The sequence below is a fragment of the Pelmatolapia mariae genome, linkage group LG3_W (genome assembly GCF_036321145.2).
Source record: "Pelmatolapia mariae isolate MD_Pm_ZW linkage group LG3_W, Pm_UMD_F_2, whole genome shotgun sequence".
In the NCBI taxonomy this organism is placed as follows: domain Eukaryota; kingdom Metazoa; phylum Chordata; class Actinopteri; order Cichliformes; family Cichlidae; genus Pelmatolapia; species Pelmatolapia mariae.
Window position 1 is genome coordinate 79,726,592 of NC_086229.1, and position 68,639 is coordinate 79,795,230.

At 40.7% G+C, this 68,639-nt stretch overlaps 7 protein-coding genes across 10 annotated transcripts; 3 read left to right on the forward strand and 4 right to left on the reverse strand.

Annotated features, from left to right (window-relative positions):
- The first annotated feature begins 3,980 nt into the window (after positions 1 to 3,980).
- On the forward strand, positions 3,981 to 12,873 carry LOC134624871 (eukaryotic translation initiation factor 5A-1). 3 transcript variants are annotated; one of them, XM_063469982.1, is made up of 6 exons: positions 3,981 to 4,412; positions 5,728 to 5,897; positions 6,417 to 6,521; positions 8,916 to 9,047; positions 9,157 to 9,229; positions 12,109 to 12,873. In XM_063469982.1, exons 2-5 carry the CDS (start codon positions 5,730 to 5,732, stop codon positions 9,217 to 9,219), a joined length of 468 nt encoding a protein of 155 aa, XP_063326052.1. In that variant the 5' UTR covers positions 3,981 to 4,412; positions 5,728 to 5,729; the 3' UTR covers positions 9,220 to 9,229; positions 12,109 to 12,873. The 3 variants fall into 3 exon arrangements, with proteins under 3 accessions (XP_063326052.1, XP_063326050.1, XP_063326051.1); XM_063469980.1 differs by having other exon boundaries at positions 5,725 to 5,897; positions 12,109 to 12,871; XM_063469981.1 differs by lacking the exon at positions 12,109 to 12,873 and having other exon boundaries at positions 5,725 to 5,897; positions 9,157 to 12,000.
- A 9-nt stretch (positions 12,874 to 12,882) lies between these two features.
- gps2 (G protein pathway suppressor 2) lies at positions 12,883 to 19,707 on the reverse strand. The gene is made up of 11 exons (XM_063469979.1): positions 19,544 to 19,707; positions 19,056 to 19,173; positions 16,498 to 16,607; positions 16,288 to 16,400; positions 16,125 to 16,204; positions 15,963 to 16,042; positions 15,689 to 15,860; positions 14,324 to 14,401; positions 14,153 to 14,229; positions 13,869 to 13,964; positions 12,883 to 13,677 (listed from the first exon to the last, which is right to left on the reverse strand). The coding sequence occupies exons 2-11, from the start codon at positions 19,147 to 19,149 to the stop codon at positions 13,585 to 13,587; spliced, it is 993 nt and encodes a 330-aa protein (XP_063326049.1). The 5' UTR covers positions 19,150 to 19,173; positions 19,544 to 19,707; the 3' UTR covers positions 12,883 to 13,584.
- Positions 19,708 to 20,702: 995 nt separating this feature from the next.
- On the reverse strand, positions 20,703 to 23,590 carry gabarapa (GABA(A) receptor-associated protein a). Its single transcript, XM_063469984.1, has 4 exons — positions 23,359 to 23,590; positions 21,972 to 22,050; positions 21,753 to 21,871; positions 20,703 to 21,605 (listed from the first exon to the last, which is right to left on the reverse strand). The coding sequence occupies exons 1-4, from the start codon at positions 23,446 to 23,448 to the stop codon at positions 21,525 to 21,527; spliced, it is 369 nt and encodes a 122-aa protein (XP_063326054.1). The 5' UTR covers positions 23,449 to 23,590; the 3' UTR covers positions 20,703 to 21,524.
- Positions 23,591 to 27,406: 3,816 nt separating this feature from the next.
- ctdnep1a (CTD nuclear envelope phosphatase 1a) lies at positions 27,407 to 38,023 on the reverse strand. Its single transcript, XM_063469983.1, has 8 exons — positions 37,330 to 38,023; positions 34,196 to 34,262; positions 31,973 to 32,091; positions 31,802 to 31,873; positions 31,436 to 31,552; positions 31,201 to 31,312; positions 30,167 to 30,251; positions 27,407 to 28,809 (listed from the first exon to the last, which is right to left on the reverse strand). Exons 1-8 carry the CDS (start codon positions 37,432 to 37,434, stop codon positions 28,749 to 28,751), a joined length of 738 nt encoding a protein of 245 aa, XP_063326053.1. The 5' UTR covers positions 37,435 to 38,023; the 3' UTR covers positions 27,407 to 28,748.
- Positions 38,024 to 39,163: 1,140 nt separating this feature from the next.
- elp5 (elongator acetyltransferase complex subunit 5) lies at positions 39,164 to 42,424 on the reverse strand. Its single transcript, XM_063469987.1, has 8 exons — positions 42,153 to 42,424; positions 42,008 to 42,068; positions 41,832 to 41,909; positions 40,878 to 41,089; positions 40,294 to 40,469; positions 40,115 to 40,210; positions 39,921 to 40,021; positions 39,164 to 39,808 (listed from the first exon to the last, which is right to left on the reverse strand). Exons 1-8 carry the CDS (start codon positions 42,205 to 42,207, stop codon positions 39,700 to 39,702), a joined length of 888 nt encoding a protein of 295 aa, XP_063326057.1. The 5' UTR covers positions 42,208 to 42,424; the 3' UTR covers positions 39,164 to 39,699.
- Positions 42,425 to 42,594: 170 nt separating this feature from the next.
- phf23b (PHD finger protein 23b) lies at positions 42,595 to 47,147 on the forward strand. Its single transcript, XM_063469986.1, has 5 exons — positions 42,595 to 43,136; positions 44,369 to 44,400; positions 44,507 to 44,599; positions 44,709 to 45,324; positions 45,436 to 47,147. The coding sequence occupies exons 1-5, from the start codon at positions 43,109 to 43,111 to the stop codon at positions 45,627 to 45,629; spliced, it is 963 nt and encodes a 320-aa protein (XP_063326056.1). The 5' UTR covers positions 42,595 to 43,108; the 3' UTR covers positions 45,630 to 47,147.
- An 8,577-nt stretch (positions 47,148 to 55,724) lies between these two features.
- Positions 55,725 to 68,095, forward strand: LOC134624876 (phospholipid scramblase 1-like). 2 transcript variants are annotated; one of them, XM_063469988.1, is made up of 8 exons: positions 55,725 to 55,955; positions 56,567 to 56,654; positions 60,859 to 61,133; positions 62,020 to 62,062; positions 62,252 to 62,472; positions 64,424 to 64,585; positions 65,469 to 65,630; positions 65,724 to 68,095. In XM_063469988.1, exons 2-8 carry the CDS (start codon positions 56,642 to 56,644, stop codon positions 65,781 to 65,783), a joined length of 936 nt encoding a protein of 311 aa, XP_063326058.1. In that variant the 5' UTR covers positions 55,725 to 55,955; positions 56,567 to 56,641; the 3' UTR covers positions 65,784 to 68,095. The 2 variants fall into 2 exon arrangements, with proteins under 2 accessions (XP_063326058.1, XP_063326059.1); XM_063469989.1 differs by lacking the exons at positions 55,725 to 55,955; positions 56,567 to 56,654 and adding an exon at positions 60,389 to 60,502.
- The last annotated feature ends 544 nt before the right edge of the window (positions 68,096 to 68,639 follow it).

The window sequence follows — 68,639 nt, forward strand, 5'->3', positions numbered from 1 at the left end:
GGGTACAAGAAGCTTAAAGCAAAAGTCAGTAGCAGAATCAGCTTTCTGGTACATTTTAGATGGATGCTATTTGGATGGATGAAGAGTGCAATTTTAATTGATCAAAATGTCCTTTATTTCACTATACCCCTGATTATTTATATCCATCAGCACTTCTAGATACTTTTTTATTTGCATGTGTTATGTTCGCCACAGAAATAAGTTCTTATTTTTTTGCCCACTCAATGGTCAAAAATAGTTACATGTAAAAGGTCATCCAGAGAACTCAAATGTATTCTTCTTTTGTCCAAGAACTGAATCCCAAAAACTCTTGGAAATATTATTTAGCTGTCTGAAAAGATAGAGAAACTTGTTAGCACACTGGACAAATGGGCAGAACAAAATTTATGTTTTACAATACGTTAAAAATCAAAGGTTAGAAAATAAGTAATATGCTTATAAGTTTAAAGACTGGTATACAGGATTAACCAGAGCAGTGGTGAAGTAGTAGGTACCTTGAGTTTACCTAGAGTGGTAGTTGTTGCAGGAATTTAACTCTCTGCAGAAAAACTGGGCAGTCAGTTCAACATTTTCTCTGGGGGTTGTCCATGGGTCTCCATTATGTATCTCAGTGGTTTGAAATTTCTTTCTTTCATAAAGTCGAAAAGACTTTTTTTCAAGATATTCAAACTCAAGACATAGACATCCACTGTCTGTAAAAGCCTGGTACCATTCAACTATATTGTGTTTGTTGGAGTTACAGGCGTTAAGTTTTCTAGTAGTGAGCTAGAAACATAGGTTACAGATGGTTTTTACATTAGTTTAACAGAAATAAACATTTTATAGGCATTTCATCACAGTCCTTACATCGACTCCACAAACTGAAATTCTAGGCAGCAGTTTTTACCTCTTGGTTTTCCAACGGGTCTTTTCAGTTTTCAAGTTTCATTATTTTAATGGCTACAGTTTTTGGGGGGCCATTCCAACACATTTTGCAACTGTGCCATAAGACCCTTCTCCAAGCAGAGTTAATATTTGGTAGGATCTGGAGGTGAGCCAACCTAAACAGTTTAAATGTTTAATCCTGACCTGCGATGAATCCTTATCTTCGGCAAGCCAGGGACTGTTGTAAATTATCACAGCATTTTAAAAAAAAGTACATCATAACTTCAGTCATCTGTTTATAAACAAATTGCATGACTATAGGTAATGTTCCACTCAGCGCTGTCTCTCTGTGTTTTAACGAAGCCTTGTCTTCATTTTTGTCAATGAAGGCGACAGTAAACCAGGCTGAAAGTATTCATTAAGGTTTCATTTTTATTATGAAAAAGGAGTAGATCTTGATAAATGCATACATGTGTATGTACTCCTTATATATACACTTCTTTTGTACCTTTTTTGGTTAGTATATTTATCTGTTATTTAAATTTGTGCGCTATGTGAGGCAGTATACGTGTAATATTGTTATGCTTGCACAATGACAATAAAGAGTCTTAAGTGTTTTTCATTAATTTAAATGCCTGTGTATTACATGACCTGATATAAATGTTTGTCCAGTTATGTATCCATGTTTTAAAAAAATAAGCCAACATAGATAGTCTGTGCACCAGACAATATCATATTCCTGGACCTGGAGACCTGGAATGTAAATGTGCGCCTTGGGTCAGCTTCTGTTGTTTAAGTGTGCTATAAATAAAATAGATGTGACAGTGAACATAAAAAGGTTCAGGGATTTTTCATAGAGCAATGTTCTGTGGGCTACATACTGAACTTAGATTAGAGAAAAAAACTATTGATCATATCGTGCCAGTAGTGCTCAAGCACCAACACCAGCAAATATCGATGCTCTCGATATTTGGATCAATCCACCCACCTCTACCAAATAAAACCTGGCCAAGGATCAACTTTAAAATTGTACTTGATTGGTGGATGAGCTCTCTTCAGAGGTTCGATGGTCATTTTTTTACCCATACCTGTATTTTCCCCGTTTGAGGACTGTTGCCTTGATGTGTAGGTCGCTGTGACTTTCCAAGAAGTTAAAAAGGAGCAACAATAAGAGCCTTTTAATTTGGGGGTTAAGCTGCAGTATACCTTTAACTGCAGCCCTCATAGGTCATAGGACTCTAATTTCACAGCACTAAATTTAACCCAGCAGCTCCAAGAACTGCCAAGTTCAACGAGATAGTTCGCTGGATACGCAGAGGCCATGGGTCTCTGGACAGAGAAAAGACGCTAATGAGAGAGTAATAATTAGTAACAGAGGGAATTGCAGAATGCAGAGAGGCACACTGGCAGGATGGCAGCACTGACTCTCTGGATTAAGAATGTTTTCAGTGATCCGGGTTAAATTATAAGGGGATATACTTGTATCCTGTTTAAGGTCCTGTATGCAACCTTTTCCATGTAACTGTATTTTCTGGACAGTGTATCTGGTGGGTAATGTTCTACTGAACGCACTGCAGCTCTGGAACAGGAATTTAACAGATGGCAGTTTTAAGGAATAATTTCTGCTAGTGGAAAAAAAAATTGCACTCTGAAAACTGCTGTAAAATCCTTGTTACACGCATTGGTCGTAGCGTTTATGAACTACACCCCACCGGGCAAGGTAAATAAGAGCAGGACTGAATGCACGCTGCGCTAGAAAAGCTACGCATGCGCAGAATACACCAAATTGTCGAGGTTTGTTTCGTGGACATTGGTATTAAAGCAGCATCAAGCCGCTATAAATTAGCCAGAGAAAGACCGGAAAAGTCAAAACTTCCCCTTTAGTATAAAAGCATGTTATTGTAATAATGAAAGGAGACGTGGTTTTGCGTTTAAACGAGCAGTTATATTATTTGTAGTATTGAATTGTAGTATTGTAGTACTGAGGCACAGACAGCTTTCGTGTTTTATTGAGAAGCAAAAAAAATGAAAAAAAGGGTTCAAAATCTGGTCAATTCACACTCTATAATAATCTGTAACAGTATACAAAGTGGTGTTTAAACGTCTTGTGCAACCCCTCATTTCTTTGTATTTTGGCTAGACAAATGGGAAATAGTTGGAGTGATTTATTGAAACGCATACAAATATACAGGGTAATACAGCACATATAAGTACTGTCACTTGTGGGAGACTTCTCTTGTCCTCCACTTGTTCATTTCCCTCCATTTTTTAAGAACACACCGATTTTGTGGAGCTAAAAATAAATTATGTTTTTGTTAAAAGCTGCTTGTAACAAAGTCCCTAAAGATACAATCTTCGCTAAGTTGTCTGTTAGGTGCCTTTTTATGCCCGAATGATTAGGTCAGTCTGAAGTGGCTTAAAAAACAACAACAAAAACACTCCTCTGAAAATGAATGAAAAAGCATCCAATGTCCAAAGAGAAAAGACCTTCAGAGAGTCGGGAGAACTTTTGCTCAAGACCACTTTTAAGGTGTGTTCAAAGAGTGTGGCTCACTGGAAGCAAAATATAAAGAAATGAGGGGTGGCTTTAGACTTCTGCACATCAGACAGTACTGCATATCACACAGTACATTTACAGTGATCCCACAGTAGATCTCTAACAGATCTAGTTTTAAAGTGTACCCTGTCTTATTTATTATTATTATTATTATTATTATTATTATTATCATCATTATCATCATCATTATCATTATATATTTTTCCTATCAAGAAGGCTTGCTCATGCAGTGATGTGAAATATCAGTGTACTGCCATAAATACTGTAGATATTGCTTTGAATGTGCTACACTGTAGCTACACTGCAGTATACACTCTATTCTAAACTGCATGTAACTAATTAACCACTGCTAGCTGACGTTACTGATAACGAGCCCTCACTTTGCCCTCTCTCCATCTGCAATATTAGAATCACATAAAAAAAAAAACTTCAGGCTGTATTTTATTTTTAAAAACCCTGGAAAAGCGGTCACAACTGCGCAATAAAGACGCAATAACATGGATGGGGATTTTATTTTGATAGTTCCAAAGGGAAGCGGGCAGTTTAGACTTCTTTTTTTCCCCATGCCCTGACAGCGGTGGGGAGCTGGATGAGGGAAGAGACGGAGAAGGTGGAGTGCAGGGTACAGCCAGTACATACATAGCGGGGTTTAGGGCTCTGATTCTTTTTGGGCCAGGCGGCTGAGTTTAGCGGCGGTGTACCTCTTTACGAGGTAAACTGCTCTCTGGGACAGGACAGGTGTGCTAAAAGACCCGGAATGAAAGCGGAATAAAGGAGGTAGCGAATAGCTTTTTGTTTGTTTGTTTGTCTGTTTGGAGGAAAAAAAGAGAGACAGTGGGGGACATCGCAAACGAGCCACCAAGGAGGAAACAGGCTCCGGGCCAGAAGACCCGTTAGCACGGACACTGAGAGGCAAAAGGAGGAGGAGGAGGAGGAATAAGGGGAGAAAGGCTGACAAGTGACACAGGAGAGGAGACCCATTATCACTAGGGTGAGTTCCTAATCAAAACATCCAATAGACGGGGCATGTTTGCGCCTGAGCAGATCAGTTATCCTGTGCACATGTCCGTCCGAAGCCCTGTTATAGTCCCTTTAACCCCAACCTCAGGCTGCCAGCAGCAGCCTAATTACCCAGAGCTCCACCCTCCCCTAACCCATCACATCCTGCTATAGTCTGGTTACACTGACGTTTTTCTCCCTGTTTCTTGTTTGGAGGGGGGAAACATAGCCGTTTCGCTATTATCATTATAATTTATTTTGCTCTTCAAATCCTAAAAAAAGGCACTGCTGAAATTGTCAACGAGAGCAGACTCTGCCACCGCCTCTGTGAACTCTCACAGTCAGCGCACAAACTTGGCTAAAAACTCACAGGCATCGTCTCCTCAGACTGCTGCTGCCCGCCGTAGCCATGGTATTAGCTTAGTCATTACTGTGAGGTACAGGCACAACATTCAGTCAAATTTCCACGTCTGTGGGTGTGTGGGCTCCCAGCGCCACTGTAATGCAGAAGCTCTCCTTAATGGTGCGGAGGGTTTAAGGGTCATAAAATGCGGTCTGTCCGCCTTCATCTGGAGGGCCTCGGCCAGAGTGCAGCCGCCAGTGCGCATGAATACGGGGGGTACAGCGACGTTGCAGCCGACGGGCCGTGGCACGTCCTGTGAGCTCTAGGCCGCAGTCGGCTGCACATTGCGGAGTGAGCACACACTTTTACCACCCGGGGTGTGACTTACCGAAACATTTTTTTATTTTGCTTCACAACAAGCGGGTTTAATAAGTCACCCTACGGAGACGCCTCTTTGATTTACTTATGGATTTCAAATGCGAGAGGAGTAGTTTTAGACATTTGTACCCACAGAAAGATTTCCCAAAGTTAAAATGTTCGGATTCGTGAGCCAAACGTAAGAAATTGTGCGTAAATGATCAGTATTTCTTTATTCAGGTTTGGATCATACGCATTTTGCACTTTGGGTCAACTTCCGTTGTTTAAATGCGATATAGGCTCAAATAAAATAGACATGACAGTCAGCACAAAAAGATTCTGGCATTATAATCATGTTTGAAGTATACCCCACCACACACCCCAAAAAAACCAAACAAACCAAAAAAAAAAAAATACCCTGATCCTGTCATCCTAGTATCGATCTGATACCGATACCAGCATCGATACTTGGACCAATCCGCCCACTTCTAGCTGTTAGTGTTGGTAGGACCGGTTAAGCTGGTAAAGATTAAAACTGGATTCAGTTTTAGCTGAAATGCTAAGTATATACACCTCCTTACTCTCCTTTTTTTGGCCTCTGCAGCAGGCATGGCAGATGCAGAGCTGGATTTCCAGACTGGTGATGCTGGGGCATCCGCCACCTACCCCATGCAGTGTTCTGCCCTGCGCAAAAACGGCTTTGTTGTCCTGAAAGGCCGACCCTGCAAGATTGTTGAGATGTCCACCTCCAAGACTGGCAAGCACGGCCACGCCAAGGTCGGTAAATTCCTGATGTACAGAATTACACAGGGGATTTTCATGCCAGGACATATCTATCTGCAAAATAAAAATAATGACTGTAATAAAAAAGGTCTTCTCCAATGTGGACGCAGTATAAATGCAGCGCAGTTCTGAAATAATTTTCATTGGAGCTTCAGCTTAGGGAGAATTAGCGATGAGAGTCGGTGAATTAGCACTGTGCTGGTCATCCGTTCATCTCTGAAATGGACACGAGGTCACGGCCACTAATATTAATGCATATGAACTGACGCTTTCAGCCTGTTCAAAAACCCTCATCAGGGTTGTAGCTTTCAACTCTTCAAGTACTTGGAAAATTACATGTACTAAACTTGGAAATATTATTTCTAGCAAATCATGCCTTTTAGAGGATAGCAGGTAGCTGAAGTGCTCTCTTTGCACGCCCATTAGAAAGGAGATTGTTCATCCTATGTGCGTGTGTGTGTGTGTGTGTGTGTGTGTGTGTGTGTGTGTGTGTGTGTGTGTTTGTGTGCGCAGGTGCACTTGGTTGGCATCGACATATTCTCTGGTAAGAAGTATGAAGATATTTGTCCCTCCACTCACAACATGGACGTCCCCAACATCAAGAGAATGGATTACCAGGTGAGACACAGATGCTGCGGCTCCCATGCTGGTAGGAGTAATTCTGCAGCTCCCACAATGAAGTCGCTCAAAGCGACGTCTTTGATAAGACGTCTCTGTCACGCTGAGTTAATGTTCGTGTGACATTAGAAATCGAGCCTTTCCTTCCCCTCACCTCTGTGAAAGCTTTGATTTGATCATTAGGAATGCGTTATTTGTCATTACCGGGAAATCAACGTCCCCGCCTTTGACAGCACAGCAATAACCACAAATATGTGTGTCGCTGTTTAATAAGCACAAGATTTTCTGATACAATTTTTCCCACTGCTCGAGGACAGTCGGCAGTTAGGTAGCAATTGCTTCCCGAGAAAAGGAGAAGGGAAGATTTGCAAGACGTGGACGCGGAGAAGGAAAGAGGAGATGCTGCCGTTAATGACGTCTTTTAATATCCTGTTAATCTTTCATGAGCGCACGGAAGGAAAACAGAACCCCGCGGCTTTATTACGCAGCCGCGCATTTGAAAGCAAGAAGGCGCCGCATGGATATATCAAAGAGAGAAGAGGCAGAATTTGCTGTAGTTGTTTCAGTTTCAGGGTGCTGGTTCACTGATACAGTCGTGACCTCCCGGTGTCTAAAAATAGAACCAGGCCATCAATAATGTTAGCAGTAACACTTTTGCTTTACCTGCTGTGACAAGCCAAAGTGTGGACTGGGGGAAAAGACCCAGTTTAGATTAGCTGACTTTGAAATCCCCAAAACATTAAAACCCGTTAAGCTCATTTCCACAAAAACATTTTAATTCTTGGATTCTGCTGTATTAGCTTTGCATTACTGAAAGTTTACATTAATCCCTTTTCATCTTATACTCTCCTACGGTGTCGTTTTAGTGCCTCTCTCATTTAAAAAATCTTCTTTTCTGATTGGCTGTGACTCGCAAACAGAAGGTTTGAAAAGCATGTGATCCAGTGGCTCACATGGATTACTTGTCCATATACTGACCTCCTTACTTAAACTTTGGCCGTGTTTAATCTGGGTATCCACCTGCAACACAGAAAGATTTCCCAGTACTCCCTGAAGTGCACCCTGTGATTCAATAGCTTGTAGAAACAGCTTTTACCAGGAATAACAAGTAATCATTGTCTGTATGATTTTATTAGTCTTTCACATCACTGCAGAGGAATTTTCTCTTCTATAAAACATTACTTCAGTTCTTTCAGATTTGTGAGCCTCCAACAGTATTTCAGTCAAGTTTTTGATGTGAACTTTGACCTTAGTTATTTTCTTTTTCACTCATTCTGTTGTAGATTTAAATGCTTGGGATCATTGTTGTGCTGTATGACCCAGGTTAGCTTTAGCTGTCAGACGGATGTCCTCACATTTGACTTTAGTGCTGACTATTGGCTAAATTTCCCAGGATGTGCACTCCTGGGACGACTGTCGTTTTGTGTTAACACACCTAAATGCTCTAGATCTGCAAAGCGTGAAAACGTCTGCTTTTATAGAAGTTCTCAAACTTGCTGACGATCAGTTAATCAAGTGCATTTCATTATCAGCATCTGATGCTTGTTGCCCTCTCAATTCCTTATGGAAGCAGTAAGAGGCAGTGATGTTTGCGCTGGGCCACATAGTCCTGTGAAAACTTTCTTGCACAATGCACTGACTAATGTTTTGTATGCACTATGGAGCTATTTAGCATCTTTCAGCATGTTGTTTTGGTTCTGCAGCAGCAGCTTTACAGTTTCGGCTCAGTCTCTCTGCTCCCATCAGCATTATTTTCAGGTATAAGCGCTACCCAGTGCTCAGGCTGGGCAGTTAATCAGCTTTTACTCGCACCCTGACGAGCTGTGGTTTGTTTAGTTCATTTATTTGTTCTGTGTTATTTTATCGGTGGTCAAAAAGACATTTGAGTTGTAATTTTAGATATTCAGTATTGATGAAAATGTTGCTGTAATCCAGCAGCCATGCTCAGCACCAGGTGAAGATGAATACAGGGGAGCATATACCAGAGTCAGGTGTTTCTCTATAGAGTCAAAGGAGAGGAAAATTATAGATAATGTAAAAGAAAAATAAACATTTGTCATGTTCTAATGATTCTTCAAATGTAGACTTAAAACCCTCCTTTTTTTTTTTTTACCTCAAACCCATCACGTACCAATGGAAACTAGGTTACATCATATTTGTGCAGAGACCAGAGAGAGTATTGAGTGCTGCTGCTGTTGATCAGATATGCTGGATTAAACCATGTTGTGTGCAGCAGTACACTCAAGCTTACAAACTAACAACAAAACTACAGTTAATTAATTAAGGAACAGAAAGATGAAGACGATAAAGTCTCGCTGTGATTAAAGATCCTAATTCATTTAGAGTCTTTTGACTCTTTTTTTCACTGTTTTTTTTGTTGTTGCCCTCTGTCAGCTGATCGGGATCCAGGATGGCTACCTGTCCCTGCTCCAGGACAGTGGAGAGGTGAGAGAGGACCTGAAGATCCCAGAGGGAGACCTGGGAAAGGAGATAGAGAGCAAGCATGAAGCCGGAGAGGAGATCCTGGTGAGCACTGTTGCCTTTTTCTCCTGCGCCTGATACCGGACAGCTTCCACGGCTGCTTCGTTGCGAATTTAAATGATCACACTTTACGTAAGAACTTCTGCTCTTTCAGATCACCGTTCTAAATGCAATGGATGAAGAAGCTGCGATTGGCATCAAAGCCTTGGGGAAATAAGCCCGTGCAGGTAAATGCAGAGCTGCGGCTGTGGCAGCACGCAGCTGTTCTCTAACTCCTCCCGCAACCGCCGCCCTGACCCCAGCCTGCCTGAAGACAAATGTGTGTGTGCGCTTGTGAGTGTGTCTCATGTAAAATTATGTATGTGCGTGAGTTCGGTCATTATACCACGAACCACCAGCATGCGCCATGCTAGTGCGATGTGTGAGTGAAGTCATGTACAGATGTTGTACATCAGTGGAGCAAGGGGAAGGCAACTCTGGACATCAAGATCCGAGGCTGAGGTTTGCTGTACAGATTTGGCCTTTGCTATTATTGAAAATAAATAAATATGACCTTATTTACAATTATTTACAACTATTTACAATTACGAATATGCACTATGCTGGAAATATCCATGTTTTTAAATATGAATGCGTGTTTTTGTGTATATACTAGTTTGGACTGAATATATTAGTGATGTCAGATGACAAAATGTAACAAATTCTGCAAATTTTTTTCAAATTTAATACTGTATAAGGTGGTGGTTACAGAGCAGGGTGACCTGGTGGATTTGCCTACCCCTTTAAAGAAACAGTTCACCCCCAAATCAAATATGTGTTTCCACCGGTAGTGCTGTTTATGAATCTAGACTGTTTAAGCGTGAGTTGGCTGGTTTTGGAAATATCGTACAGTGGAACTAAACTTGCTGTAAAGCACTGAAAAAATAGATTTGAAAAAGTCAGCAGAATCCATGACACTGTGTTACGTCCCCTAACACGTACCATTGATGGAAAGAAAAAAAAAGAATAGAAAAATCGTATTACCTTGCTGTGAGCAGTTTCATGTAGGAACTATTTTGTTTCTCTGGAACTACAGCCGTGCTGTGCAGAAGGACATGTGGCTGTACCTGAGGCGAGAGGCTCGAACTAATGGCATCTTGTAAACACTGATCCTCCCGCCTTGGCTTAGCTGTCAGAAGTTGCCCACTGCTAGCTAGTCATAGCAAGCTGTTGAGCTACAGGATACTGTTGATTTACATATATCCTGGTAGTAAATACCTTACGTTACCTAGGAAACTGGAGCTTGTAAAATCTATAAAGCAATGCAGGACTGGCATTTCTTCCTGTGTTGATGCAGTTATTAATAATTGGCTAATGAGCTACCTGCATTCTTTCTTTCCTTGTCAACATTTTGATGTTTCTTGATATTTAGTCTTGGATGAAAAATAGTCATCCGCCTACTAGACATACTTCTTAGTTCTTCTTAGACTTTATAACAAGAAAAAGTTAGGTCCAACAATGGTTTCATATTATCCTTTTGTCAATTATAAGAATGCAAAATATTCTCAACTGAGAGACCGATCAGAACAAGAAAAAGGACACACACGGAGGACAAATTGAACTCCTGATCTCTCACTCAGTGGTTGATTTATTTTCTTACTGAGCTAACAGATAAAACAATGAGGCAATTACATCACGGGGTTTTTAATGCTAACACTGGGCGAGCACAAAAGCGGTGCTCGCAACTACAGGCCGACTGATTTATCGATATTATAGTGATATGCTGGTATTTTATCAGCCATCATTATTTATTTTGCTATCAGTAAAAGTAAAAAAGAGATAGGAGAAACACTCTACAACCATGTTGCGAATGTTGATGCTGCAAAGTTTGTCCAGCAGAGGGCACTGTGGAACTTGTGGGCAACACTCAATGCTTGGAATGCGGCATACTACAAGCAGCTGATTCGAGCAGAGTTGGGCAAAGCGTAAACAAGTCAATGAACTTAAAAAAACCTACATTGATAAACTAAAAGCTACAAACACCACAACATGTTTCGCGTGTGTGAAATAAAAATAAATTGGTCGATATATTGAAATATCGGATTTTTAAAACACCAAGTATCAGTATCAGTTTTAACAGTCCATGTACTTGTAGAGAAATGTAACTGATATAAAAGTGTTGATATTAAAATAAAATAAATAATAATTATCTGTGTGCGTGGAGTAGACTTTGTGTAGCGGTGTCTACACGGCCACCTTGTAGCCAAAAAACAGACACTAAGCTGCTTCACTGCAGTAATATGATCTGCATTCTTGCTTTGAAATAAGGGAACTCCATTCTTCATGGAAACATCAACATGTTGCCGTCACACCGTGATCAGGTTTGACTGCAAACACAGCATGCTTCGTGGGTCGCAGGGTTCAAAGTGGAACCTCAGAAAGACAATAGTCCGTACATTAAACTGCTCACATCGAGGCTTGTGGACTTCTTTTTTTTTTACTCACAGCCAGGTCATAATTTCTGTTCAGATACTTTACTGCTTGGTTATATAAATACATTATTTTGGCACTATGATCATCACATTCAGGTTATCTCTACAGCCAGGACTGGGCAACTCATGCCAGAACAATCTAGATGGATAGAAAACACCACAAATCTGAGGAAAACATATACAAGTTTGTCAAACTTGTGTTTCACAGTAACACTATTAAGAGCATGTGTATTATTCTTATGTAGAAATATAAATGAAAAGCTGAAAGTTAATATTGTAATATTTGATCAGTGTTTATCTTTTTTCCTGTGGGTTACACTTTATTTTACAGCCTGTTACTTCCTGTGTTTCTTAAGAAGCAGCTCGCAGCCCTGTTGTAATTGTCGGGTCAAACCTGTTTTATGCACTTTCTTTCCTGTAATTCGCCTCCACACTGTGGGCTGTAGAATAAAGTCAGTGTTTTCTGTGCAATGTTTCCTCTGCAGAGGCCAGTTAAACCATCTCATTAAAGTACATCTCTAAGGACATATACATATATATATATATATTTTTTTTTTTCTTAAGCATCTTCCTTCCTGACTTCTCCTTTCCTCTTTCTTCTCATTCCTCCCTCCCTTCTTCCAATTCTGTTTCAGGGGTAATCGAGATGCACTGGACCTGGGGAAAGGAGGGGATATTGCCTCGTCAGTTATTCTCCCTCTTTGTTTTTCATACTCTCTCCCTCTCACTGTTTTCTGTCCCTGCTTCGGGTTCAATTAGTTAATAAATCATTGGAAATGTCAAACAGTTAAAAAAAAAAAAAACTCCATGTACATACACGCGTCCAGGCGTAGTGGTAGGTCTCACTAAAGATGGAGGTGGTGTATGATTGAGTAGCTACTTACGAGCTGTTAAAGTCATGACTATTATTATTATTTGTCCCCGATTTATAAAGGGCTTCAACTCCACACCTGCATTGTTCTGTTGAGGCTTGCTGAGCGTGTACCATACTGGAGTAAATACATGCCTCGATTTTGTATTTCTGTATGTCACCATTTCAGCACCGGGCCCCTACAAGCCCCGCCCCCTCCTTCTGCCGTTTTATCATCATTAGTTTGGGTTTTTACCAACATGACACACCAAGGTTCAGCGTGTTTTTGTCTAAAGGTTTAAAGAGACGCGTCAAAGAGAGACAAGAAACCAATCCTCTTCAAGGAGAGATTCTTTTTTCTGTTTTAAAGTCTGCTAGCCAAAACATTTCACTTCACTGTTTGGAGTATTATTTGTCGTACTCTCAAACTGTGAGCAGTGATTCGGAGGCGGACGAGTCGTGGCGGTTTGGTGTCCTTACTTTGTGTTCATACAGCCAGTCCAAACTGTGCAGAATGTCTTCTTGGCCAAAACAAATAAAGACGACACAAACTGTTGGCTGTTGCTTATTGTTTATTTAACAACATTTAAGCAAAAGCTTAAAAAAATTAGACCAGACCTAAACCTGATTGAAGCTGTGAGGGATGATGGGAAACACTTGAGGCAGAAAATGGCTCTCTTACTTTCTGGTAACACATTGAAACAATCTTTCAGTTAACCTGGAGTATTTAGACTGTAGTAGTGTTCATCAATGTGTGTGTATGTGTGTGTGTGAGAGAGACAGATCAGAAACATCAATTTAATCCAAATACTGTACACGTTCTCTTCCACTTCCTGCTACTTGATAGTGAGCAAAGGAACTCCAGACACACTGGACACTCCCCTGGTGTCACTGTGAATATGAAGGACCGGCTCTGGACCGTGCAGTCTGGCTTTTATCAGTGTTACTAACAGTTAAACGCACATAAGCACCTCGATGATGGCTTCACAGTGCAGGTAAAATAACAACATTAATTGAAGTAAAATATGAGTCTGAAGCTCAGAGCACATATGTTGAAGAGCTGTTTAGTAGCTTATTAACAACATTAAAACAAAGCTAAAAAAAAAAAAAAAAAAAAACTATACAAGGAATAAAACAGATCATGTGGCATAATCCAACCTACTTACAAAAACAAAAAAGAAAGAAAGCTATTTAAGCGCCAACAGGATCGCCAGAATCTTGAGTGACGTTCTGAAATCTGAGCACCGGTGAGTTTGATCATCTACTTGCCGTGGTGGTAAAACCTCTGCCCGCTTTGGCTGTGGGGCAGGAAGCTATGACGGGGAGCGCTCTGGGGAGAGCTCTGGAACGGAGCCTGGGGAAGGAAAGAGGAACCATGGTCACAAGAAAGACAAGAAGCAGAACATTAATGAACATAAACACACTGTAGCAGCTCAGACTTTACTTATACTGAATATGTTTACAAGAAAAACAAGCAATATACAAGTTACTTGGCCACATAACACAGAATGAAAAACAAATGGTGTGTGTGTTTTGGGGGTTCACCTTTGCAGTAGGGATCTGGACCGCCATCGACGATGTGGGCAGCAGACCTGGGGCGGAAGGATGCATGGCTGGGGGGTGCATGGGCCTCAAACCACTCTGACATGACAGAAGGAAAACTGTGGTCAGCTAATGGACAACGTCTATTATTTAGACGATCACATGTCACAGAGTTTATTTTTGTCTTTGGTCTAATATGAATAGAAACAGCAGGAAATAATCTGTCTAATATTCCAGCAACATCTGCTGTTTCTGCATCGCAGCATCTAAAGCTGAAATGGTCTTACTGCGTCAGTAAAGCCCGACTGTTGGTTAGCATGTTCCAGCTGCTTCTGCAGGGGTATTCCTGCTCCAGGGATGTATCCTGCAGAAGATGGTCAGGTTACTTTACAACTCCTCTGAATTTTATGTAGATCGTGGAATTAAACATAGGTATAATTTACAGCAGTGAAACCCACCTTGCTGGGAGGTGAAGTGAACAGGGTAACCAGCCTGCTGGTGAGGGAGGTACTGCATTGCTTGAAATGCGGATGCACCTGTGGGGAAAAAGGCAAAGTCATTACAATCAATACATCTCACTGTGATCTGATTGTTTTAATGATCAATCAGCGGGTTTCCGACATTACTGACGCTACGGCAGCATCTAAATAGCATACCGCCAACTCCATCCACGGTGCATCCACATTTGAAAAATACAAGCTTAAAGAAAAATGACTTCGCACTCAGTGGGGGATTTTATTTTTCGGCTGAAATCAGGTTGCTTTGAACAAACGAAAGCTGTCGGCTGGACTGTCAGTTTAGCGCTTAGACTGTTTGAGAGGAGAGTTTCAAACTGTGTGAGAAATGATTTCATAGTTGATTTGTATAAACACGATGTACACGTCTATGTCAATGAAAATCAGCTAAGACTGGCGGTACCTGTGGGCTGAGATGGGCTCAGCCTACTAAAACATGCATCTTGCTCGTCAAAAGCATTTCTCTTTACGCCAATGAACACATATTAAAATACCAGCACTGTTTCTAACTTCTGATTGGTTGGACAGTCTTCCCTTTCTTTTCAAATTCAAACATCCACAGGGCTCTGAAGCAGGCCCAGAATGAAGCTTGATGACTCAGACTACACACACATACATGATCCACTGCTTACCAGAGGTCACACACTCACACACATAATGTTCTCTGAACCATATATGGACTCAAACAATTACATATATTAGTTTAACTTTAGCTATATTTATGTGTATCATGCTTATTACTGTCAAGACTCTGATAAGGATATAGCCTTTAAACTACTAGAATGCCTTCCTTAACCTTTGAATAATGGCTATACCCTCCCTCTCGACTGCCCAACTATATTTCAACAAGCCCAGCCTGACACAGCAGCCTGCAACCGGCTCAGACTGTTTTCTATGTCAACTCCTGAAATCCAAGTAAAGATGGAGGAATCGCACACATGATGCTGATAATTCATTTCTTTGTGTGTTCACTGTGCCACTAGACAACATTGTTTGAACATTAAAGGACAAAATGACCTCTTACACAATTACAACTAGTGTATAACGCCTGTTTGTGTACTGTGATGCACATCACCATCCATCAATCCATCCATGTTTATTATAATTTTTTTGTAATCATTTTTGACCTCGTGCCTTTTGGCACTGCATCTTATTTCACTCTCTCGTTTCCTGTTTCTTCCTGTCTTATACAGTTTTTTTGATCGTGTATATGATAAAATATGTAAGTCATGTCACTGTGACACATTACCCAAAATTTTACTGTACCACTGTACACATTGACAGCAAAGAAATCTTATCTCATCTTACCTCTGATCTGAGAGCTGCTTGCGAAACTGACTGGCACTGAGGGTCCAGGGGCGTAGCTGGAAGGATGCTGAGCCTGAGCCACTCCGTAGGGCTCGTGGACCCCCTGACCTCCGCTGAACTGGCCATGCTCTGCGGAGCCTGAGCTGAAGCCAGGCGTCTGATAATGACGTGCCTAAAAGAGGACGACGAGCACATGTAAACACTGTAAGAAGCATATTATATAGATTGTATTATATTTTATGAATTCTTTAACTGGAACACTCCTTTTACTCACAGGGAGGACAGCAGCTGGGAACAGCTGTTTGCTCCTTTCTCCGAGCAGTGGGCCAGGTCTGCTGTGGCTGACTGGATTGCCTGAAGGAGAGAAAAGGAGAATGTCACTATATGAAAAACAATGACGACTCTGACAACGTGCAGAAGCTGGAACTTTTCTCACCTTGAATGCCGAGGAGGTGCTGTCCTGGGTGCATGGGCAGACTCTGCTGGTAACTCGCTGATGTCAAAGTTGTAATATCACTAAAGAGGGAGACCAAAAAGATTAACTGACAATTAACAATCCTTTGACAAAACAACAAACTAAGTGAAGTATATATAGAAACCTCTGCTCTTTTCTTCGTCTTTTCTCCTCTTCGTGGAGAACTTTCTTGAGCTGTAAAAAGAGCTGATGTTTCTCTTCTTGTAGTCCCTGAAGTTTTTCCCCCATCTTCATCACCTGATGTTTATTTGAGGAAATCATGGTGTAAGAACACACAGACTTTGTTTTGTATAGAGCTGGGAGCAAAGACTAGCTGAAATGTCACATTTCAAACCTGTTCTTTCGTTTCCTCCAAGGACATCCTCTCCTCTATCTCTTTTGTCCTCTTCCTCTCTTCCTCTTCCTTCATCTTCTGCTCCATCATTTTGTCCACCTCTTCCTCCTCTGAAAAAAGTTTATTTATTAAGGTGAGTATAGTGTAGCTACTTTTTTTTGATTGCCTTTTAGATCTATGACCAAAGAATAGGTTGCAGGCAGACAGCTATAACATATACACTCACCAGGCAATTTTTTAGGTGCATTTTGCTACTATAGGGTTGAACCCCTTTATTCCTTTAAAACTGTCTTAATTCTTCACTGGACATATTCAACGATGTGCTGTAAACGTTCCTCAGAAATGGTCCATGTTGACATGGCACATCACACACCTGCTGCACATTCATGATGTGAATCTCTTGTTCCACCGCATCCCAAGGTGCTCTATTAAATTCAGATCTGGTGACTGTGGATGTGCAGGGTGGGCCATTTATATGGATACACCGTAATAACATGGGAATGGTTGGTGATATTAAAGTCCTGTTTGTGGCACATTAGTATATGTGAGGGGGCAAACTCCTCAAGATGGGTGGTGACCATGGTGGCCATTTAGAAGTCGGCCATCTTGGATACAACTTTTGTTTTTTCAATAGGAAGAGGGCCATGTGACACATCAAACTTATTGGTAATGTCACAAGAAAAACAATGGTGTGCTTGGTTTCAACGTAACTTTATTCTTTCATGAGTTATTTACAAGTTTCTCTTTGTTCACAGCCATTGACGTGTCGAAGAGGTTAACACGTGAGGAGCGGATCGAAATTGTGTTGATATCTGGTGAACGCAGTAACCGGGTCATTGCAGCAGATTTCAATGCAAGACACCCTACGAGACCACCCATCTCCCATGCTACAGTTAGCAAACTGCTTGCTAAGTTTCGTGAAACTGGTTCAGTGTTGGATTTGCCAAAATGTGGACGCAAGAAAACTGTCACTAATGAAGAAACATCAGTGGTTGTCCTAGCTTCATTCAGCAAGAGCCCACAGCGTAGCACTCGCCGCATGTCACTGGAGAGTGGCATTAGTCGAACATCCCTTCGGCGGATATTAGCTACTCACAAATGGCACCCTTACAAACTCCAGCTACTGCAGCATCTCAACGAGGATGACCCAGATCAGCGCACAGAATTTGCAGAATGGGCAAAACAAACATTGGAACAGGACCCTCAGTTCACGCAGAAGATTTTGTTCAGTGATGAGGCAAACTTTTATGTGAATGGTGAAGTCAACAAACAAAACCACCGCTATTGGTCTGACACTAACCCACATTGGATGGATCCCTCCAAGACTGTTGGAACAACAAAAGTGATGGTTTGGTGTGGTATATGGGGTACAACGATAGTGGGTCCATTCTTTTTCTTGTGACATTACCAATAAGTTTGATGTGTCACATGGCCCTCTTCCTATTGAAAAAACAAAAGTTGTATCCAAGATGGCCGACTTCTAAATGGCCACCATGGTCACCACCCATCTTGAGGAGTTTGCCCCCTCACATATACTAATGTGCCACAAACAGGACTTTAATATCACCAACCATTCCCATGTTATTACGGTGTATCCATATAAATGGCCCACCCTGTAGTTTAACTACAGTGAACTCACTGTCATGTTCAAGAAATCAGTTTCAATTTGATTTGAGTTTTGAGACATGCAGACGCACATGTTCATCAACAATACTCAGGCTGACGACTCTTAATTTGTACTAAGAGGTCCACCGTGTGCAAAGAGAAAAATCACCACATCATTGCACCATTGATACAAAGCAGGATGGAATCATACTCTTATGCCGTTTACACCTAAAAGTGAGCCTACCATCTGAATATTGCAGTAGAAACTGACACTCATCAAACCAGCAAATGTCTGTTTTGGGGGGGGGTTTGTCAGTCTTCTATTGCAAAATTTTGGTGAGCCTGTGCAAACTGTAGCTTCAGTTTTCTGTTCTTAGCTAGGAGCAGTGCCCTGTGCTGCTTTAACCCATCTGCTTCATGGTTTGATGTGTTGTGCATTCAGTGACACCTTGGTTGTAATATTGTTTAAGCAAAGTAATTTAAATCATATTTTTTCCTCATTCTGATGCTCGATTTGAACTTCAGTGGGTCGTCTTGACCATGTCGATATGGCAAATGCACTGGATGATTATATATTTGTACCTAACAAACTAGCAGGTTAGTGTATTATTACACAGTAAATCACAATCATGGATGGATAGATTATTCGAAGAATATATGCATAAACATAGGACTTGAATCTAAATGAGGCAGACCTTAGTCAAATTTTCCAGAATTACAAAGAAAGAACACGAAAAGTTAATTAATTTGTTTTATTGACTAAATGCTAAAGATAATTTATACTCTGGTTGGCTGATATTTAATTGTGACCTGTCCTATCCAAACACAGCTCAGCGTCTTAACAGTGCTTGCTTATTTCTACAAGAATCCTTAAAGGTGTCAGATGTGACACACTAGGGTTAAACTACTTTTTAAAGCGCATACACACATACACACACAAAATGAGAAAGCACCTTGTCTCTTGCGCTCTCTTTCCCTCATTATGTGTTTGTGGAGAGCTCTGGCCATCGCGTTGGACAGCTTGGGTCTCTCAAGCAGGGCGGGCATTGTGACAGGCAGTGGAGGGGCCAGCTGGTGTGGGTCAAAATGTCAGTAATGAATCGACAAGGTCAGAGGAAATATTTAAAGTTCTCACTCAAACAGGTGTAACAACCACAGGCCTCGCTAGCTAGCCGATATCGGCCTAAGTTAGCAGAGATAGCTGTACCTCCCAATACATGACGATATTTAGGGTAAAATGTACCAACGGAAAGCATAGTAATTTAATATAACAAGTGATGTAGCTTACATGTATAAACCCCTAACAAAAATTATATATTTAAACTTAACCGGGAAAAAACGCTAGCTAGCGAGGCTAGCTGCAGAGCACTTAACTGCGGTACGCATTTATCCTACATGGTCTACTTTGAATTCAGTGCTGATAAAACTGTAAAAAGCTTACTTTTATTTCGTTGTGAGTCTTTTAATAAGAATCTAACCGTCTGGCGGTTTTCAGCTTGATAGCACTCGAGCGGTTAAAACAGATAAAAATCAAAACTTCTCCCACAAAACATAAACAGACGAAGCGATTGCCAGACCGGGGATGCTGTTGAATTTCCGGTTCAAAGAACTCAGTCACACTTCGAAGTGCACTTTGGGAGTTGTAGTTTGGAAGTGCAATGCGGCGAATCTCACATTGACGTCAGCAAAATTAAGCTTCCAATCAGTTTTGTGTATGCCGTGTTTTTATTTCTTGATGCTTGATTTGACAGTTTTACAGTTCAAATATTTGATTTCCTATCAAGGGAAAGATTTAGGAAACACTAAAGCTTCCTTGTGCCGAATGTGGGCTAACCAATTTGATTTCATTGGCAAAACATGAGTAATTTCCTCATTACTTACAACAGTAAATTACATGTTCCACTTTATTTTTCCCCTGTCTGAAATGTTTTTTTACACTTCCATTACATTCTTTGTTATTTGCTACTTACACAGAACTGTTTAACTATTAAAGCACTCAAAGCACTTTCTAACTGCAAGTCTCATTCACCCAAACACTTTTCTTTTCATAAATGCACCGAGGTCAAATTGGGGTTTAGTATCTTGGCTAAACATACTTTGACTTGTAGGCTAGAGAAGCCAGGGATCAAACTACCAACTCTCTGATTAGTAGAAAACCTGCTGTACCAACTGAGCCACATCAGAGCTTCCTTCCCCAACATTTATTTTTTGTATGTCCCTGTCCTAACAGCCTACTTTTGTAATGCTTAAACAAAGCAGGTGGAGGAAAGAATAGATGTTGGAGTCAAATGGCTTTCTTGCATATAACAAAAATTATAAAACATACACGTGGACATGCATGACTTTGCAAGTCACATTATCAGTGCAGCAACAGAAGCTGATATGATTAAGCAACCCACGCAACCAGAAGAAAAGTGAACTAAATCACAGGTTCATGTTTTTGTATGTTGTGCAAACTGTAACTCCCTTGAAGCGCGCAGCGTCAAATTAACCAATGTAACATTTCATTACACTGAAAGGCACAACTCACATGGCTAAAAACATAAAAGTGTAATTATTTGTTACCCTGTAGCAAAGGGACAAAAAAGACAAACAGCAGGTAGTTTTTCATCACATTTTATTATGTATGGTCATGAATAGAGAGAAAGAGCCAGTTACGCAGCTGTATACAGAGTTCAAATTGTAATTTTTCTTCTTACAAAAAAAAAAAAACCCTTAAAAAAAAGAGAAGAAAAAAAATTGCACTCAGCTTTACACGATCCTTAGAAAGTAAGCCATCTAAAAATTAACAACAACAATAATCATTAGCAGTCAACATAATAGTCTTACCACTGAAAGCAGAGGATGATTATTTAGTCTGAATTCTATTATACTCCTTGCTAAGGTCCAATGAAGGGCAGCAAGCTAAATTCTCCTTAACATGCTTTTAAATAAATTTTGCCACTTTAGTTTGTTTTTTCCTAGTGAAAGAGTTCTTTCCCTTTCATTTCTCAGCCTAAGCTCAAACTAACAAAACTGAAAAAAGAAAAAAAAAAAAAAAAAATTGCGCTCATTCTAAATAACACCCAATTTAAACCCTTTCTCCCTTAAACCCGGAGTAGCTATCGTAAAGGCCTATTTCTAGTATTATTTCATTAATCTCTCTCATTGTTTTTAAGTAAAGTACGATCAGTTTTGACACTAGAAATTGAACTGGCCATGAGACCACTAAGTTACTGTTGAAAAGAAAAGCGGGAGACAAATACAATTCAGACTGCAGAGTAATAAAGACAGAATTGGATGCGAGAGGGGTAATGTATGGGTGGTGAAAGTGCATTTGACATATTCACTCTGGGAACTGTAGGCTGCTGAGCTGGATTTAATATTTAAATGAATGAATGGATGTGCAGGTCTCAGAAAGGTGGGTAGTGGTTGAAGTGGGATCAGATTTCCCTTTGGCTGTCCCCATACACGCTCTCATCACTGTAGGCAATGTAGAGGAAAAAGTCCTCTTCATGATGCTCCTGATGGGAGGGAAAAAAAGAAAAAACATGTTAGCGCAATATCAATAATGTAGGGAGAGGCTAAGGAGGAACAACCAAAGGCAACATGCTGGTTAAGCCATATGGTGAGAGCATGCGAGTGAGCAGGAAGCTTAACAGGACTCTTGCCTGGTACAACAATCCCATGGTAGCTGAGGTGGGTGGAATGACGTTGTTTACAAAGAAGAAGAGCGCGTCCTCGGCTCGCAAGTGGATTCTTTTCCGGATGAGGAAGTAAAACTGACCCACTGATGAAAGAGAGAATATGTAATAGTAGAAATTTCAGATGTGACATTACCGCTCTAAAATAGAAGTCAACAACTTTTTATACTCCAAGGCAATGTTTACCTGTCAGGTCAGAGGGGACAAGGTACTTCTTCTTGTCCAGATCTCCTATTCTGGCTTTGGGTGCTTTCTCCACAATTACCTAAAGGTTAGAAAAAAAAGAAAAACAAAAAAAAAAAATAAAATAAAAAAAACAGGTGTACAACATGTTCTTATTACAAAGGCTGCGAGTGTAGAGGGTGAAAAATTGTGTTCGCTTCATTGTCTCAGAAAAGGGATCTGAGAGTGTACCAAACTGTCAGTCAAGCGAGGCCGGGCATATCGAACCCAGACGAAGTGTTTAATATAACACAGATTATATTTCGAAAAAGTATTTCAGTGTTGGAAAGAACCTGGTATATTTACACCCCAGCTACCAGACGTGCGGTTTAATTTTTGAACACCTTCCCTACTAAACCTCTTTAAGTCTCTCTCCAGTCTAAAAATAGGACTGGTAAAATATCACTTGCCCACACAGTAAACACTGACTCCACAATTAATCAGCGTTCCCCCTCTCTTTTTTTAAATGAATCAGCACCTGATGTGCATTTTTTTGTCAGTGCCATTTTATGATGGTGAATCTGAGTTTTAATTCAAATGATCATACAAAACACGACATCTGTGAATGTTCTCTGGGTCTTTGGGAAGTTGTTATGGACTGTCTTCACCATTTAGTGGCCAAATAAGTATTCAATTAATAGAGAAAATAAGCAGTGGTTAATTGACTACGATAGTTAATTGTTTGTTGTAGCCACAGAACAAGTTTACGGTAAACTACGATTGAAGGACTGTAAAACGAAAGCTTAAAAGTGATCACGATTGAAAGGCAAGTGAATTTCGTCATACTTTAAAGGAAAAAACCCAAATCCCCATATTAAATCAGCTGATAGTTGTGACACAGACGGCCTCGATAGGCCAGACTAACTGGGGAAAGCCTTTATGATTTATCTCCAAGACGCTGGGCGACGTAAACAACCCCGTTTTGTTGACAGCATCTATTTTAAGGAGCTCTACTGCGTTTCAACATCCAGCTACAGACCACTAAAAGAGTCTGTGCACACCTGCATGTCTTCACCGTAACCACCGTCACAGTCATAACCACCATTATCTGGCCACCAATGATGATTCACGGAAGAATAACACGGAGATCACCTGCTGGCCTGCTCAAAGCGGCCGAAATTCCTACTTAACCTCTGCCGTTGTTAGCTACCATGTGTGGCGGTTACAACGTGGCAGTAAACAAACTAAGCAATATATTGTGTGGGTAAAATCTCACTACAATATCACATTTAGATTTTAAGCTTACATTAGTAATAAAAATAAAACGGTGAGCATAACGAAATTAGCCTGACAGCAGTATAACAGCAAGGCAACCTAGCTAGCTGTCAAGGTGCTAACGTTAGCTACTTACTGGCACCCTGTCCGGATACTTCTTTCTTATTTTCTCGCCTTCGGACCGCCTCTTCTCAAAGGGATGCTCTTCTTTGTACTGAAACTTCATCTTTAAAAGAGATGACAGACAACAAGTCGGTCACTCCGCGGTGGTACGGGCTGCTTAAGAACTGACTCGAAACGCGGACACACAAACACAAACGATGCTAACTAGCCTTAGCCTCGCCACAGCTGTTTTCCTAGTGCGACTGCAGCGGAGGGATACAATAACAACATGACGTAGAGGAAATGGGTAGTTCGCAGGGGCGTACCTCACCTTGTTTTAAACCCCATTAACGTCGACTGTGTGATGATAATCGACGCGTATTCAAGAAAAAAATAATAATAATCTTGAAATAAACAGTATACGAAGAGCTTACGAATCAACGTTGCCTTTCTGTCTTTTTCTTTTCTTTTACGTGGAACTATTTTATTTTTTTATCAACCGCTGCGCATAAAGACGCGGGGCAGGGCACTGAGGAGGGATCTGTCCTTGTCATATGACCGAGGCCCAGCAGTTTGTGGTTAGGGAAGAGAAACTGAAAAACATGCGACATTTCATTGTGCTGGAGGTTTCGCTGATGCCCGGTGATAAACTGAACCAAACACGTTTAATCACATTTCTGCAGCATGTTGGATTATTTTATGTAAGCATAAGTTACTGCGTATTTAATGGTGAACACAGTGCCTACTAAGTTTCCTCTAATTACTCGGGGTTTACGACTCATTACACCGTAACAGACGAAAGAAGCAAATAATCAGGAGTTTTATCATTTATGCAAATTGTTGCTAAATGCTGGTTTTAGGATAACTTTATGTGTAACTCTGGGAATTTACTGGGTTATTTTATTCATAATTTATATAAAAAAAAGTTTAATATTTTGTCATGAACACATTTGGTAAACAAACTGTTCCTCCAAAGCTGCCACTCATACATCCTGAAACACTCACCTGCCTATCGCGCATATGACCCACAGGTCTGTGAGTCACATCCATGTGACATCACTATGGTTCAAAACCTCATGATCTTCCTTTTGTGCACAGTGATGACACAGATTGCATATGTCTAAAAAGTACAGCACATATTTTTGTTAAAGAGAAACAGCCCTCTCCTGCTTCAGACCAGAAGGTTGGCTGATAATTTTAGATAATATTGCCTCTTGTTTTCTTTATTGGTTATACATTTTTGTGGTTGTATTTTTTCCCCTTTGTGTTCTAGATTTCAGTCTCATGGCTCTTTTACAGCAGGAACTTTAAGAATTAAAGTGTATACTCAGCTGATGACAAACGCTGACTGACTACATTATATATTATTATTATATTACATGATTTTCTTTTTTTGCCTCTCCCGTTCGGCACTGTAGCTATCAGAATTATGGTCTGAAGGCCAAGAAAAATGCCTAACGGATTTATTTTTCCAAGTGGATCATTATGGCTTTGCCATGGTCCACTTGATTGATCTTTATTATTGTTAATTATATTATTTTATTTTTTATGTATTTTTAACTTTTAAGTTATTACAAACAGAAGAGACATGACTGGAGGATAGGAAAGGGAAAGACCTGGACAAGAGAAGTTCAAGAAAAGGAGAGGGGAAGAGGGACAGTGAAAAAAAGACACTAAAAAAATCAGCTGGGTTACCTGCTGGAAGAAAAAAAAAGAAAACAAGCAAAAGCAGCCACCGGGAGTGAGCCAGTACATACTTGAGCGCCCAGCCCTGGATACCGTGAACCACCAAAGCACCGACGGCTGAGGGCATCAGCCACCAGCAGGGAGTGTGGTGGGGGGAGATAGACCCCCACACCTGGGGGGGCCTGAGACGTTCCCAGAGAGGTGGAGCCTAAGACCCGACCTGACACATAGATATAGACAAACATGCATTCCCACCCTCGTGCACACATATGCAAATACACAGCACTCGCCCAATGTGAAGACAAACAGAAATGAACACTGTACACACACTCACACCCTCCAGGTCCAGGTACTATCACCCCCAGAGGGGCAATCTGCCCCAAGACCCAGGAGATATTGCCCTTTGCTCTGGGGTGGAAACAAGCAGACCGCCCCCGGTCCTGCAGCAGCAGGGAGGCCCAGCATCCCAGACCCCAACCAGACAGCTAACTCCTCCTCCCGGCCCCCCACCCCCAATGGTGAACAGAGAACAGGTATGTGAGATTGATAGATGATAACATGATAGACTCTTCTTGGAGTGAGCTCGCAAAGAAATCCGCTCGATTTGCAAGGTGGATAAAAGCAAGGCAGGTTTAAAGGGGCATCTATTTCGGTTTTCCTAATTTTCTGTTACATATACACTCGTCACTTTATTAGGTGTCTCAATTCTTCGTGGAACAGATTCAACAAGTTGTTGGAAAATTTCCTCAAAGATTTTGGTTCATGTTGACGTGATCACACAGCATTACATTTGCTGCAGATTTGCTCATCCATGATGTGAATCTCCTTCACCACATCCCAAGCGTGCTTATTGGACTGCGATACGGTGACTGTGGAGGTCATTAAACTAAAGCAAACTTATCTTCAAGAAACCACTTTGATATCATTTGAAGTTTGTGACATGGTGTTATCCTGCTGGAAGCAGCCATCAGAAGATGCGTGCACTAGTCAAAAGAGATGGACATGCTCAGCAACAATCATCAGGTAGGCTGTGGTGTTTAAATGATGCCCACTTGATACTAAGGGGCCCAAAGTGAACCAAGATAATATTTTCCACAGCATCACACCACCACTAGCAGTCTCAACTGTAAATATAAGGAAGAATGGAACCATGTTTTCATGCGGATGGCAGGGTCAAATTCTGGGTCTACCATCTGAATGCTGCAGCAGAAATTTATCAGACCAGGCAACATTTGTAAGCCTGTGCAAACTGTAGTCTGTTTCCTGACCTTAGCTGACAGGAATGGAACCTACTGCTGTAACCCATCTGCTTAAAGGGTTAAAATCACTTATATCGCCTTTCTTCCACCTGCCTGTTTGCCCCCGTTTAGCAGGGGCAGCTAATCAGAAGACTTTTGGCTCAATGGGAAGGTGGAAGGAAGCTTAAACTACTTGTCTGAGAGGATAAACTGAGGAGTATAAGAGCGTAATAGGTTTCCTTTAATAAGGTGGCTGGAAGGAAGCTGTGGTCCCAAAAAATGGCAAAAACATATTTACCTCTTTCTGCGTTTCAGCCTTTAAATCATCAGTGAGAGGCAGGTGTTAGCAAACCAAAGCATATACTGTATCAGCCTTATACCGTGATTAGAAATCACATTCTGAAGTCTTCAGCTTGGGACAAAAAACATTCACACATCATCACACGCATAGCTATGGCTGGCTAGCAGATGTGCAACCAAATCAGGTCTTATAGTAGAGGACTGTTGCACTGCATGTTTGATACACTAACAGTAAGAAAAACGTTGATACTTTTCACTGACAGTCATTCATTTGCAAAACAGTCACAAAACAGTACAAAACACTACCTGCTGATTAAGATTATGCAACATGATTGAGATGGTCAGCAGTTCTCCCAAACGGACTTCATGTGAGGATGTTTTATCATCAAGTAGAGATGCATATAAAAATAGAAACTAGAAAACTAATGTGCATACTTTGTCTTAAAATTACACTTCTCTTCACAATTAAAACAAAATAAACGTACACATAAAAACTTAGAAGCCATTATGGCCTGCAGCAGTGCTTAAACGCACAGCTTACATCTATGAACAAGAACAGCTTCTGTTTTTTGTCTCAAGTTCAAGCTGTAGATAAAATAAACAACAAAGATGAGACAGAAACCCATTGTATAGAGCTTTGGGGACAAAGGTTATTCCAATTTGAAAAAGCCTTTACCAAAACAGTTAGTTTGAGATCAGTGCAGTTCCCCGTTACACCACATGGTGGCAGCAGATGATTAACCAAAGTGTTCCTCTCACAGAAACTGAACTCCAGTGAAGTTAGAGCTGCAAAATGTTAGGGCTCAAACATGAAGGGTGTTACTCGCAGTAAAAGAAAACAAGCTGAATTATAACTGGTCGATACTGACAAGTGTTTTATTAGTAACACAGACCTGGAGACAGAGCCAATAAGAAGCCGCTGTGAGCCTTGACAAGACTGACATTGTTCAGAAGGCATTTAAAGATGGAGCGTCTAATAGTTGAACCGATACAATAAAAAGGGGAATGAGTAAAAAAAAAAAAAAATAATAATAATAATAAAATAAAAAAAAATGCAAAGGGGTGGGAAGGCTGCAAGTTTGAATCAACTAACAAACAAACTGCAAAAAAACAAAACAAACAAAAAAAAAAAACCAGGAGATTAAGTGCAATTCTTATTAAATGAAACCAGGATGGCATCAAATAGTATTTTTTTTTTTAAAAAATGAGGAGAAGAAACTGTTGTGGTATTCAGAAGTCATATTAGCAGATATCATGGTAACAGAGAAACAATCAGATATGGAAAGGCGGAACGGCAGTCATTGTATCATTACAAGCCATTCTTTTTTTTTTCCTCACAACTTTAAAGTGTTTATCACAGAGTCCCATGAAGAAGTTTGGGGGAAACAGTTGTTGGTTATGGATGAGGGAAAAAGAAAAAAACAAAAACAAAGAAAAGAAACTTAGACTTCTTGGCTATTTGTCCAGGAAAAAAAAAATGCCTGTGGGTGGTATGTTGCAAGCAAGGGTCCATCAGTTACATCATTTAAATTGATCCAATCTTGCTGGGGGAGAAAAAAAATAAAAAGTACCTTGGGAATTGATGACTCACCGCTTGGGGTATGATGGTGATCTAAAAAAAGGGGGTAGTTTTCTATTTTCCCCTACTCAGTTGCTCCAAGAGGTTAAGACAGTAAACTGATGAGTTTGCTGAAGTGCAGTATGTTGTGATGATGAAGAAGAGAGAGAGAGAGAAAAAAAAAAGTCTTTGTTGCATCGCCGATCCTCCTCGATCTCCCAACTTTATCTTCAAAATTTTTTAAAAAGGACTAATGAACTCAACAATCGTACTCCGACTCCATACACACACAGTCAGTATCAGGAGCGATAAGGCAGAGAGGCTCCTCTTTGTTTTGGAGAAGAAAAAAAAAGTACAAATAAAGAACCAAGAGAAAAAAACAACAACAACGGAAAAAAAAAAAAAAAAAAAAAAAAAAAAAAAAAAGAAGAAGAAGCTGGCTCCCCCTCCCTCCCCAGTAGTTCGTGGGTTCTGTTGATCCCATACTGTTCATCCTGTGTTAGGCGGTCACCCCAGCCCCCGTCTCCTCAGGAGGGGCTCGGAGAGGGCTGGTGGGTCGTCTACGTGGGAATGGAGGGCAGGGTGGAAGCCAGCAGAGAGAAGAGGCTGGTCAACAAGCCCGATCCCTCTCAATTCAGCCAATCACCAGAGCCGGTGCTGGTGGAGGTTTCGACTGAGGACGGAGCGGACATCAGCAGTGAACCTATGACAAACAGGAGGACATTTCAGTGTACTTGCTGCCATCGTAGCAGGGAAACCAATGCATGTTTAACACTGTGAGGACAAAAAAGCTAATTTATTTGTTCAAAAGATCAGCCATGTTCACGCTGGCAAGTATTTAGAGTATTCCCACTGCTTCAATGCAACACATTAGCTCTCCATTTCAGTTATTTATTTACATTTCAGTTATTTACTGTGTAAATCTTAAATTCTGCTGTTCCTTTGATGTGACCAGAGAGAAGAATGCCACACAAATTCACAATGTTTCTGTCTCCTTTTAACTCTCTGGCATGAAGCTGCACACTAATACATCCAGTCCTATACTTCTGTCAGCGTGTATGCCAAGTCAGGGAACGTGACGGCAAAGGTGACTGCTTTTATTCTGTGGAAGTATTCTTTGTGCAACGGTAAAACAGGAGCAAAACCTCTGAAACTACAGCCAGTGACTTTTTGGTTCAGTCAACGATGCCAGCCAAAAGGAAATTGATGAGCCTGCTGCTGGTGTGTTTTGAGGAAGAGATGCTACCAATATTACACGCTGTGCAGAGGTAATGCCAGTGCACTAGAGAGGTAAACATGCAGAAGCTTACACACCCCATGGTCATATACCCAACATATACAAGCTAACTGCAAACCAGTGTTTCCTTTTCTCAGTAGATTACTTTTTCATATCAGTAATTATGCAATGTAACAAGTTACTTTTAACAGTAGCTTAATCCAACAATGGATAAATCAACCTGGTGTTAAAAATAACGCCTGACATACACATCTGAAAATCAATGATAAACACTCAGCATCTCCTTTGTTTACCTCATACATTACACACTGTGCAGGTTTGCTGTTAATTCAATTCAATTCAGTTTTATTTATATAGCGCCAAATCACAACGACAGTCGTCTCAAGGCGCCTTATATGTTAGCCTTAGCTTTCTGTAGGAAACTTCATCCAGATGCTTGTCACTCTTCTGAATGAATTCACATGAGAGTTCTTGTCTCACACTGAATAAAAACAGCTCCTTAAAGCGACTGAACTATTTCTAAGAGGAACTGCAGACAAAATGTGTGAAAAAATGTTTTGTTGCTGAAACATGACGGGCGACTTATAAAGAGAAAGCAAGTAAAACCACCAAAATAAAGAGACAATACCTTGAGTCCTTGTGGTCATATGAGGATTTAGTCTGGTGTTAACACACTGACAGCTTGTGAGCTTTTTGCTTTACATGTCTTAAACAACTCGTTTAGAATGAGGAAGTATGCAAATAACCTTACAACAAAGTAAGTCATGCAAGCCAGTGTCTGCGCTATCCTTTGCTTTCATGCAAGCTTTATTATGCATTTTACCTTAGTGCATCCAGCATAGGCAGCAAGTTAAGAAGTGCTGTGTCACTAGGGTCGCTGAACCAGGACTTGATGGGTATTGCATTGTCTGGAGGGCAGAAAACAGCCAGTCAGTTGTGTCAGAAAAATGGACATGGTAGTGATTTTGTGCTGCTCTTCTAAAGAGGCCACAGAGTGTTCAAGGAGCTTCGCACTTAATGTACTGCAACAGCATTTTACAACACAGGCCCTGAAGTGAAAACACCTTCGTTTATGTCCTTGTCACAAAGTTCAATTCTACCAAGACAAAGATTTGATTTCATTGATCTGTTAAACATGACAGAAAACAAGCAGCCAAATATATAACTCAACTCGTTAGCAGGTATCATGCCATTTCTCATTTATGTGTGTGTACTTACAGTGAGGGGAAAATTCAAATAATCCAGTGACCTTATGTATAATTAATACGTGTGAACCAAAAGCTTCAAACTACTCAAATGCTCCACTTCTGACAGTCAGTGAGAGGAACTATAACTAATATGGTCGTGTCAGGCCCACAGCTCTAGCTGTGAGCACAACAGCCACAATCTTCTGCTGTTCACATGCAAAAGTGCTCTATGTGACCAAAATTAATAAAGTAGTTTCAAAGTATCCAAACAGAAAAACTTACACCTATACTCTAAACCATCTCTTTCTTTTTTTGAGCTTGACAGGTGTAAGACATACAAAAAAAGACAGAAATTGGGTGCTCTGCTCCATGTCTTTATATTAACAGTACAAACTAACTCAACTATCTATCTCAGTAGCATTAATAAAGCTTTGCTCCAGGAATCAGCAGGACCCTTTGTTATACTTCTGTTTGACACTTTCTGCTCTGAAAACATGCATTAGATTTGTTCCCATCAGTCGCAACTGGAAGGTAGGGATGCTATTCACCTATTGCACTGTAAATACATTAAACAACTTCTAATTAAACTTCATATGGACGTAACTACTGTGATGTCACTCGTGGTTTCTGAGATCTTGTTTTGAAGCCCATTTACACTTTGAAATCTTACCTGGATGGCTTCGATAAGCACCAGGCGAGTTGTCCAGGATAACAATACTAGACAGGTCATCGTGTACTACAGACAAGTCTTTAATATAACTACCTAGATCCAATGTACAGTGCTGGGAAAAGAAAGAAAAAAATTTAAATATAATCATCTACACCAACAAAAGTCAGAGGGAAAGCAGAAACTTGATCAATATTAGGTTTAACACAGGCTGTCAGAAGACAGCGTAGAGCAGTACCTGTCTGTAGTATCTTCGTTTCAGAATGTTTCTGTTGTTATCCAGTTTATCTGCCACTGCTGAGCCGTAGATCTCCATACTGGCTGTGAAAACCACTAGCTCATACCACTGGCTCACCTATATACACAAGAACGTAACAGTGTATGTTCACAAATTACCATCAGTGTTTAGCAGTGTTTGACAAAGGGTCAATACAAAAAATAAATACACTTTTATGAGTGTGAGAGTGCAGTACAATGGAGATTAATGACAAGGATGACAGGCAGGATTTAAAGGAGTGATGATGTTTGTGATTTACTGCTTGTTACCATCGCCACACACACGTACACACTCGCACATGCACACGGTTGTTTGAACAACACTCACCACTTCTAAAAAGAAGTCAACATGTGGCCTTTTATGTACGAAGAACCTGACTGGGTGCTTATCAATGACGACCTGTAAGGAAAAGGGAAACAGGTGGAATCAGCTCATTTAGACAGAATTGGTATTTCAACTGGGAGTAACTCATGCTCATATATGGTTGGCCGCCCGTACTTTGAGGATGAAGTCTGGCGGTGTGCCAGGTCTCACTGTGGGCCTCAGTACCCCGTCATGATGAGAGTGGATCAGGGTCTCATCTAGGTCCAGAACCAGAATCTTCCTCTTTACAGCATCTGCATTCATTTAATAACATCATGCTTCATTTTGCAAATCTACACAAACAAAATTATTAAGAGAAATTAGGCTACGTGAAAAATCATGCACTTCAGTTAACTTTTGTACAACATGTCAATGTCAACAAGCAGGTTTCTCTTTTACTTCTAACATGTCAAACAAGGAACTGCTTATTTTAAGTCTTGACCCAAAAAAGGCAAGCCATTTTATTTTTTTCCAGAGCATTTAGACAGCACAGCGAAAAGACAAACTCTGCACAATGCGTGGATTTTACAAAGTCATCATCGGTTTTGGTGTTGTTAACTTCCTTAGTCATTTTTCAGTTTTAATTTTTAGAACAGAGTGTACCACCATGTGTAAAGATCTCTTTATTATTATTTACTGACTCCAATACTCTGATTGATGCACTTAAATGGTATGCAAATAAACAAAAGGAAACCCATTATGTGAGCTTCCTCTATGCCTGATGAGGATATAATGTACTTCACTTTAATTTAAAGTCAACAAGAAATGATGGGATGAATAAGAATTGTTTATGATCGGGTTTATGAAAAGTATCTTATAACAATATTATAACACATCCTCTTTTATAATTAATAGTGGAAATTAAAGCCCTGACACGCAGGCACCTTCATTTTTTCCCCTCATCTCTTTGCAATCCCTGACTTGATGAGTTTCCTAATGTGTTTTCAGCCAATTCCAGTTACTTTTTCAGTAGACTCATTTATTCCCCCAAAGACACTCCTAGCTGATTCCAGTTAAGCGCTTCGAGGACTCTGGGTAACCGTTTTAACCTTTGAAGCTGACCTTATTCGGATGCACAGATTTGGCAACCACACTGCTGCTTTACTTCTAGCAGAAATACCCACCATCTGCAGCTAAGTTAATGTACACTTATTCACTAGAGACTGGACCTGGATGTGCTGGTGACGTCAGAGGAATGAGTGAGAGGCAAGTAAAGTAGACTGAAATACAATCCTTCCTCTAAGTCAAGAGTGTGCTGTTGAATGAGCTCTCAGCTGACAGAAGGGAAGTTCATTCAGAGCTCACAAACCAAACCGGTCAGTGCCCGAGCAAGTGGTGTGGCCCAGCCTGTAACATTTACATATCCAATCCTTTAATTCAAAGCAGAAAGCCAGTTTTTTTTGTTTTGTTTTTTTAAATCAAAGATGACATTGCATTATGTGGATGCTCACATGTTGATACTGTTATAATTGTTACGTTTGTCGGTTGGTGTTGGTATATACAGCTAGTGTGCATCTACACATTAGACATTCAAAACTTTAGCACTGCTGTCACACATCTTGAGGATATCTATGGTCTATATACTACTCCCTTATCACTAAAGACTGTGTGCAATGCAGTTTATAACGTCAAAGACTATTTACATTATGCAGTGTTGACATTGCTGCTAACACCAGTTAACTCACTCATGACTGTATCAGTACGCTTCACTGGAAAATATTCAGCAGACATTTATAGCTCTGCAAAAAACCAACATTTGTTTTACATTTACAATTTTTCTTTTTTTACTTTAAAAACCAAATAAAGTCATCTAATTGAAATGCTGCGGTGCCAATATACAGCCAAATACCTTTTGTGCAAAACCACACTGTTGGTAAGCTATTAGTTGGTTAAACAGAGCAAAACAACAGACCTATGTAGCAAAACAGGTTTATGAAAACAATTGACAAAGAGAATACAGCTGTGCATGAACCCATTTAATGCAACTTAATATTTGTATCTATAAAAGAAGGTCATGGAAAAAAAAAAAAGTATCTAAAAGCTAGTGTGATTTTCCTTATGTGGAGAAGCCAGTCAGTTTGACATAGTGGCCATTTAGTCTTTACTTTAAGGCGAACATGAGGGGGATAGTTTCCAAACTGTGCATCTGTTCCAGAAAAAAGTCCCAGTCAGCACAATCACTTCTTACTTGACAAACTTGTTTATCACCTTCTTCTTCTGTCCACATTACAAAGATGCTTTTAATGGTTCCTTCATTTTGTGGCCAACACACTGATGTGCCTTAGTGAAAGCATCTTTAAGACTTAGCAAGATAAGCTTTTATACAGAGAAATATCATGAAAACAACAGTGTACTCACTGAGCCTGTTTCTGGAGATGGGGGACAGGGGCAAAGTGTCGTATCGCACCGTCTGATACTGGATTATCTGCAAATGAACACACGGAATCAAAAAGGGAATTCTCAATAGAAGGAGCACATACTGTAACATGCACTAAACACTTAAACGATGACTTAAATATACCACGACCAGAGCTTAAACTGTGATATATTTGACAATACCATACATACCAAGTACACAGAAGCCTCAAACCCCTATTTACAATCGCTCTGACCTCAAAGAACTTTTCATGTGATTTTACAGAAGAGGAAATGTTTCATCTTTTAGGAATCTTTCAGGATATAACAGTAAAAACAGAAACCTAATTGTGCTCTGGGTTGGTAAGAGATTTTACCAGGATCTGAAATTTTTATTTTTCAGCTCCTTAAGATAAAGCATTCTTAGGAAACCAGATCAAGTAAGGGGACAGAGGAGGGCACCACACTGAAATAACGAAGTGGCTTGCGTCCAACCCATAGCGCTTCCTCTGCTGCGATCCAAATGACTACAGCGAGGATCCTTCCCAGTGCCGCTCTTGCCCAGGGGCTCTGCACTTTTCTTCACAGGGCTATTTTTATCCCCCCAGCTGTCGGTGGGTGTCAGCGTTGCATGGGGCACACACAGAAAGGGAGACTCACAGGGTGACTTTGACTGAGCTGCTTGGTACCTGCCTTGGACAGGACCTCCCCCCTATGCCCCCCCCCCCCCCGCCTGGCAGGGCAAGCCTGGGAGAAGCCTACTGTTGGAAGCAGCTGCTGGGTACCACGGGGGAAATCTCACCCCCGACTCAGCTCTCTGTATCTTTAAAAACGTCCATCTGAAAACCTGGCACGCACATGTCCTGTGCCTCCAAACTAAGGCAACAATAAACAATAAAATGTGGACTATTTTTATTTGTTTTTCCTGCCCATCATCTAAAAAAAACTACTAAATTTTACAACGACATGTGAAAGGCTTTTTCCTGGTTTAAAACTGGTCTATGGGGGTGTGTGACTGTACACCCAGACAAAAGTGCCCTGCATAGAGTAAAAGCAATTAGTCTGCTATCTTAAATGACAGATGTCTGCCTATTGTCCCATTATTTCTAACCATTAGACAAAATTCTTTTTGTTACTAAATTAAACTCTTATTCAACAAAGATTACTTCACAGTCCTGATGTTTCCCCTTAGGGATGAATCAAAACCTCGTGGTGGGTGCCCAAATCTTTCAAACGCAGGAAAAACCCTCATGTAGCAGCGGGCCTCTGCTTGCGTGTTCCTTTAACCAGAACAGTCGGGACATAACTAATGACTATAAATGGACGATGGCAGCAACTAACATTTTTTCCCCTTAATTAATTTGTAAAACAATTTAATTAATTGGTTCATGTTCGTTTCAGAGCTGAAGACAACATATTCAGGCTGCTTGTAACCATTAGATCTGCAGAAAGAAGATACAGTGGATGATTTGGAGCAACGCTGCTTTAAAAAAAGTATATTATTCATTAACTAGTTATGAAAACCATTGCAGATTTATTCTTAATCAGCTAATCAGTGAAGTACAAATATCAGCTATGTAAGCTGGTAGTTGTTTTTTGCTTAGCCAATTGTTGCATGCAGAATGATAAACACAACGATTATGTAACACTGATGTGGGTAAGATTAATAAACAACCATCTCGTCATTTGTTGACATGGGATAGCGTGCCTGGGATTATGACCGGTTCCTAAAATACATAATCCAATTAATCTTATCTTCATTTAGATCTACGTATTGTGGATAAACAAGACGTTATTATTAAGTGTAGAAAACTGGTTATCCCAGTTGTGAGAACACATATATACATATACACACACATTTCCCTCCAAATCAATCTAAACAGCCCCAACCCTAACCCCGCCATAGCAGCATAATAGATGCCCTGCACTTGGATCATCATGACAAATTTCCAGTGCATCACAGACCGTGCACAAGAGAGCTAAACTGCGAGTGAGAACAAGAGAAACAGAGGCAGAGAGAGGGAGAACAGTGCACTCTCTGTGCTGACTTAATCCCTCTCACTTCAGCCACAACATGGACTGAACTATTCACACTCAGGGCCTGAGGTGTTGCTGCCACACAATCAACTACAGACAAACCTCTAAACAGCAAGATGATTACAACACACGGGGCAGTCCTCCAAGCTTTGTTGGATTGATATGGCGCTCAAGCCGAAGTCCACTCATGTTACACCACATATGCACATCTATTAACGACTCCACGACACCTGCGTGTATGTCTAAGTTACAAGCAGGTGGCTTATGTCACCTCAAATGCCATGTTTATTGTGGAGGCATTTCTGAGCGATTGAAGGTGACCTGCACGCTTAATGCACTTTAAATTTAGGGTTTGGATGTGGCAGTTTTCACTGAGCACTGCAGCCGGATAAAGCAGTCCTGCAATTAAAAAAAACAAACAAAAACCCCACACACTGTTTTGATGTTTGACCAATCATTCATAAATGAATCTGCAACAGTTTTGATAACTGATCATGCAATACATGTGCAAAGGGGGGGGGGGGGGGGGAGCTAATTGTCGAAAGGTTTTAGATTTAGAAACATTTTGACATTTCTTTTTAAAAATTTAACTAGCCTTTTAGGTTTTAGACCATTTAAAGACTTGTGACCATAACCTAAAGAGATTTGACAAGTACCAATTTAAAATGAGATAATCAGTGGAACTTTTAAATAATTAATTAAAGCAGTCATGAGGATATTTTGGCGCACTTTAACATCTTGCGTGACTCATTATATACTTCATTTGCGGGAATGTGTCTGATGCTTTACAATAAAGGTTCAATTTACTGTTTTAACTAAAAAAAATTAGTTGTGAAAAAAATAGTTGTTATGAATAATTAAGCAATACTTTTTGATAACTAACTAGGAGGTTGAGGCTTCTGACATGTAAGAAACTGTCATAATCAAAGAGTATTCAACATCTCAGGTGGAGAGCGCCAGTAATTTGGCTCTCTGAAAACCAATCAAGCTTTTCATCAGGTGGGTTTCATTTAAAACTAAAACATTCAGGCACACTGGAGTCATAGCAAAGTAAAGACTTGCACGGAAAAGTGTCACACATTATTCAAAGCCCCTCTCACCGTTCGTAGGTGCTTCCTGAGGATGTACATGATGAAGCCCCATATTCTGGACGTAACGCCGAGAAAAGTGCGGATGCCAAGTAAACACTGCCGGGTCTTCAGCATGTTAATAACTAGGCAACGCGGTTTTCACCCAAGTTGCTGGGAAGGGGTAATTACTGAAAGCACTTGCTTCCCACACAGTCAAAATTCTGGTGTTTAGCCACAGCCGCCAAACTAGCAACTCTTAATTATTGGAGAGGCCAAGCAAACGTGTGAGTACCTCGCTCTGCACAATTGCGGCACAATTAGCATCAAACAGGGTAACTTCTCATTGTAACGGTGACAAGCAAACGATGAGGTGGTCGAAGGAAAAGCCGGAGAACGACGACTGCTGCTGTGTGGACCTTAGCACGCAGCTCGTTGACAAGCTAGCTCAGGAGCTAGCCGTATGTATACCAACTACCGTTAGCTCGTAGCCACCGAGCTACCGCTAGCTCGACAGGGTGACCACCTTGAACCTTGGAGAAAAATAGACCACAAAAAAGCTGTGGGGTCCTTCCTTGACAGGCACCACTTCAACGCGACTTGAGTCTGTGCGGCTTCCGAATGGAGACAGTGTTGCAAAAGTTCCCCAAAGTCTAACCGGGCCGGTTAAAATCAGTTTGTAGTCCAGTGGAAATCCGGAATGAAACTGCGAGCCGCCATCGCCGCCTTGCCGTCACTTCCGCGACCAGCTCGGTTGCGCGCAGCACGTCCACGTGGAAAGAAAACAAACCGACGAGGACGAGCATGTCAGCTAAAACCTTCAAATTAACAACTTTCAGTTTGCTCTTTAACTCTTCAGCTGTACTCTTACATAAATACTTATGTGGAATTTTACGTAAACATAACTCTTAGTGAGAAAGCCGTGTGACTTGGTGGTAATGGACGAGCCTGGATATTTTTAAGAGGAAATGTAATGATTTATTGGAGGATTGTGTAGCTTGTATAACGACAAAATCAAACAAAACTGAAATGAATATGTGACTGTATTTGACAGCTGTCAGTAAATCACGGACTTGGTAAGTGTAATTTAATGCTAAAATGTTGATTCAGACTATTAAATCTGACACTGCAATTGGCATCGGTGTTTATGTCGAACTGTTGCTCAAAACTATTTAGTGCCATCAGACCTACCTGCTGACATCATCTATAAATCAGTATACATTTTCAACTTCTTTGGACTGCTCCCTATAGGGGTCACCACAGTGGATCAACTCACCCCCTCCCTAGCTTCTCCTCTGTTGCACCAGCCCTCTGCACATCCTCCTCTGTGACATCCATGAACTTCCTCTATGGTCTTCCTCTTTCCCTCCTGCCAGGTAGCTCCAACTTCAAAATCCTTTATCCAGTGTATCAACTATCCTTCCTCTGCACATGTCCAAACCATATCAGCCTTTGTCTCCAAACTGCTCAGCCTGAGCTGTTCCTCTGATGTACTAATTTCTAGTCCTGTCCATTGTGGCCACTCCTAATAAGAATCTTAATATCTTCAGCTCTGCCACCACCTGTCTTTTTGCCAGTGCCACTGTCTCCAAACGATACACTGTGGCAGGTCTGAGTACCAGCTTGTAAATCTTCCCTTTCACAAATCACATTTTGGTAAATGGCCTGTATTTGTATAGCGCTTCACTTAGTCCCTATGGACCAAAGCGCTTTACACTACATTCAGTCATCCACCCATTCACACACTGGTGATGGCAAGCTACATTGTAGCCACAGCTGCCCTGGGGTGCACTGACATTTTAAACATATATTGATCATAACTCAACCTCAAAGGCTCATAAATTTAAAAAAAAGTATTTAAGTATTGTACACAAAAGAGCAACTGGTTTGAGATCATTTTTGCCAATGAGACAATATATATCTGGGACATTTTCTGGTTGTGAGCAGCATTTGATTTAATTCCTACTATAGGATGTTTAGAGGATGTGGCAGAAGAACAGATATCCAGGATTTTTAAGATGCACACAAGTAATAAATACTGTTTTGTGTAAGAGAAACCTGTTTTGGGTTTTTTTGTCTTTCTTTAAGCACTTGTGAACTCTCATTTATTTTTGTGCCAGTCACTGTAATAAATCATAGTGTGAAAAAAACAGTCATTTCAGTGCAAAAGTCACGAAATCAAAAATAAATTATTTTGTAAATAAACCAGAAAAAAATAAATTTTATCCACAAACAAAAAAAATATATAGTTTATATTTTAGAAAAAGTGAACTGATAACGTCTCGTACATATCCAACAGATAGCACACATGAAATAAGTTTAAAGCATTGAAAGCTTTTCAGTCCTTCAATGGCAAAAAAGCAGATGAAACGTGGATCTTCAGCAGATTTTCCTGCCTTAAATCTAAACATCAAGATCATCATCAGGGTCCTCCTGGTCGTAGTCATCGTTGGCATCGGGCTCATACAGAATTCGACCGGAACCTGGGCCCGACTGGAGCAGAGCGGTTTTCCTGCAAAATTAAAAGAGAACTGTATTTTTAGGTTGTTTGTTTAAAAAAAGTTTTTAAAAGAAAGAAAGAAAATCAACATATATTAGATGTGGTCACTGAAAAAAAGTCTGACTTCTCTTTGCTGAAGACAAAGGGAAGAGCAAGTTTCTCCTTGGCCTCGCGCTCTGTGTCAGACAGGCGAATGTTGAAGGTCAAGTTAGCTGTTGGGTCCGTCTACACAGACACAAAAAGGACACTTACGTCATAACAGATTTGCTTATTTATCCGTATAATGTGTGAAGCTGTTGTGCACATGTTATGCTGTACCTGCTGTTCCTCTGCTTCAGTCTGTCTGTGTCCAGCATGGCTGGTTTTACTCACTACAGTAACTGAGAAATCCCCTTTGATGCTGAATATCTCCTCCTAATGACAAAAAGCAGAACAATAAATATTTCATAAAAGCTGTAGGCATTTAAAATAGTAATTAAAGTTCAAGCACTTCTTACATCTTGCGTAACTTTCCCCGACTTTGATCGCTTTGTTATTTTTGCCACCGCTTCATCTCCCTTCGTTCCAGGTGCCACTGTGATAACTGAAGTAGCTAAGTGGCAGACGCTTCCCACAGTACCGCTCTGGTGCATATCTGCGTGGAGCAGACCAATAACAGCTCTCACGGCTCCCCCTAATGAAAACACAGAAAGTAATCGTTAAACAGAGGAAGTGCTGCACAGCCTACTAAAAATAAGCCACCCGTGAAGGTCTTTATGATAAAGGACTGTGAACGCAGAGAGCCTTTCGTGCATAATATGCTTTTTAAGGAAAGATTACCACTTAATAGATTTTTGGGGGTGAAGCCAAGACGAGCATCTTTTCTGCGTTACGTTTTGTTTTGTATCGCTGCAGATCGCACAACAGAAATGCTGATGCGATCCGATTTGTGATCAGTTAGGCTCAGGGAAAGATTGGTAAAAGGTCAAAGCATTAAAAGCATGCTCAAACCCTGGGAGTCAGACCTCCCCTCATTCTGTAAAATTACTGAAGACATGGACGTTGAATCACACACACAGAGACACAGAAGATACATTATCACCTTTCTTAAGCTGCTGAAGAGTCTTGCAGACAGCAGGTGGACTCACATGTCTCAATATCCATGACAGCGAGTCGATTACTAAAGTCACTGGTTTGGGGTGTGATGTTTGTTTGAGCAGATGAGTGAGTTCCTCCACACAAAACTGGTGAACTGTAAAAGCCGACCGATTAGTCCACCCAAGGGGGTCCGTATAAGCACTGTGAAAGTGCAACCTGAAGTAAAAGAAGCACAAGATGAACGTTTGATTCCATGTTAAAGATCCAGAAATGGTGTCAGTGGAAGGGAGGCTGTCAAGAAGCTATTGTTAAGGAAACAGTGAGAAAAGGCTGAGGTATGCCAGATTACACAAGAACCTGGCTGAAAATCAGTGAAAACAGGTCTGATAGAGTTATGAATCCACATTTGGACTTCCACATTACTGAAGCAGTGTGGGACCATCTCAACAGCGAACACAACAAAAGCCAGCCAAAATCTAAAAAAGACCTTTGAATGTCCTTCCTAAATACTTAAAGAAATTTAAGAAGAAAGCTTCATAAGAAAGTTCAGGCTGTGTTGAAAAATAAACATTGACTGAAATTTTAAAACATTAACTTTAAAGAATTTTGAAAACTCAGTTTTTGCCCTGAGAAGGCAGGGACCGAGGCCTTCTGAGGAGGAAAATAGTCTGCTGTAATAGAATCTGCCATGTGCACCAAATACATCAAGTATTTCCGTGTGTATCATGTTTCCGTTTAGCTGTCCAATGTGTAGGTCTTTGGTTAGTCTATATATGTTATATGGCCATTAGAAAAAACACATTACACACTCCTTTAACGGAGTAACAACGGCTCACACTGGAAAAAACTGGAAGCAGGTACTGTTATGCATTTCGCTTGGTAGATGAAGTAAACTTTTAAGCAAAATCACATCATTTGTTGTTGATCAAATAACTGTTTCAACATTAAAGTTCAATACCTCTGAGTAGATGCTGTTAATCCATCTTTCAGTTCTTCCTCACTGACATCAAAACCAAGCACGTGGACAGGTTCTTCTCTAAAATCATAGCACAGGCCAGTTACTGTTTAAGCCAATACATAACTTAGACATATTTTTAGGCAACAATAGGTATACAAGGAAACACGGTTACATACTTGTTCAATGCGGCACTGATGAAGCTCTTAAGTAGGTGCTGCCCAGAATAACTACAAGAATCTATGAAAGTATAAATTACATCAATTAATGTCATCATTATTGATAACAATGTATACTTATGGTCGACAACGTTCACATATTTACCTTGTATTATAAGAACCGCCCCAGTATCAGTGCCTTGCAATAGTTCAGACAACATGGTAGCATCAGCTAGTTAGCATGCCTCTGCTTCACCGCCGTTTAAAACATGAATACTTAACAAAACATGAGTAATTTGCCTTGACGAGAACGACGTAGCTTAAAGCTAACAATTATAAGTACCTAAAGTCGCTACAAGTAATGTTTCGCAGGAAATTAAAGCTTTCCCTGTCCAGTGAAAGTACATTCAGATTTCGCTAGCTACTATGTTTGGGGTGGTTAGAGTAAATAAAAAAAACTTCGTATCCCATAGTTCCCTGTGACTTCAATCGTCTTCATGTAGGAAAATGTAGTTTATTAAACGTTTACACCCGTAAACGCGTTTGGTGGTAAGGCTGAACACTAAACTACATTAACCAGCATACACTGCAGCACACCCTTGGCTGGCAGCCTCAAGAGGCTTCTGCCGCGCACGAAGAGGACCGTGCGGAATAAAAAGCCCCAACTTCGGTCGTTTTGTATGTCTACGACGAAGAAACGAAAAACTTCATCGAGGGAAGTTTCCGTCACGGATCTGCAGTGATTCGCAGCGTTAATTAAATGAAAGTTTACACTTCTGTTGTGGTTAGATTAGTGCACTGACGAAGAGTGGGAGATTTGAGAACAAGCGACGGTGGTATTAGTATTTTGTCGGGCTAATAGTGTGGCGACAGGTCGGTGGTGGTTTGCCCCCGTTTGGGATTCCCCCTCGAGGGAATACAAGGACGACTTCGACAAAGTGTGGAGTTTCTTTGAAGGACAGCATCTTCGATCCTCCACACACTTGGCTTTCTGCTGCCAAAGTTTCCCGGTGCTAAGGTGCAGCCACGACGGGAGAAGGCGCAGAGCGACGGCCGCCACTCTCCGGCTAGCTCGCCTGCTGTTTCTGCTTCTCGGATCGAGGCCGTGTCGGCGAGGCGACAATGCTTGACATAATGTCTGAACACCAAGGTATGCTTATGGACAAATCAACAAAACCCAACGAAAAACAGTCCTCACTTGATGTTAATCTGTTCATCGCGTAAAGCTGTCGTTTTGAGGACAGTAAGCTAAAGTGAGTTACGGCTAACGTCGTTGTTGCGTGTGTTGTAATAATGTCACAGCTCGCTATTGACCGACAGTCGGACGTGTTGTCGTTAAACTATAGTGAAAGTTCTTTAAAAGTGAAGACTGTGTGATTCCAACATTTTGTACAGTTATGGTAGTTCATAAATTTGACGTTAACATTTATTACACAGTTCCCGTTAGCTTGCTTGTTAATTAACGCGCCGAACCACATAGCTTAATAGCTGCATAGCCACGGTTGCAAACCAACTCACCGAAGCCTCTCTAACGTGTCAGTTGAGATAACGTGGCTTACAAATATAATTCAGAAAAATGCCCCCTTTTTTTGGACATTAGCTCAAACTTCAAAGGTGGCCAGCACGACACGCCCGATTAACATTAGCCGATAGCACAAAGCTATCTCTGCTATGGAGCCTCCCACTACTGTATCAAGAAAGCTACCTTGGTTTGCTAGCTGATCAAGAGGGTGTTAGCCACAAGACAACCCTTAAAAATATAAAATTAAGCCTTCGACCACGCAAAACTATCGTTGTAGAAGGTCAGTGAAATGAAGTTACTCTCCTTTGCCCGTTTGCCGTTAACGCTACAAACTACATAACGTTCAGTTAGCTTCCCCTCTAATCGTCACCTAGCATTAGCATACACACAAAATGTACCAAAAGCATGGTGTCCAGCAAACAGACGCGTTTTTAGCAATCCAGTCAACTTTTCCTTATAAACTTGGCGTGAAAACGACGAACTCTTCTTCTAGAGTGATTTTTAAACACCCACTAATTTTGTGAAGTTCAAGCAGTCACAAAGTGACACCGGTTGCGGTTGTTTAAGGACGCAGAAGTTGTCTTGAAGATGTTAGTTGGTCTTTTTTCGCTCAAGTGACCTTCAGTCAAATATGGATGTTAATTTAACGTAGCTTTTACAAACGCACCGTTTTCAAATAAGACCAGCATGCGCTTCATCGTTTATAATCCCGATTAAGGTATTGAGCCGTGTTAGCAAGCTAATGCTAGCATTAGTACACTCTCCCTCGGCAACCGTATGCTTTGTAATGTAGTGGCTGTTAAGCAGCTGAAAAGTGGTCACTTGTGACTTACAGACGTGTTTCTTTTTTTCTTCAACAGATTCACTGTTAACGTGTAAAACGGAACCTCTGGTGAGTATTTTTATCATTGGAGCACTTTATTTGACTCAGCTACCCTCTGTTGTGGAGGGCTGTGTAGGTTAGCTTCACTCTAAACAAAGACATGTGTTTCCTGTAGCCCCCAGAGAAGAAGAAGAGGACTGTTGAGGACTTCAACAAGTTCTGCAGCTTTGTCCTGGCTTATGCCGGTTACATCCCCAGTCCAAAAGAGGTGAGCTGTTGCTGCTTTTCTCCTCTCCCCCCCCCTTTTTTAAGTATCATATTAGATGTAGTGACTACTTTGCAGTTTTGACAGAAGATGTTTTTGTCTGCTCTAATAGGAAAGCTCGTGGTCCCCGACATCATCCAGCTCTGCACACAGTTCGGGGTTGTCAGCAGATGGTGGAGGTGGAGGGAGCAGCTCCAATGGCAATGCCTGGGCAGATGGGGGCTCCGACATCCACACCATCCATACATTTGTCCGCAAAGCTCGAGCAAATAAAGGCAAAAATATTCGGCGCATGCACTCTGACAGCACTCTGCTGGATAAGATGCAGCTTAAAGACTCTCTTTATGAGACCCAGGCCAGCACTAAGGGAGAGCGCAAGAAGGACAAAAAACTGAAAAAGCTGTCACTGGATTCTGCCATGGGGGCAGCAGATAGTGGCAGCAGTGAGGGTGAGAAAAGAGCCCGCATCAAACGCAGCAAGAACTCAAAACAGCCCAAAGCTAAGAAGCTCAAGAGTTCAGCTCCTCAAAGCGAGACTGACTCCGAGGCACGGAATACGCACTCCGAGGTACGAGCTGGCAGGGAGGAGCTGCCGGGGCACGGGGGCTCCTCTTCGAGCATGCAGAGCATGGGGAAGGTGCAGCCAGATGAATCCATCAGGGAAGCAGAAATGAGCTCCAGTGAGGGTGAGACATGGATCGCTGATGAAGACATTATGGTGGAATCGGGTAAGACACTGTGATTTTGACCTTTTGTCTGTTATTTACTTGGTGGTTGCTTACTTTGAACTAACTCACAACCATAATCCCCCTGTAACTCTGGTCTGTTTATCCACACAGGGGATGATTCATGGGACTTGATCACCTGTTACTGCGGGAAGCCATTCGCGGGACGGCCAATGATTGAGTGCAACCAGTGCGGCATATGGGTGCACTTGTCATGCGCAAAGATCAAGAAGTCAAACGTTCCCGACATCTTTTACTGCCACAAGTGCAGGGACTTGCGGCGGTCGGGACACAAAAAAGACACTTAAAGCTGAGCAGGACTGGAGGGGAAAAGGAGCGTTTGATCTGTTTTTGCTGTCATCTGACACTTAACTTTCTTTGATGCCTACAGCCAAAACAGCCTAAACTATCACCTGGAGGGCAACTGTAAAGTCAGTTTGTTGGATTTCTTTCGACAATCACAACCATTCTTATTTATCCCTCACGTCTAGTTTTCGTTCCCCCTTTGGCTACTGTGAAGAACTGGAAAAAAAAGGCAATATTGACGGTTCCAAATCATTTTTAAGTTCTTAATTGACATCAACATTGATTGGCTTTAGTATTACAGTTCTGGTGATGTGCATATACTTTTTTTTTTCTCAGTAGTTCTCATATTGACTGAAGGTCCACTTTTGACTTGTAAATTATTTCTTGCGCATATTGACAAATTAGTGAAAACCTTTTCCTTTGGTCTCTGGAGTACCACCCTGAGCTTGTTCCAATCATTCCCAACCTTAAATCAATACAACACATGCAGAGTTGGGGAGAGGGAAGCCCAGCTTACATTGTGTCAGTTAAGAGGTGGATAATGTCACTGCTGTTATTACTTTATACGCATGTCATAATGCCAGACGGGCAGCTCGTTTTGGTTTCGATCGTACTCTGGTAGTTTGTGTTGAGCTTTTTCTTGGGTTGTCTTTAAGCCTCCTGAAATAAGAAGTTTCAATTCATTGACTTGGATAAGATTTATTACTTTGCATCTTCATATGCATCTAGTTGTACTCAAACTATCCTTTCAGCAGTGCACTTTTAAAACCTAAATACACCCCCCGCCTTTTTTTTTTTTTTTTCTTTTTTTTTTTTTGAAAATGGGGGGGCAGGGCTAAGATGAGCTACAGCTAATTAAAACCGGACTTGGTCGTGTGCATTCATGACAGCGCGCTTAGTGTTTCTCACAGTCCGGCTTATTAATCAGTTAGCCATTAACCGTGAGTCAGTTTTTACTTATGTGTTTGTTTGTTTTTTGTATTTAAATCATCTGATATCGGGGCGGGGGGGACGTTGCTGTAAGATGACTGGTTTGCTGCCGTGCTTTACGATGTCAAAGTGGCTCTGAGGCTCGTTTATGAATGGTTGTTTAAAAAAAAAAAAAATATATATATATATGTATTTTTTATTTCTAGGCTTTCTGAGGAAGGGGGTGATTAGAGATGCACCCTGCATCAGAAAAAGGACATATGATTGTCTCACATCGAGAACAAAGTTGTAGTGTACAGAAAACAAGTTGAGGCTGTCTAGGTTGTCATTTTGTTTATGTTGTTTGGTTTTACCATGTGCGTTTTTTCTTTTGTTCGTGGGAGAGTCATGGTAAGTCTCCAGTAGCAGTTGCACTCTCCGTACAACTTAAAATTCTGTGTACATATCCTGTTCTTTGACAACTGTACATATGTGAAAGTGAAGAGAGAATACTCAAGCAAATTCTATATTTTCTGCAGTCTGATATTGTTTTGTTTTTTTGTTTTTTTCCTTTAATTGTAGCTTGAAAAATAAAAGTCTTTGGGAACATGCTGGTCGAGTTTTTTAATTTTCTTTAATAAAATGACACACACACAAAAAACAAGAAACCGTTACATATCACATTTTGTTAGGTGTTGGCACACAGCAGTGTTTGTCAATTTTTGTCTTCTACCAGCAGAGGGCGACAGCTGGCAGGAATCTCACTCGTTAGTATGGCACAGATACTGAATAAGTGCCAAGTTATACAAAAGTTCATGCATGATATTTAGCAGGCTTTCTAGTTCTGATAATCGTCCCTGTGGAGGTCTGGTTCATCCTGCAAAACAAATATATAAATGCTCAGTTCTTCATATTAGACAAGTGCAAGGTTTTTAAATTATTAATGCTGAAGCATTGTTGTAGTATGGCTAGAAATGGCTACCAGTGTCATGGAAAAATTCAACAAGCCATGAAAGACGATAACTGCATATGCAAATAGGACATTCAAGCAATAATGACTTCAATGACTCAAGCACATGCACACATACATATATATGTATTTATGTATATTTTAAACTATTTATTAGATATTTTTGTTCATAGAATACAAGTTTAAGAATAAATTGCTTTCTTTGCACTGAATGGGACAGCATATAGTTCTGTTTTAATATTTCTTGCTTTGCAGTCTGCTAAAAATAATCTGAATAATAACTTCTGTTTAAAGCTAAAGCCATCGATGTTTCAGGCCCACATGTATACTTTATGTATCAACAGTGCGAGTGTGTTGAGCTTGTGGCATTTATATGTCGCTGTGATGCAGGTAATGGGGATAAGTGTAATTTGCCGCTCACCATTCGGGTTCTGAAGCTGGATATTTGAAAGCCGCCGATGGGGTCCAGAGGAGCGACCTTCCTCCTGTAGAGAGGAAAGCAGTCAGAATTCAACACAACATCAGGGAATCAAAGACGTGCAAGCATCAAATCAAAAGACGTTATTTGGCTCCAGACTGATCATTTGATCTTCTCATTTTTACATCAGAATACACAAAACTTTAACATTACATATATTTTGGCCAAGAGCTAAAAATCTTCAAAAGCGTTAAGATATTCATCTTCATCTACTTGACTCCAAATTTATGAGTGTCCTTTGTTGTAAATTACATCATAGGATTAATATATCTAATATAAGTAACAATCATCCCCATAAATCATAACTCGTCTGTTTATTTAAGCTGCATAAGCACATAGTTGCTGTATTTACAGCTAATTTGTACTATTTACACTTTTTCCTCTATCACGTGTGGCTGTATAACCAACTGTTCGACAAATATCTAGAGCCATTTGTCCTAACCTCTTTTCATTGGCTTTCCGGTTATGCTGGTGCTGGTTCGGGTGCTGCCGCTGGGCGGGAAGGTGTTCTGTCGGGGTGATGAAAGTCTCTGACTGAAAGGAGCCATTGTCCACATCTCCCACCATCCCCCCTGCGTCACCCACAGAGAGGTCGCTCATGTCCAAGTGATCGAACAGGTGGGAAAAGACTTCTTGGTCCATTAAGGTGACTTCCTGAGGACGTAATCAGATCATTTAGTAAGATGGCAAAGGATTAAATGCCAGTAGCTGTTTAAATTGCTTGTCCGAAAGTGGTAATAAATTTAATGTCTGTTAAAAAAAAAAAAAAAAAAAAAAGAGGGCTTACCCTCTTGTTTCTGGATCTGCTTGGTATGACAGCAGCAGATATCTCCTCCAGCAGCAAGTAAAGAGCCAGGAAGGGCAGCATCCATCTAGAGCCAAGCATCTGAACAGCGCAAAAGAGAGATTGTGAGTCTTGATTCCCTGTAAGGGTGCAGTCACACAACAAAATGAATCTGAAAACAAACTCTTTGCTCACCTTAAAATCTCTGGTTTTCTCTTTGGATTTCGACTCTAAGCTGTCTTGGGTCCAAGTGTGCGTCTCTCTCTCTGCTGACCAGTGTGGAGAGGAGGGTATTTGTAGCCATGCTTCCAGGGTGGGTTTATATTTTGGGACTATTATGGGGCTGTTTAGGCTAAGTGTGTGTATGTGTGTGTGTGAGAGAGACTATGTGACTTCAGACATGCCAATTAAACCTGCCGCCTCGCTTCCTTAACATCATTATTGTCAATCATTATTGTCAAAACCTTAAGAGATTTTAGGTTCAGACAACATGCCCTGACACACTTACATACGGCTACACACACACATGGCCTCGGCCCCACCAGGCCCTCCTCCGCTTTCATTATTGCTGCTGCGGACAGATGAGAATATGATAAGACCACTTAGTTTACAAGCTCGCCCGGAGTAATGCATACCCTCAGGCTTTACATCCTCCCATGTCATTTATGCAGGCATGAAGCTGAAAAGCATGAGTGAAAACAACATCTTTATACACTTTATACTCTTTATACTGTATCACATCGAATGCTCGTCAGCCCGATTTTTACAAAAGCAGAGATTTAGGTGGAGTTATGAACCGCGAAGTGATCTGCAAATCATTTAGAGAAATAATCAAAGATGACATATAAAATCATGGAGCTGATAAATATGATTATTTTACTTTAAATGTAAAATAAAAGTTGGGAGAGAAGTATGTTTATATACAGTTCGCAGTGTCCTTTGTTGTTTTTGTCTTTTCAAAAAAATTCTTTTCAGTGGGTGACAGATCCAAAATGCAAGCACGTTGATTTACCACCCAGATTTCTTTAGGCTAAGATAGCTTAACATAAGATAAGACATACTTTATTTACTACTATGTCACGGCTGTCACAGAAGAAAATAGCTCAAAAAACAAAATTACACTAAACAAGGAGCTCAGTTAAGAAAATACAAAAAAGCGAAAAGCTCAGAATGTCAGTGTGATACAATGAACAGCTTAAGTGTAAAATCAATGCAGGTATTGTGGTATGAGGTAGTAACGTTTTTCTCTATCTGTCCTCGTGGCAGTGGAGCTCAAACAAGTGTTAGACAAAGTCTTCAGCTGCATGTGCATTAAGTGGAGCAGAGGCTGGTCAGGATCCAAAACCACTGACCACAGCTGGAGTCATTTGGATGTCCTCTGCGTCATCTGACGGAGGAATCCAAACAATGTGTTGATTCAAACTGGATTCAAATAGCACCGACAACGACGAATTCCACTGGCAGATCCACTGATGACGGTTCAATATTCAGGGCCCCGAACACCTCCACTGCTCACCCGAAGTCCTGAAGCCAAGTACGGTCACACTGTGGTCGGAGAGTGGGTGTAGCAACATCTCACTGCAGTGCTCCATGAACTATCTTATTACCGCCACATTAAATTTGTGTTGGCATTCTCTTACTGAATTAAGCAAGGGCTTCCTTGAAAAGGAAAAAGTCATTTGGGTGGCATCATATGTTCCTCCTAAACCTGCACATATTGTTCAGCATTAGTGGTGCCTTCACAGATGTGCCATGTGCACTGATGTACCTCCATACCATTGCAGATGCTGTATTTTGAACCGCGTGTCGATATAAAAACAGCAACAATGGTGCGGCTCGCCTTGAGCATACAGCATCTGTGAATGTTTGAAAAACAACAACACAATTTTTTACTCATCATTTTACAAGACAACTTTTCCACCTCGCCTTAAAGGAACTCAGGCCCAGAGAAGACATTGCTGTTTGTGGAGACTGTTTTAACATTTGTGTGTAAAGCAACTATATTCTTTGAACATGGTATTCAGAGGTGCTCCTAAGCCTGTGCAGTGAATTCAGCTACAGACATCGAAAACTCAGCTTTTGTTATTTCAGCTGCATTATTGTGTCAGGTTTCTATAGACTTCATTTTCTTCAAACAAGTTCCTTTATGCAGCCTATAGTAATCAGACTTCAGCATACAGGGAACTTATTTTGAAAGAGTTGAAAGATTAAAAGACTTTTGCTGCACCGTGCAAACATCAGATGACAAATAGCATCTCAAATGAAGGTTCATTCTCTCTCTGATAAGAACAAAATATGCTGTACTCCTTTTGCTCTCTGCTGGAAACCGCTATCTGTTTAGCATCCACCCAGTGAACACATAACTTGCTCAGTTATTACAGAAACCCATTTAAATGCATTTTGCAGTAAATACGTGTATCTAGATTACCTAATCGATCATTAATAATTACTGACCAATGAAAACTGTAGTAAGTTTACTAATTAATTAAAGTATTTGTGTAAGTCAGCTTGTTTTTGTGTTGTAAATCCCCAAAGAAAAGGACCCATCCACAGCAATCAGAGATAGCATCAGTGTGTGTGGTAATCTAAAGCACTCTGCTTCGCCCGACTTCAAATCACCACCCCAATGAGACCACACAGACAGCCCTCTCCACCCGTCTTCCTCCCGCCGGCCTGCTGCAGAAAACAAAACACAGGAGAGACAGTGTAGCCGGGATGGATAGAGATTGGCGGAGGATCGGGTGGGGCCGGTGGGGGTCTACTCGAAGGGTATGCGCTTTGAGACACGTTTTCACTTTTCCTCTTTTTCCGCCCTGTCCTAATTATTTCTATTTTGGGACACCGAGGCTCACCAAACATAGAGCCAGTGTTGATAGATCAGTCATGTATAAATAAGCCACGACAAGGCTGGCAGCATGTCAGCACTGGCAGAGGCCAGATAGGCTGCACTGATTACCCCCATTATCAGGGACAGGCCTCATTAGGAGCCTCGAGCTGGGTGTGCGACTGTACGTGTCCTTTTGTTACAACACAGGACCAAATGTCCTCCCGAAGATATAAACGTGAGGATCATCTTTCAGATGTTAGGACATTTTGTTGGCTCTCGTGTTTAAGAGGTTACAGGTTTCAGTAGAGAGGATTGGTTAGAGGCTAAAGGCTAGGATTAAGCCACACAAATGCTCCTGCGTCTTCGGTTTTTAAAGATGTGCTGCGACTACCTGCACTTGATCTGAGCCTAAATTTAATGTTTACTGATTTTGAGACTGAGAGGAGAGTAGTGATTCCTAGCAGCTGGCTGGCTTAAAAGCTGACCAGTGGGCACATTTAATCATGTTTAATAGCTTAATGTTTATTGAGTGTTACTGATTTTCTATTCTCAAAAAATAAAAAAAAATCAATCAATCAATAAAGCAAATAAACCAGATCACATAAACCACAATGCACACAGTAAAATTTGCACACACAAAATTGCCATAATGAACTTGTCGCCAATCAAACTCCTTGGAGATGGTACTGCATGGTCAACCAAAATCTGATGGCACTCTTCTACCTCCATAATTCTATTAATTTATACAAGATCTCCAACACCACTGGCTGAAACGCAGTCCTAAAGCATGACAGGTACAAGAACTGGGTTGAAAATGAGTGAAAAAGCAACCAATGAGCAAAGAAAAATCTCCAGAAAGCCTGGAGAACTATTGCTCATGACCACTTTTAAAAAATTAGCGGTCTTCTATGTCTGGCTCATTGGTAGCAAAATATTAGAAATAAGTGGAGGCTCCACAATTTTGCACAGTACAGTGATTGGTAGTATGTGCCCTGTGTATGCCCCTCTCTCTCTCTCTAACTGTGTGTATGAGCTGACACCCCGCCCCGTCTTCTTGCCCTATAAGTATCAGGCATTGCAGCAGGTCCCAAATATAGACTCACAGAGACTATTCTCGTTCACAAAAAATATTAACAAGAAAAAAAAAAATATATATATATATAACTGTATTTTTCTCCAATTGAATCTGCATTGAAATGCAATTTAAGTTCAGCTATTTGTGTTTGTGTTTTCACACAAACAGAGATGAGCAGAAATATCAAAATGAGCAACGTATCAGTTGTGTAACAGAGACGAAAGACATTTGTCGTATTTACCGTGAGTTTACCGTGAGCTAGTACAAAGTGAGACACCCAAAACAAACCACACTGAGCTGCTGATGGGAGCCATTTCTATTTCTACTTTTATACAAACTACTCATATGTTTATTTTTGGCCTATTCATTTTTTTTTTAGGACACTTTAGTTGCCCCATAAAGTCCAACGTTTTGCATCAGCTTATATATAGCAGCAGCAGTACAAGATCTTACCAATGTAAAATTGGTGTTTACCCATTACTGAATCTTAGAATTAATCTTAATTTAATAATTTAACTGAAAGTTTCCATTCTGCTGATATAAGTACGACTATTTTTATTTTTGGTTCAAGTAGCCTACATTTCACTGCTAATCCTTCCTTCCTTCTATGAATACTCGGATTTCCCCTTACGTAATGTTTTAAATTAAGTTATTGCTATTTTTTTAACCTCTTGCTATGTTTGAAAAGCAAAAATATAGTATGGGAAAATGCTCAATAAGAAGAACAAGTTAGTTTTAAACATTATATTTTGAGTTTAAGTTTATTTTTACATTGTTCTTAAAGCTGGATTAATTGTACTTTCGATCATTGGGGGCAGATTCATTTAGCAAACATCAAGTATGGGTGGATATTAGATGTCCGCCGATAAATACATCAGTCCAACATAACTCTCATTATATCTGTATCTAAGATAACAATGTAGAGACCTTTAAGATGGCAATCTGCCACATCTTCCACCAAACCTGTTAAGTAAATTCAATTCAATGTTATGTATGCACAAATTCACAAAGGTCGCCTCAATGCACTTTTTATGAAAAAGTAAACATTAAATAAACCTACAGTGTTAGAAAGAAAACCCCAACAATCAGATGTTCCCATGTGAGCAGCACTTGGTGACAGTGGGGAGGAAAAAAATCCTTTTAACAGGAAGAAGCCAGAACTGGGCCCGGGAAGGGGCGACCTTGACTGGTTGAGGTGAGGGGAACGAGACAAGACAAAAGACGTCTTCTTTTTTAGTCAGTAAATTTCTTCACCATTCAGAAGACCACAGTCTGCATCACATTCAAACCTTTGTTGTTTCTCAACTTTCTTGTTTTTGTTTGTTTTTTCTTTCAGATGATTTCTTCACCTTTCACACACTTTTGACACTGAAAACACAGCAGAGGCAGATAGGACGTATGCCACTTAGTTAAACTTAGATATTAACTTTGTCATCTAGTGGATGCCACATTGTGTAAAATTAGTTTAAACAGACAATCGATGCCAATAATTCAGCTCCTATCACATTGTACTCTTTTAATATTCATTTTGAAAGACAGTTAAATATGCATCTTAATTTTGGTCTAAATTAATTTAAATTATCTATTATTATTTATTTAGTCCTATGTTGTTAACATTGTCATTTGCTTTTGTGCTATTTAGAGAATATAAAGTAAACAGTTACCTAGTGTTAGGTAAAATTAGCTAGATAGCTACTTCAGTATTTTGGCTAGTTAAATTGCTGTAAGATCAACTAATTTTTAATTGTCTTTTTTCCATGAATTTACTTTAGATTAGTGTAGTTCAACTGAATTACAATATCGCCTCAGAGGCCATGTGTGCTGTGAAAGGGAAAACAGTGTTAACACGGGGAAGCATTACGTTTAGCTTACTTTGCTATTTAACTAGAAAACAAATGAGAAGAGATCAATGTTGCCTTGTAGCTACTATTAAAGGAGTAATTAACAAAGGCTTAACATGGGTTACTACAATAACTTACTAGCGATGTGAGTTCTTAAAAATCAGTATATCAGGGTATGCCAGCAGGGTAAACAAGATGGCCAAAATCTGGAGGCGTTTCAGTCAGTCAGTGACACGAGGTCATTGAACTAACTGCTCTCCATCATGGACAACCCATCACACCCGCTCCACTCCACAGTACTGAGGCACCAGAGCTCCTTCTCCCTCAGGCTGATTCAACCTCAGTGCCATAAAGACAGCTTCAGGAAATCATTCCTACCATTGTCTATAAACCTGTATAAGAACTGTATAGTAACTTCATTCTGTGACAGAAGAACAGACATGGTATTCCACATGCCTCTTGGAGCTGTTTCTTATATTTATATCATACATATTATTATAGCAGTATAGAACAGAATAGAATAGATCTTCTTTGTCACTGTTACAAGAACAATGAAACACAGTCTGGCATCTCTCCATTAGCAGCATGTAGATTTTTACATAAAAAAAAAAAACAGCTTTTCCCTGCCTACACAGGGAATGTATGTAATAACATAAGTATCTACAGAGATATGTACAAATTATATGTGCCATATAAGGAAGCAGGTGCAATGTAAGGAGCAAGTGATCAGTGCAATCAAAGGTGCAATGTGATTGGTGGTCGTGCACACTGAGTATGAGGTAGGACTAGAGGTAGGAATGCCGGTAGCTGTTATAATAAATACAGTTTATAAAGACAGGTAGGAATGTTGGTTGTATTATACTATAATAAATATGGTTTATAAATACAGTGTAATTATTATAGCAGACATATTATTATAGTATACATATTATTACTACTCTCTCAAACAACATCAGTCTTACTTTTTACTCTTCTTTAACTTCAGCGTTGTATAATCAAAAAGTCTTACAGTACACTCTGTGTGTATTTACTGTAGTGTCTGTGTTTCCTGAGGAGGAGGATCCGGCGAAGGTGGCTGTGATTTCTGGCATTTTGGCGCCCCCTGGTGGTCGGAGCTGCCCCAGTGTTTCACAGATCGCACCGCTCCTTCTCGTCTTCCTCCCGCATCTGCAGCGAGCGATAACAAGTTTAGACGTCCCTGGTGACGCCAGTCTCCTCTTCCCGCCCAGTGCACGAAAGCCCTCATCTTCACAGCTCAATGACCCGCCAAAGCCTTAGCCCACGTAAAATCCCGGAAAGGGGGAGGAGACTAGAGAGAAGTGGAGGGAGGCGTACAGCACAGCTGCAGCTAACAGGTTAAAGGAAGAGGACTGCAAGCTTCTGCTTTCCGACCACTTTCATTTCATTTCTTGTCGCTGGAACTTCAGTGAAAACAGCCACTGAGGTGAGATATTTTTGTGTGAGTATGTGCTGTTCCTCACCATATTTTAGCTCGAGTGTTTTTTTTCTTCTTCTTTCTTTTACTACGACGTAAAGACTGCTCACGAGGCAGGAGATGCTCGCGACCTTTACTTTAGGAAGCTGTAGGTGTTTTTCTCTTTAATGAGCTCTTATGGGAACCTGAGTGTACTTTAATGACGTCTAAAGGGGGAAAAAGAGCTCAATGCTGACATTTAGTGGCAGTTAGCTGCCAGTCTTGGGCTGACGGGGCACACCCACTCCTTTTATTTTTATGATTTAGGTCTGAGATACTGTGCATCAGGGACAAAAGGGCCACGAGTTTGAACCCAACATTGTCAGGATTGTTTTGGACCTCTGGGCTGTGTCTGAATATTATCCGTGAAGCTTTGTGTCAGGATCCCAGACAAGGCACATTTACACACAACTTCGAGTCACTCGCCTTGAACGCATGACCGATTGAAGTTAAAAATTCATGTTTGTGTTATTGTCGCTCTCTGCGCACCCTCCTCCAGTCCTGCTGGTTTCTATTACACTCACCCCTCCCCTTTTTTTCTCTTCTTCCCTTTATCCCTCTTCTTCCCTTTATCCTTTCAGTTTTCCATAGAAACCGTGGGATTGCGTCGGGAAGTGACCTTATTTTTCTTCCTCCGCCCAGAAAAGCTCTGCACCATGTCTGCTCCTGGTACGTGCCTAGATTTCACATTTATGCTGACTTTTGTTTTCATTTTTTTCTTTGGAAGAAAATATGAAGACGTAAGAGTGTTTTAAAAATGTGAGCAGTGTGGCGTACATTAATAGCTTTAACACTTTGTTTCCATTACGTCACGCTTTGTAAAATGCTAAAAGTTTTCTCACACTTGCCCCGTTAGCTTTCCACTAAACCCAACAGCCTGAATAATGAGCACACTGTCCAGCCCACACAGTAGACTCCTGAAGGTGGGGGATGTTTTTATTTTTTTTCTTCCCCAAGAAATTCCAGGAATACTTTCTTGAAAACACGTCAGAGTCTTTGGCCCAGCAGACTTCTCTCACTGAGTGGAAAAGGTGAAAGGTGCTATTGTTTGTGTATGCCAGGGCAGTGGGTGCACCCACACTTTTTTCTGTTTTTTTTAATGTGAAGTAAAGAGAGGGATGTTAAGCAAAGGCAGACCTCTAGCTTCACACTGTCTAACTTCCTTTTTTAACTTTCATTACACAGAAATGGCACAAGAGGTTGTTTTCTGTCTTAATTGTAGTCCACAAGGCTTTATTATATTCATCAGCCTTTGCCAGCAGACTCGTGACTAAATGGGCTTTTCCAGTCACCTGGTCTTGTTCGTTGTGGTTGTAACGACTCAAAAGAAAGTAGTGCTCCACTCATGAAAGTAAATCTTTTTGGAATTTTTCGGCCTTCAGACAACAATTCTAATGCCGAGACAGGAGGGGGGGAAAAAACACAAAACGTTGTCAACTTTGTATTTATCCTTACTGCTGAAAAGTGTGGGAATATCAAGTACGAACTGATTGAAAACATCATTTTATAGTTTACATGTATTCCTCACTGTTGACTGAGCCTGACCTGCACATAGGTGGTAAAGCAGTGAGGGGAGCATAAATAGAGTCTTTCTAAACGGGACAGAATCTGCATCAGTGATGGCGTCACTTCACTAGAAGGATCCTCCCGGGATCGAACCAGAGATCTTTTGCTTGTTAGGTGAATATGTAAACCAATATTAGTCATAATATTAAGTAAACATGGGGGGGGGGGATCCTTCCTCTTTCCCAAGCAGAGTACTAGCTGTCATGTCCACCTCGTTTTTGAGTGTCTTTCTCTGGACAGGATTTAATTAATAATTTGATGGAGGAAAAATTTCAGGAATGTTTTTCTGAGTAGTTTCTCGCGTCTGGTTCTCCATCCCTGCCCCCGCCCTGTGCTTGTAGTGCTGTGAAGACACTCCGAGGGAGGATCTGCTTAGCTGAGCTCATGGTGCATTTTCACCCTTCCATAGAAGTCCAGAAGAAGGGGGGGGGGGACAAACCATAGGCCAGTGACCTTTAGAAGAATTAGACTCATGTGCTTCAGGTAATTGCAAGATGTGAATAAAAACCAGTTTGGCCAGTCTTGAGACCAAAATCCCTTACTGACATGCCATTTCATTTAAATGTGTATAGACCTTTTTGTTTAGTTTTTTTTTCCATTACCAGTATACTCGCTGTGATTCACATCAAAAAGCACATCTGTAAAGAAGATACAGTGCAGAAAAGCAGCTCATATATAACATTCAGAGAGAAACCCAACAGGCATGTGGGGGCTCTCGTCAGCAAAAATAAGCTGATCTAAATTTGATCTTTCTAAATTCTTTCTAAATTTTGTCCTGACTGCTGTTAGAAATCATCACAGCACACATACTTTCACATGACGGTCTGTCAGCAGGTGTGACTCAGGAGGCTCGTCACGTCATTTGTGTTAAGGCAGTGACTTTATGGTTTATGCTTCCTGTGTAGTAAAGTGAGCCATTAAGTAAACAATAATTTCTCTATGAGCAAAAATGTCTTCAGCTTCAGCTTCCTTTTTTTTTTTTTCTTCTTTGGCCAGTTCACAACTTTCCCCAAATGAATATCTGGTAAAGGTAAATTTTGTTTTTGGGGGTCCCATCATAAACTAGAGCTGTTAACCAAAGTCAGTTTGTCATTTATATTTCTATATAGATTTATATATTTAAAATAAGCAGAAAACACTCATATTGGAAAAGACTGCAAACACGGGAAAGCGAGATTACAAAGCTGTGTTGACCTTAAAATGAATTTTCTGTGTGTCTCATTAATACATGAAGAGCCCACTTTGATCCCAGGTGGAGACACACATCTCCTGGTGTGTGCGCTTTGCAGTGTCAGAAAATGTATAAAAATTATTTGAGATCAGATTCTAATGTGTTGCTAAGTCTGTTTTACATGCATCCACATGTTTTTTATTAATTTATGGGATGTTAATGTTTATTATTAATTAAATGTGTAGCTGTCGTGTTAGGGGGGAAAAAACAAGAGCACCATGCAGTGTTTCAATAATTTTCTCAAATTAAAATGTTAATTTTTACTGCTCTGTTTACTAAATCGCAAAATCAACAAGTTTCTGCAGCTTTAATCTCTTTTATGTTTGTAACAGTGGTGAGTTTCACCATTAGATTTTTATTATCATCATCATTTGATAATGTCTCTGATTGGTGTAGGGGACGCTCACAGGGAGGCAGAAAGCCCGGCTTAATAGAGGAAGTTGATAACCATCATCGTGACATTGGGGTTTTAGGTCAAGCCGGCTTACACACAGTTCTCAGGGCTAAAGGAAACCGTCCTCAGTACAAGTATAAACGACCACCATGATGCATTAGACTTGTACTATTTAAATTTTTAAAGACTACATTTTCTGCCTCTCCCCCACACCAGATTTCTTTTTTTTAATCTTGTCTGTTACCAAAAAAATTGAATGGCAGCAGCAGTCCTATGATAGTGAAACTATTAACATTTTTCTTTAACCTTTATTCTTGGAAGCAGGATAAGGTAAGCCGGAAGGTGGTTAATAAAATTCGGCATTGATTTTCCATTATCTCTGACGTTTCACATTTTACAGTGGGGCTTAAATGCTGTGTGTTCTAAATGAGGTCTGTACTATGGAACGAGACATGCGTGCGTGTGTGTGCACGACTGTAGTAGTGAGGGATGTGTCTTTTTACACACCAAAGACCGATCGGTCAATGCTGTATAATTTTGACCAATGTTGTTGTCGTTATGAAGTGAGAATGATCACATTTTTGCATTTTAAACAAGGACATTACAAAACCATTTAACTCAGTTTAGACTTTATTGGCATAACATATGATCATAAGGACAGCTGTGTTCCAGTGGACCTTGCAGTTTATCTGATAACAGCATTTTACACATTCATAAAAGTAAGCAATCCCCAGTTATTCATTGTTATGAATCTTGTGAAAGTGAGTCCCATAGCACACAACAGAGGTGCAACTGGCCCTGTGTAAAGTCTTATGGCCCCTCGTGGCATTCTCCAGGGCAGCCACAGAGTAGGCTGCCTGCTAGCCTCTTGAGACTAGTGTGCACTTATGGTTCTGTTAATTTAGCACAAAAGCTGCTTTAAATAAGATGCAAACACTCTGAGAGACAAAGTTACATATCCCTGTGCTGACGGTGTTCGTTCTTCCTAACTGAAATCCTCACTTAATGTAAGAATCTTCAGTTCCTGTCCAAAAAAATCCCCAAATCTCACTGTTTTCACATCACATATTCAGTTTTTCCACCATGGAAACGCTGACAATTGGTTTCCACCATATCATGGTTCCAGTTTTTCCAGTATAGGTAGGTTATTACTGCTGTGTTGCAATCACCGGCTAATTAGCTCTGCCCTGTCTACTAAAAAAAAAAAAAAAAAAAAAGGGGCGGATGATTCACAGCGTGCGCACACTCACACTCAGCAGAGAGCAGCTGCTTCTAGCGAGACACTCGGCGATCACTCTCAGCTTCTGTCTCTGCTCTGACTGGAAGGTAAGAACCTGGAGACGACCAGCCGTGGTCAACACAGCTGGTCTTAAATCCTAAACAGGAGCTTCAGGCTTTTGAGTCTTATATAATTTTTATGTGTGTATATTTATATTATCATTCATACTCAGAGTTGATGGTTTCTTTTAGTTTTTTGTGCCTTATCTTACATATTACGGCTTTATTTATTTTCCTTGTATTTTTTGGTTGTTTTAGGGTAAAAATTGAGCTCTGCTTTCTAAAGTTTGACTGTCATAGTTTGTACAGCAACAACCGAGCTCATGTATTCAAATTCAGTCAAATCAGACTGTCGGTGTATCTGAACAGGCTTTGATTGTGTCTATTTTTTTCCCCCCCTCCAGTTTACCCAGGTGCTCCAAACCAGCCACCCTATCCCATGTCTCAGCCCGGCGGAGCACCGTATCCAGTTCCTCCTGGATATGGAGATCCCAGTCAAGCCCCTCCACCGGGCTTCAACATGGGCTATTCAGGACAACCTGCGGTCATGTACCAGCCAGCACCCACAGGGCCAGCTCCAGGCCCTGAATACGGTGGCCCACCAGCGGGGATTTCACCAGCTCCTGGAGGTCCAGCAGTCCCCGTTGGTGTCCCACCTGGACTCGAGTATCTCACACAGGTAGGGCAGAGAAAGGTTAAACCAGCACAGTTTGTTTTGTTTTGTTTTATACGCTGTCCTGTCCAGCAGCTTTTGGACACAATTATGATCTGAATGCACTTTTGTGCCAAACATATTTTGCTTTTCCAAGATGAGCTCTGGAAATTCACTGTAGGCTCCACTTCTTCATGTCTTTCTTTTATCTATCTAGTTATTCGTTCCTATTAGTGTTATATCAGGCATTACATTGTATGTTTAGTATTACAATATCCAAGCTGACAGGCAGATTAAAAAAAAAAAGTCAGTGCAATCAGGTGATTTTTGAGAGCTATGATTGGTTCCAGTGTCTTCTTAAATGTCACATATTTTTTTTATCACGAACTCTAAGTAAACTTTCTAACAATGACCGATGACTCATTTAATCCTCCCATTTTACTTGGATTTTGTATGAACCTGAAAAGCTGCTGGCCATGGGCGTAACCCGACACAGTTCCTGGATCTGTTGCATGCCAAGTAGTAAGAGAAAAGGTCACATGTTTAAGACTGTAGTGGGTAAAAGTAGCATTTTGTAGTTCTGTTGGCTCACCATTGAAATACTTGCAGTTTGCTGCACTTTTTGGTGATCATTAATCTCATTTAGGATTTGGAAATGTGTGACACTAAAGTCAGTTTCCTTTTTAAAACAATAGGCGAGGTCAGTCCCATTGGCCTTTTGAACCCCGTTAAAGATCACATTCAACATTGTTCTCTTATAAAAGAAGGTATTTTTCTTTAACCGGCAGTCTTTTGCATTGCAAATGCCTCATACGTGCTTTTAATTGTTTTTAGAAGAAAGAGACTTTCAGATTGCAGGATGTGCCACAGAGTTGCCTCATTTTTCAGTTTGCTGTCTCTCCTTCGGTTTTAGATTGACCAGATCCTGATCCATCAGAAAGTCGAACTCCTGGAAGGTGAGGCGCGCATCTTGTTCAACACAAAATATTTAATCCTTCAGCAGCTCATAAGCAGCTGTGTGTGAGGTTTAAAGCCTCTCAAGATGAATACGAATCGAAGAAAAATGATATCTGCCCTTGAAATTCCTTACTTATCTTTACTTCATTTCTCACCGTTTTCCCTTCTCTTCTCCCAACCACGCCCAGCATTCATCGGTTTTGAGACAAACAACCAGTATGAAATAAAAAACAGTCTGGGTCAGAAGATCTACAAAGCCAAAGAGAAGAATGACTGCTGCACCAGGAACTGTTGCGGCTCTCTGCGCAGCTTCGACATGAAAATCAAGGACAACATGGACAGGGAGGTCATCCGTCTCATCAGGCCTTTCCGCTGCGTCTCCTGCTGGTGTCCCTGCTGCCTGCAAGAGGTCTGTCCACTCTAATGTTTCTGTGTTTGAGTAGAAGTGACTTGGCTAGTGTTGAAAGAGGTTAAAGGAGTCATATTGCATTCATTTACCACACCTAGACCAATATTGTTCCTGGTCAAAAGCATTTTCGGTGTGAAATCTGAGTACTCATCCATCATATCTGGATTATTGTATTTGACCTAGATGTGCCGGTTAATGTTTAGCTATAGTAAATATCTGAAGAGACTCTGATAGGGAAGAATAAACTCTTTACTTTCAGTAGCACTCTGTTCGTAGTTTATGTTAAGACATACCTAATCACTTTTTTGATTAAATAAAGATAGATACAAAAGTTAGATCAGATAAAGACAAATAAATAAAGACATTACAGTTTTATAAGTGGCAATGAAATTTTTTTTAATGTAATGTAGAAATTAAAGGAAAAATCTGAAGATTTTAAGAGAAACGCGAGCTCTGTAGTTTATTTTGTGACACTTATACTTACCACAGCTCATCTCCTGTTCAGGATTTACTTCTAGTCTTCAGGAATGTTTTTAGTGGAGCTGCTATACAAGTCTGATTTATTCCCCTGCCTCTCTAAACCCTGCTGGATTTAAAATAGTTTTTTGGGGTGGGAAGTGGGCTAATTTACTGCTGATTGGTCCAGGTGACCAAAGAAACTGAGTTATCAGTGTGCTCTGTCCTGGAACCAACTGCATGCAGATTAATGTTCTCTGCATTGACAGTCGACTGGAGCTGCAGACCCTGCCTGTATCATGTGAAATTGGAGTCAGTTTGACAAGGACACTGGTATTTGCTTTTTATGCAAGTTTGAGTTTTATGGTGAAATGTACAGAGTGCACAGTGTAAGCAGTTAAAAGGAGGCTTCCAGTGAGCAGTCAAAAAATTAACAGCTACTAACCGGAGTCCATCCAGGCATGCTCAAGAAGATGGTCTTGAGGCCAAATTTAGAATCAGGGAAAGCTTTTGATTCAAGAGCTTTGTGATCACCCATTAAACGCTGTTCTACAGCCTGTTTAGAACATCAAATTCAAATTTTATTATCAACAGACTTTGATTATTAAATTGTCAGTGTGTTTACCACCTTGTTCTGCTCTTCATCCTTCACATTTTCAAAAGCTGTCCAGAGGGTCAGATCTGAGTCTTTGCCAGGACGATTCTGCCCCCCAAGACATTTGAATTCACCATAGTCTAGCTTCTGTGCACTCCCTTTTGGTGTGTCATGTGATATTTTTTATTTTTTTTATTTTTTGTAGTGCATGTTATAGTGCATGTAACTTGACATTTGATACTGCTACTTACAGCCAGACTGGAAGAAAACCATAGTCCTGTGTTTAAAGTAATAAATAATTGTTAGTCCTTTCTCATGTAAAATACAGAGGCCTATCAGTTCTTCGTTCTTCATAACAACCTGCAGCCTCACAGTGCCAGTGGCTCATACTTTTGCCTTTCCTCTCTTTGTCTTGAGTTACTGTTGCTGAGTGGTTGCTGCTGACCGGTGTTTCAGTGCCTTTGTGTGCCACTCTGCTCAGGCAGGGGTTTGTTAAGACCATGAATGGCCCTTTGTCTGTCCAAACTATCTCCTAGAAACCCTGATCCTTTGCCATCCGTCCACTGAGACCTTTTTCTCTTTGCCCCTGTGTAATCACATCGTTAGCGGTCTGTCTACAGAACGTTCCCAATGGCACGAATCCGAGAAGATATCCAATCATACTGCAGCTCTCTGTTTACTGCCCAGACAGGAACCATGTGAGATGCATTCCCTTTGTTTACATGGTTTAACAATCAAGCAGTCAGCCTCGCTTATCATTCCTGCTGTCCAGCGTGACACCGCGTGACGTTTTATTTATAGCTGTCAGTGTCCAGGAAAGAGAGCAAACCAAGCTCTGTGAAATAGTGTCTCATTACAAAATTAGAAAGCTATGTGTCTAACTAACTATGTGACCAACAGATGGAGGTCCAGGCTCCACCGGGGACCACCATAGGGTACGTCAAACAGGACTGGCACCCTTTCCTGCCAAAGTTTTCCATCCAGGGAGCAAACAAGGAGACACTGATGAGACTGGAGGGGCCCTGCTTTGCCTGCAACTGCTGTGGAGATGTCAACTTTGAGGTGAGCTCAGAGGGTCGTTGTTTGTGGGAGAAACTGAACTCTAAGTAAATTTCATCCATCAGCCAACAGTGATTTGTTACAGATCCACTCAGGTAATCTAAACAGGATTGGTAACAGTCACAGAGATGTTGATGATGATTTTAATTAACTCAAAGGAATAGTTGATAGTTTGGGAAAACACTTTCTATTCACTTTATTGTAGAGTTTAACGAAAAGGTTGATACGACTCTTATCTGTCCATAAAATAAGAAGGTACACCTTGAAGTCAGGCTACTATCCAGCCTGTGCAATGAAAAAATTAAATCTTCCTATTAGTCTCACTTCCTGGTTCCCCACATGACATCCTGCACATATTACTTGAGAATTGACATGATACAACTACTGGCTGCAAGTAGTGATTAGACGCAGGAGGCATGCAGGGGAAATGCAATTGTAGGCAGGCTAAAGCAGCTTAAACAGCAGATCAGGTCAGCTGATCTGCCAGGATTGCAGCAGAGCCTGATTTTTGTTATCTGTTTGCACAAAGATTGTGCTTAGATCTTCTTGTGTCTTGGTGAACTTGCTTGTCAGTATTTTCTCCCACTTGTCCAGTTACTTTTCCAACACTTAAGAGCATCCATGACTCTAATTTTTCCCATTATTTAAACCAAGTGAATGATCCTCAGTGTTGCTGGTGGTCAGACTGTGTTACCTTTCATACAGAACCAAGAAAGCTGTTTTATCTCCTGATAAGTGCATATTAAGCTCATATTTCTCAGCAAGAAGGCAAGAAAAATGTGAAGAAATCATCAGCCTTGCTGCTGATGTTTCCAGCGTTTAAAGGGAGCAAATGCGACAGGATTAACAACTTGTGACGAACGCTGGTATTGTTATTGTTTTGCAGCTGAAGGGGAAAGATGGCGACACACCCATTGGTCGCATCAGCAAGCAGTGGAGCGGCCTTTTGAAGGAAGTTTTCACTGACACAGATAATTTTGGCATCCAGTTCCCGCTGGACTTGGACGTGAAGATGAAAGCTGTGCTGATGGGCGCCTGCTTCCTCATTGTAAGTACCCAATCTAGAAGAACATCGTTGATTTTGAAATATGTGGTGTGTTTCTTAATAAAATAATTTAATACTTTTGACGTTGCTCTGCAGGATTTCATGTTCTTTGAGAAAGTCGGAGAGGCCAACCAGCGCAGCAGTGTGTTTTCATAACAGAGGAAAAAGGAAACGTGGGGGGGACGGCCTGCGATGAAGGTGTTTTCCTGTTATGTAACATTTGTCATTTTTTTGTTCATTTGTTACCAGTCCCATAATCTGTTTATATACACATAAAACTCATTGTGAGTGAATAAACTCTTGATTAAATTTAAAACTTTGAATCTCTCCAAAGTCAAAGACTGAAGTTTTCAGTGTCTCTGTAAAGTCTGTAGATGTTTCGCCTCTTTTTAAGCACATCACTGTATTCATAGCAAACACTTTACGCTATCAAAAAAAGTTAAACTTAGAAACAGGTGTGGACACGCATCCTTTTGAATGTGTTTTTGCTGCACTTGTGTTCACGTTTCATTTCTTTCTTCTTTTTTGTCACCATCAGTTTGTCTTTTATTGTTAGTAATTTTATGTGCTTGCTCGAGCTTTATAAAGAGATAACAGTATATCTAGTATAAGTGCAATACTGTTTTGTAGAAGATGTATTCATTGCTCTGCCTTCATTTATCCAGTTAAATGGTGGCAGCGTCGGTCTGTCAGTCCATTGCTTTGGTATGATGATCATCATATTTTGTGTACAGATATTTTTGTTTTAAAAGTTAGCTTTTCTTTTTTACTTTGGTGTATGCTCTACCAAACCTATTACATTCCTTTGAGCCTCCACTGTAGGCTGTATTTAGTGTTAATCAGCAAGTGTTGGCATGCAAAACACACTAAGATATGATGCTTGACATGGTAAGCCTCAAACCTGCCTTGGCTTCATTATATCAATGTCACTGTGAATATCTTAGCATAAGCATTTGGCGCTAACCACTTGTGGGCCAGAGTTCCACTACACAGAGCCACTAGCACAGCTTTTAATCTTTTTGAAACTTATCAGAAGCCATATAGAAAACTTCAAAGTTAGCTACGGTAATCCTGCTCTGGTTATTTAGCTCAGGGTGGCATCTGTGCAAATGTTAGCGTGTAAATACACTGAAGTGCAATTGCGGATATGCTAATCATTAAATTTGCTTGACATTATTTGTATCATCCATGTAAATAGTTTATCTTTAGGCTCAGTTTGGGCTAAATGCTAACTACAGCCAGGAAGTGCATCACCCTAAGTCTTTTTGTCATTAACTAAAGCTTATGGGAAACATTTAGCCACAGTAAACTGGCTGTTAGCATTTAGCCCACATAAGGAAGTGACATCGTACTAGCATGTAGACATGCTAACTTAGATGTTTGACATGACAAAGATCTTAACTACTAAACAACCTGTTGTTAACATGTGCCACTGTTGAGGTTTTAGCATTTAGCCCAAAGCTCTACTGTGCCTACGTACAGACAGTACCTGCCTTGTCCTAATTTTGCAGTTAGTTGACCGCCTTAAAAAAATTCTGAACGAGTTAGCCGCTGTCACTTGTTTAGGGATGCGTTGCCTTTATTAGTGTGAAGTTGTGAATCACACATTTTTACCAAAGTGCACTCTTTCTATTCAGCAACATGTCTTCAGCCACGGTGCATGATGCAAAGCTGTTGCACAGGCTTTACTCTAAATGTTCCTGTGCTCCCTTTATGGAGTTTGGTGGTTGCCTCTGCCTCCACTGGTGACACCATCCAGTTTCCTTCACATACCACTGTGTTTGAACATGTGCCTGCGTAATGACATAGGGGAGAGAGAAAATGCAGGTTAAGGGTTCGAGGGAAAAATTTAAAAGCAGATGTTAGGTTAGTGAGCATTGATCTGGCCTCAGAATGGTTGGAAAACCCCACAGGCAAAACTTGCATGAAACACTGTGTAGTTTCTAAGTCCCTGAAAAGAGTTGGTGCAATTATTACTGCTGGTACAGAGAAACAGAGAGGAGACCGGAATCTTAACTGAATCAATTGACTTGCTTTTTTATTTGGTTGCTTCGCTCTACAGTGTTTGATAGAAGAAAGGTTAATGTTGCACTTCTGTGTTTAATAATCACTCTTGTTCTGGGCACGCCTCCAGCGTGAGACCTGGTTGCCACAAGTGCTTTCAAATCCAGCTAGCTGTTTGCCATCACCAACCAAATGTATTGTATGTGCATGAATAAATATATGTATATGTTGAGTGGCCAGTACTAACCAAAGCATGTACAGTTGATTTAAGTTGCGCACTCACAGTTTACTGTTCCTCTGGATGCTTTTTTTCTATCATATATGTGCAGCTGGGAGGGGCTGCAACATGTTTCCTGTGTTTTTAATCAAAAATGTTTTGTAACACTTTTCTTGTGATTGGACATTTTTACATATACAAGCAACAATGTATTTCTCAAATAAACAAATGCAACGATAAGCCTTTATTAAAAGCACAGTCGTCTCTTGTTTTTCTGCCCAAGTGATTTCGCGGGAAAATCTGGGGAAGGTGCTCTGTAGACGGCCTAAATGTGGACCATCTGGTTGCACTTGGAAAAAATGAGCTTCGGGAAATCTAGTCCCTCATGCTCCGCCTCAAAATGAGCTCCATTCAAATCGTGCTTTAGCCAATTTTCTTTTTTTAACTGTTGAATGGCATCCTCACTTCAATCTGAACTTTCTGTACTATTTGCCAGAAAGTTATTTATATCCATGCCCTTGTTCAGAAGCATGAGTGGAAGACAACCGCAGTGCCACTGGGTTAGATACCAAATCTTAGTGCTCCATCTCCTGGGAGCATGTGAGATGTTCATGTATAGTATTTCAGAACATGTCTGCACATGTCCATCCCACAGGAACACTGAGGCATGGCTTTGGAGTTTGTTTTCATAGATGATCACCTAATACTTTACCTGCTATTGCTGTGCAAATATTTAAACCAGTTGTAGCGTGTCTGTGTACACAGGGTCAGTCTTAGCAGGCAGTAGGACA

What these genes read in the sequence shown, in the direction of transcription:
- LOC134624871 (XM_063469982.1), top strand. Translation starts at nt 5,730, where the DNA reads ATGGCAGATGCAGAGCTGGATTTCCAGACTGGTGATGCTGGGGCATCC. An exon ending in TCAAGAGAATGGATTACCAG is followed by an intron (nt 6,522 to 8,915) that starts GTGAGACACAGA and finishes GCCCTCTGTCAG; the next exon opens with CTGATCGGGATCCAGGATGG. An exon ending in AAGCCGGAGAGGAGATCCTG is followed by an intron (nt 9,048 to 9,156) that starts GTGAGCACTGTT and finishes CTGCTCTTTCAG; the next exon opens with ATCACCGTTCTAAATGCAAT.
- gps2 (XM_063469979.1), bottom strand. Translation starts at nt 19,149, where the DNA reads ATGCCCGCCCTGCTTGAGAGACCCAAGCTGTCCAACGCGATGGCCAGA. An exon ending in GCACCTCCTCGGCATTCAAG is followed by an intron (nt 16,043 to 16,124) that starts GTGAGAAAAGTT and finishes TCTCTCCTTCAG; the next exon opens with GCAATCCAGTCAGCCACAGC. An exon ending in AGTCGGGCTTTACTGACGCA is followed by an intron (nt 13,965 to 14,152) that starts GTAAGACCATTT and finishes CTGTCATGTCAG; the next exon opens with AGTGGTTTGAGGCCCATGCA.
- gabarapa (XM_063469984.1), bottom strand. Translation starts at nt 23,448, where the DNA reads ATGAAGTTTCAGTACAAAGAAGAGCATCCCTTTGAGAAGAGGCGGTCC. An exon ending in TGTCCCCTCTGACCTGACAG is followed by an intron (nt 21,872 to 21,971) that starts GTAAACATTGCC and finishes CTCTTTCATCAG; the next exon opens with TGGGTCAGTTTTACTTCCTC. An exon ending in CCATGGGATTGTTGTACCAG is followed by an intron (nt 21,606 to 21,752) that starts GCAAGAGTCCTG and finishes CCCTCCCATCAG; the next exon opens with GAGCATCATGAAGAGGACTT.
- ctdnep1a (XM_063469983.1), bottom strand. Translation starts at nt 37,434, where the DNA reads ATGCTGAAGACCCGGCAGTGTTTACTTGGCATCCGCACTTTTCTCGGC. An exon ending in TTGACTTCTTTTTAGAAGTG is followed by an intron (nt 31,553 to 31,801) that starts GTGAGTGTTGTT and finishes TTGTGTATATAG; the next exon opens with GTGAGCCAGTGGTATGAGCT. An exon ending in TGCTTATCGAAGCCATCCAG is followed by an intron (nt 30,252 to 31,200) that starts GTAAGATTTCAA and finishes TCTGCCCTCCAG; the next exon opens with ACAATGCAATACCCATCAAG.
- elp5 (XM_063469987.1), bottom strand. Translation starts at nt 42,207, where the DNA reads ATGTTGTCTGAACTATTGCAAGGCACTGATACTGGGGCGGTTCTTATA. An exon ending in TCTTCAGCAGCTTAAGAAAG is followed by an intron (nt 40,470 to 40,877) that starts GTGATAATGTAT and finishes TGTTTTCATTAG; the next exon opens with GGGGAGCCGTGAGAGCTGTT. An exon ending in CGGGGAAAGTTACGCAAGAT is followed by an intron (nt 40,211 to 40,293) that starts GTAAGAAGTGCT and finishes TTTTGTCATTAG; the next exon opens with GAGGAGATATTCAGCATCAA.
- phf23b (XM_063469986.1), top strand. Translation starts at nt 43,109, where the DNA reads ATGCTTGACATAATGTCTGAACACCAAG. An exon ending in CATAATGTCTGAACACCAAG is followed by an intron (nt 43,137 to 44,368) that starts GTATGCTTATGG and finishes TTTCTTCAACAG; the next exon opens with ATTCACTGTTAACGTGTAAA. An exon ending in AGACATTATGGTGGAATCGG is followed by an intron (nt 45,325 to 45,435) that starts GTAAGACACTGT and finishes TTATCCACACAG; the next exon opens with GGGATGATTCATGGGACTTG.
- LOC134624876 (XM_063469988.1), top strand. An exon ending in GTCCCTGCTGCCTGCAAGAG is followed by an intron (nt 62,473 to 64,423) that starts GTCTGTCCACTC and finishes TGTGACCAACAG; the next exon opens with ATGGAGGTCCAGGCTCCACC. An exon ending in GTGGAGATGTCAACTTTGAG is followed by an intron (nt 64,586 to 65,468) that starts GTGAGCTCAGAG and finishes ATTGTTTTGCAG; the next exon opens with CTGAAGGGGAAAGATGGCGA.